General features: G+C 25.5%; 2 protein-coding genes across 2 annotated transcripts; both read left to right on the top strand.

Annotated features, from left to right (window-relative positions):
* Positions 1 to 9,315: 9,315 nt before the first annotated feature.
* Positions 9,316 to 10,299, top strand: LOC145828778 (adiponectin receptor protein 1-like). The gene has a single exon (XM_082936529.1). The coding sequence runs from the start codon at positions 9,316 to 9,318 to the stop codon at positions 10,297 to 10,299; it is 984 nt and encodes a 327-aa protein (XP_082792655.1).
* A 36,928-nt stretch (positions 10,300 to 47,227) lies between these two features.
* On the top strand, positions 47,228 to 62,978 carry LOC145828777 (uncharacterized). Its single transcript, XM_082936528.1, has 17 exons — positions 47,228 to 47,338; positions 47,683 to 47,720; positions 48,085 to 48,141; positions 48,460 to 48,549; positions 48,698 to 48,763; positions 48,825 to 48,933; positions 51,153 to 51,211; positions 51,660 to 51,801; positions 52,835 to 52,985; positions 54,018 to 54,105; positions 54,719 to 54,797; positions 57,583 to 57,771; positions 58,507 to 58,725; positions 58,989 to 59,112; positions 59,698 to 59,933; positions 60,937 to 61,142; positions 62,506 to 62,978. The coding sequence occupies exons 1-17, from the start codon at positions 47,228 to 47,230 to the stop codon at positions 62,654 to 62,656; spliced, it is 2,115 nt and encodes a 704-aa protein (XP_082792654.1). The 3' UTR covers positions 62,657 to 62,978.
* The last annotated feature ends 9,111 nt before the right edge of the window (positions 62,979 to 72,089 follow it).

The following is a 72,089-nucleotide window of genomic DNA, read 5'->3' as shown; positions in this document are numbered from 1 at the left end:
ACTAATGATGGAATAGCATGCTTAATAAAATAAGGTGGAGTTTTCTCTGGCGTTCTAATAATTTTATCTTTAAGATGCTTCGTCGATGTGTTAATGTCTCCAGAACTTATAATAACACTTTTCATTTTACTGCATGTTTTTTTAGGTTGCTTAAAACTTTGATGATTTTGATCTTGTTTAAATACATTTTGAAAGTTTTTATTGAAGAGTGTGGCTCTTTCAAAATCTGAAATTACTGTTTTGTTTTATGGTGATCAAATAGGGGAGGCAATGAAGTATTTAATTTAATTTTAGATTTAACGTAGCTATAAAACTTTTTTAAATTTGGGTTAGTGTAGAAGGATTTTTCATTTTCTAAATTGTATTTTTCAACAGCTAATTCATATTCTTTTGATTTAATTTTATAGTCTTTGGAGAATGATTTATTTTTCTTACTTTTTTGTAAAGAATAAGTTTTTCTTTTAATAATTTCTTAATGTTAGATGGATATTTTTTGCATTTGTTATTTTTAGGATAAGGTGGAATAAAGAGTTTAATTGAAGTTTGAATTAAGTCGATAAATTGGTCATAAAAGTGTTGGAGATTTTTTGATTTATTAAATCATGAAGTCCAATCAATGTTTGATAAGTATTTGTTAATATTTTTAAAATCAGCCTTTTTAAAATTATATGAAACTACTTTAGAATTATGTAATTTTTGACTTTCAGTTTTAATGTTAAATGAGATCAAGTTGTGGTCACACGTGGTTGTTAATGGGAAGCTAGTTAAAAGAGATGATATTTTATCTAAACCCAAATGGTTGCAAATTAATAAATCGAGTATGTTTCCACTTTTATGAGTTGGTTTTTCAATTACTTGAGTTAAAAAATTATCTGTGCAGAAATCAAGAAAAATTCATGGAATTCATTAAAGCTTGTATAAGGAATTCTCCAGTTAATGTTTGGCAGATTGAAATCCCCAAGAACAAAATAAGAATAGCTATCCGGCAAAAACAACTTAATCAGTTTAATTACATTTTTAACAGTTGGGGCACATTTCGCAGCCAGTGGAGGAAGGTAGATACACAAAAATTTAGTTTAGTCTTTTTAAAAATCACATCTATACATAAATATTCAAAACCAAGGGTATTAATCAAGTTTATATCATTTTTAACACTAAAAACTTTAAAGGAATCTTTGTAGAGAACTGCAACACCTCCACCCTTATCCTATCCTATCCTATCGTTTCGGACAATGTTATAATTACGAGGACAAATAACGGCATCGTTGACTTTAGAAGTCAACCATGTTTCAGTTGAAAAAAATAAGTCAATATCTTTCATATATAAATAGTTTTCTAAAATATCAACTTTATTTAAAACAGATCGTATATTAGTATAAAAAATCTTTAAATTACTGTTAATATAACTATTTATAGAAGACTGATTAATCTTATCAGAACTAGCAGATAGATTCAATTTTTTATAAAAGTTTAAAACGTCTGACTTACAGTCTGTCCCATTAATCCCAGAGCCTCTGGGTGTCGAATCGAAAAAGATGATTCGTAGCTTCCACTATCTCATTGTTCTTTATCAAATATTTTATGTTGAGATTATTTTGTTCTGCTAAAACTTGTTTTCTTTTTAATTCTTCTCTTAGCTTCTTAAATTTTTTCATTTGTTCAATGGTTCGATCTTGATTTATGTAGATTTTAACTTCAAATTCATTTGTCACATACTTGAGATTTCTCAGTTTAATAAGTCTTTCTTTAGCTTTTTTGTCATTGAGTTTTACAATTATAGGTCTGATTTTTCCATCTTCAAATTTACCTATACGGTATAAGGATTTTAGTTCGTGTTTCTCGATTTTATTTTCACCTAAAACTTCTTGTAGGACTTTGAAATCTTTCTTGCAGCCATCAAGTTGAGGAACACCTTTATTTTCAGGAATATTAAATACGATTATATTTAATCTTTTTTTCTCAACCTGCTTTTGTTCGTTATCAGCTTCTATTTTACCTTTTACAACATCGATTTTATTGTTTATGTCGGTAAGAACTTCAACTGGCTTGTTTTTGACAATATCAGCATAAGTTGCTTCAAAACTGTTAATTTTAGTATTGATTTTGGAATAAAAGTCTTTTGGTTTCATCGTTTCCATTGCATCAACATATGTAGAAAACTTTGATTCAAACTTCTCAAATTTGGAAGAAAACTCTGTTTTGAATTCCAAAAAACTTCTTTGTAACTCTGTGACTTTTTCTTCTAAAGAAATAACTCTATTACTAAACATCACATATTTGTCATCATAAACAATAATTTTAAGATAAACAACCAAAATATTTTTGTTCTTTTCGAGAAGGTATTGACCATTTGTCCTTTTTTTTTATTGATCAACTTATCTTAAAAGTTATATAAACTTTTTTAATATTTTAAATTATGCAAAGATTAAATGTCTTAAAAAATTTAAATATAAAGCATTTGCTGTTTTGATTGTAAATACTTATCTTTTTTTTAAGTTGATCAATTTCTTACAGGGTTAAAGTTTATACACTTTAATGAGTCCAATCCCTTTCGTTTCCTTTGACCCTCGCTATAAACCATTTATCGATCGCAAGAAAAACTTTTAACTCCGAAGGTACTTGCAGCCGTGAACTTGTAAACAATATGTTTGCTCGAATAAAATCAAGCTCGATAAAGGATACTACAGCATATTAACCTGTGCGAGTAAACTTATGCTGTTTATAAAACTGTGAAATTGTTAAGTAACTATTTACTAAGAAAGAATTTTAATAACTGACCACGGGGACGTTCCGCTCGGCTGTGTTTTCACTTCCGCTTTAGTATTCATTTTCTCCATACTTTTCATTTTGTTCAACTGCGTCTGCACTAGAAAGAGGAATAGAGGAGAAAAGAAGAATGGAGAAAAGCGAATCACTGTGACGTCATGGAAAGACGTCTTGCGACAAATTTTTACGTCATCATCCAATTAGCAGCCTGTTGTCGCTCCTATGCAGGTGGCCGAGAAATAAGCCCCAGGTCGCCGTTGCCCAAGCAACCACCTCCCCAAGAAGCTATGACGTCACAAAAGCCGCAGGTTTCGTTGGATAGCGAGATCGGAAGTTGGCTGATGAAGCGGAACATGAGAGACAAAGATTTAGGCAAATTCTCCTGAAATTCCCGCTCATCGTCGGTCGTTAGTGACGTCATAGAAAAAAAAAGTTATTTTGATTAGAAGCATTTTTAGTATTTATGTGTAAAATTTTGAATCTCTCATTTGTGATTGTTCAGTTGTTTGATGTTGATGTATGTTTAAATATTTTCTAGCGACGAGTGTGCTTACTATTTTTAAGTTTTAATTTTTAGCATTTTAAATTTAAAAACACAATTTCGCTGAAATAAAGTTTAGAAGTCAACGTACTGTTTAATTTAGATTTTTTTAATTTAAATCCTTCATCTAATATACCGGTTGACATATCCAACAAACAGTAAACTTGCAACAAAACTAAACTTTTGATTTCTCTTGTTAGTGTATATAGATGTAAAAAGCTTGCGTAAGCAATCTTTGTTTTAAGTCTTTCATTGTATATATTTTTCTAGCTATGTACATAAAGATATTAAAAAGTGTAATATAAATGTTCATACTATGATGCTTTAGAACAGAAATATAAGTTTAAAACTTTAAATTGTTTAAAACTTTATAAATGTTAACTTATATATTTGGTTATAAATCTTATACAACGTTTTAGAATTAGTGTTAGTTAGTTTAGTCGTTATAGAAATATTAACTTTTTCATATTGACGAAAAAAATTTTAAAAATTTATTCAATATATACATTTTATACCTAAAAATTGTTTTTTTTAATACTTTTGTTTGTTTTCAACTATTAAAAAATATAAAGTAGTAAATATAAAACACTTGTACTCTAACATTTTTATAAGCTTTGTAAATTTATATATAAAAATACCCTAATAAATTTAGCTTTAAAAAGAAGCAGAAGTTACTAGTAAATTCATTGTTTATTTTCTTCTATTCTTTTGTGTTTGAAGATTGCTGTAAACTCATAAAATACTTTAAACAAATTGTATAAAACAAAACATGCTGTACAATATAAAAAATGTAAAAGTTTTTAAGTTCCGTACTGCTGTCAATAAATCAATTTTAAATAAAAAAAACTTTTTGTTAATTTGTTTTAGTTCAAAAATGATAATTCAGAAAAAACTATAAGCATTAACTAATGTAAAATGTTTAAAAAGCGACTTCTAAGCTTAATTACTTATAAATGTTAACATCCAGTATAGTTTTCTTTAAAAACCACCTCATTCAAGCTCGTAAACATAAGCATTCCTTTATCTAATTTGTTGTTATGTTAACAAAGTACAAGATCACCATATTTTTAATATCAATATTTAATAGATTCGATTTTTTTAACAAGTATAGAATGAAAACTTTTTCACAAGTTTTTTGCCGATACCAACTTTTACCAATAACTTTTTTAAAAACTTCGTTAATATACAAAATATATAATTTTTCTACTTATAAAAATTGAAGTCTATAATAAAATGTTTATACATAAACTTAGATTAAAGTCTACGAAAACATTTCTATTACATTAAAGTCAATATCAGCACAATAAAATTTATAATGACAATGTGTAATCATGCAATGCACAATAGCTATTATTACGCTTCAACAGCTAACACTCTGCAAACTATTCAGTTGTCAATACTGTAAATTTATGTACACCTTAAGTAGCTGTATATATATATTTTTAATAATTTAATTAAACAAAAACAAATTCTGTCTGTATTGAGCAGTCTTGCTGCTTTAGAAAGCCTTGATTAACATAATGAGTAAGAAAAGTAATAGTTGTAGATTGATAAAAAGTTTACAACTTGTTTTATTTTGCTGAAGCTATATATTAAAAAAATAATTTGTTACATGTTAAAAAGCTAATAAAATACTATAAACAGTAAAAATATTTTTGTTTTATAAATGCGTATATACATAAAATTTAAAGGCAAAACGTAATAATTTTGCAAATGTGATTAGTAAATATAAAACTAGTTCTGATTAAATTTTTAACATTAACTTAATTTTTTTAATTTCCTAAAATTTTTAAACGGAGTTTTTCAAAATACTGTTTAAATCCTTTAGTAATGATATACATTTTAAAAAACTAAGAAAAATTCATTAGTTTTGAATGTACATGTTAACTTACATTAATGTATTGTTTCTCAAACTCTTAATAAAATGCAACCGAAAAAAAACTGCAATTTATACTAAGTAACCTAGCATATAAACACTAAAACGTGTTTACGTTTTTAAAATTTATCATGAGAAATACTTGTGACATTTAATTTATCACATCTTGATCTTTAATGAATGCCTATAGAGCTTAATAAATTCCATATTTCAAAAACACTAGCACCAATTTTCTACTTATTTTTTTTTCTATAGCAAAAACTTTACTTTTATTCCATACAAATTAGTAGCCTTGAGCGTATTTTTGGTGAAAATCGTATTGCATAACTTCATTAGAATATTGAAACAGTTTTTATTTTGTATTAATTGTAGTGGTTTGTTTTTAAGTCAATAAAATAAAGACTGAACTCGGTTTAGGTATTAAGGCTAAATAATGTTTTCAATTTGCTTCAATTTAATCAGTTTGTGTTTGAATATTTTATACTGTAAACAAGTTTAAACATTTTTTTTACTTGTTTGAAGAAAGTTTTGATGTTAGGTTTACAAAATTTATATATATATTTATGCAGCAATGTTTTGGTATTTTACTCTGCAATATTTTTATATTCGAAGTAGCTTCCTTATTTAAGTTATAAAAAAAAGTAACAGTTTGTGCTAGTTCTTTAAGTTCAATTTATAGAAACTAATTAAATCATAAATGCATTAAATTACGACTCTTATTTATTACAAAGTTGTTATTTTTATAGTAATAGAGAGTGAAACTTTGTATAAAATAATTAAAGCACTATGTTATTTTTAAGTTGTATTAATAAAAACGTAACTCGTAATTTTTTAAAAGTAAAAAAAAAAATAATTACATAACTTAATTTAACAGTATTTAAATTATGAAACAAACAAGTTTCGTTTAGGTTTTTAAACTTTAATAAAACAATAGTTAAAACAAAAGTTTAAGGTAATTTTTATTTTGTGTGAATTATAAAATTAACAATCTATCATAAATTAATCATTAACAATATTTCAAACGACAAAACTCAGATCTTTAGTTTAAAAACTTCTGAGTTTAACAGTAATTAGAAAGTCTAATTTATTTTTCAAAAGTAAGTTTTCAATTTTTGATTGCTAATATATAAATTTAATATCTACATTAATCGTTAAAAGTTACCAAAACCGATATATTAAAATAATGATTTTTCGATTGCTATTTTTATAATTTACTAGCTTAATTTGATTTAACTTAAAAAAAAACTATTAAAAAAAGTTTGGTTTTTAATCATTTCTCACATTTTAATAACAACTTAAAACTAAACAAAAATGGTTAAATATTCAATAAAAAAACAAAACTTTTGTTATTTGTTTACTTAACATGAACTTTAACAAATTGTGAGTTTTACAATAGAAAATATATATACTAAATTTAACTATTTTTTAGTACTATTTAAGTAAATTTCCTTTTTTAATTTTTTTATGACTAATCCACACAATAATTTATTAAGAATTTCTTCAGAAAATTAAAGTTAGTTTTTTATTTAAACCTTGAATAAGTAACAGTTCTAAATTTATATGTTAAGTATTATGGTGTTTGAATTTATATAATTCGTATAAATAAAGCTTTCAAAATATTGTTTTGCAAAAATTTTCTTTACTTTTTTTGTTGATATTATTTTACGAATGAATAATATCCTTCAAATAGCTAGTTTGAAACTTAAAACAAAATATTTGCATGGCTTTGAGGTTAATCAAACTTTTTATAAGCAATAAAAACCTATGAGGCATTAATTGTGTAAACGTTCTGCCGTAAAAATTATATTTTACGTATTTACACTATTTTTTATGAATATAAAACTTTGAAAAAAGTATTTAGCTTATTTTTGTTTCAATCTAACTAGAAGAAAACTTAAATACTACAATTTTAAAGATCTACTAAGTAGTAAACCAGTAAGTAATTTTCTAATGTTTAATATATAAAGTTTTATGTTAATGATAAAACAAAAAAGGCTTTTGTAGCACTACTTATTGATTCTAATGAGTAAGAAAGTTTCAATTGACGTTTTAGCATTAATCATACTTTTAACAGAAAAGTCTATGTTATATACTATATATATATATATATATATATATTGTACAGTCGATTTTAAGTTTTTTCTTAAAAGTTATACTTGTTGTACAGTTCTTTTAAATTTTGTTAAAGTCAGAATATTTTGTCTTCTTATATATAAGATAATTTTTTTTGTCTTATTTTGAAAACTAAAAAATATTCTTTTTTAGTTAATATATTTTGTTTTTGTTTATATTTTAGCTTTTAAATATTTTTTAGATAGACGAAAAAACTATAATATAGTTAAGCCCTAAACTTTTTTATACTTTTTCCAAAAACATGTTTTTTTTTTCTAAACTTTTGAATTTTTAAACAAAATAGTTAAAAGTTTTGGTATTTTTACTTTTTTGATCAGTACACATACAAAAGATGTTGTTTATAAGTACCAAATTTCAAAAGTTTTGAAATTTTTTAAAGTTTTTACAAAATATTAATTTAATAATTTTTAAGTAAGTTACTAACAACATATTAAGTTTTCATCTTAAAACCAGTAACAAGTATTTACTATGTAAAAAATTATAATTTCAGATAAAAACATGTCATAGTGAAGTGTTAGAAATAATAATTATGCCAAAACGAAACATTAGAGAGAGGTTAATGTGCAATTACACAGGTTAGTTACTAAAACTCTGAATTTATTCAATGAAAAATTGCAAAACTTTTTGTTTTTCTTATAAAGACAGTTTATGCTTGAGTTTTTTTTTATCTGACAAAACTTTAAGTGCGTTAGTACCTTATGTAACCTAAATGAAAATAACTTTAACAAATAACTCACTTCAAACAAAACGAAAAAAAGAAGTTAGATTAAGTGCTATTTTATATAAATTACGCCCACGTATAAAGCTGAAATTATGCATAGATAGAATATATGCTTACTGAAATTATTCACAACTTAGTTATTTATTGTTTCTGTGAAGTTTAACTCTCAATTGTTTCTTATTTAAGTGAGATTTTTGTGTTCATTTATTTAGTTAAGTTGGTAGCTTTTTTAAATTAAAAGTTGCATAATATTTTCTGAAATGTTTAAACTTTAAAGCATTTTTTCTTGTCAGTGCTAAAACAAAAAATTACTTATTTGAACTTACAAATAAACTTTTTAAAGCTTGATACTTTTAATAGAGTACAACATTTTACGCAAATATAAAGTTGTTGTAAAAATGTTGTATATGTCTAAAAATATGTTTATGAACTTAAAGCAACAGAATACTAATAAAGCTTCTTTTTTCTAGATTACTTTAAAAAAATGTTCTTATTGAGAAAATACTTTTGAACAACATAATAAAAATATTTTTCTTAATGTTTTAGGACTACAGTGTGTTTCTTTAAATATAGAAAGATATTTTTAGAAGATATTAAGTGTTTAAATAACTTAAAGTGTGTTTATGAGTAAACGCACTAAATAAAAACATGATGCTCAAGTTAGTCACTACTACGTCATCACTTACAACAAAATGATTAATTCTATAAAATATAAATTTTCCTTGAATAGTTCACGTTGAAATTATTTAGTCAACTTTTATGTTTACAAGAAACTAGATATTGGATAATATTCCTTTAAATAAAAAATAATGTTTATTAGTTTGATTAAAACTTTCTTACAATTGTATATTTTAAATAAGCAGTTAAAAGTTTATAGACTAAATATAAAAAATAAATAAATAAAATAATGTATGAATTTGTATTAATAATGTAAGAAAGTATAAATATTTACGTACTTAAAATTAGTTTTATATTTAGTTTAAAATTTAAAATACTTTTTGTTATTTTGTAGTTTAAAACTTAAAAAACCTAATCATTTTCGATATACTTTTATTGCTTGAATGTTGTATTTCATAAGTATTTTAATCAAGAACAGTTATTATTCTTGAATTTTATTTTTTAAATTACTTTTTAAACTGTAGTTTGTTTTATATTTAATTTCATGTACAAAGCTATTTTTATTTTAATTTTTTTTATACTTTTACTTGTCATTTTTAAATCTTGTAACTCTCTTAAAATAAATAACAAAATAAACGTTTAGCCTGATTAACAAAAATAATGGCACATAAAAAATCAGAAAAGATGCAAGAAACCGACTTTCTGCTCAAAAACGACAAAACGATAGAATCGAAAACGAAAGAAGAGAAGAATCTAGACCAATGGGAACCGGTCACGTACGAAGAGCTTCCCCATTGGCTGCAGGACAACGAGTTCATCCGCAAGTGGTACCGGCCACCGCTGCCCTCAACCAAAACCTGCCTAAAGTCCATATTTAGGCTCCACAACGAGACAGGCAACATCTGGACGCATCTGGTGGCCTCGGTGATGATTTTAGTTGGCGCCATAAACTACTGGGTGGAAAACGCGGAAACGGCCACTTTCGACAAGTGCCTGGTGACGCTGGGCTGGGCGTCCGCCGTCGCGTGCTACCTGATGTCAACCCTGTACCACGCTCTGTTCTGCCACTCCGAAAGGGTGTGCGTCTTCAGCGGCGTGATGGACTACTCCGGCATCACCCTGATCATGACCTGCAACTACCTGCCCTGGGTCTATTTCCAGTTCAGGGAAAACCCCTGTTACCAGCACGCGTACATGTCGGTGATCCTGGTGGCGGGGATTTTGTGCCAGTGCGTGTTCTTCACCGGCAGGGTGGGGGGCGCGCAGTTCCGTACCACCAGGTGGTGCCTTTTCTTCTTATTGGCCCTCAGCGGCCTCGCCCCGCTGGTCCACTTGCACATAAGTCCGGGCTTCCACCTGGCCCACCTGAAGTGGTTCTACTGGCAGCTGCTGTTCAACGGCGTGGGGGGAATTTTCTACAACTTTCGGTTGCCGGAGAGGTGGTTTCCCGGCAAGTGCGACCTGTGGTGTCACAGCCACCAAGCGTTCCACGTGTGCGTGGTGGCGGCGTGGTTGTCGTTCTTCGTGGGCGTGCTGAGGGCGCAGGAGGGGAGCGCTGAGGAGGGGGAGGGCGGTTTCGGCATAGGGGGTTTTGGAGAAAACGGCGGGAACGTATCGTTGCATTTGAACGACTGGAACTTTTAATTTTTGCAATTAAAAACAATTAACTTTTTTTATAAGGTGAACTGCTTTTTATTAAGAATACACAGCAAGTTTGAATATAAGCTTGTTTTTTAAGTTTTTTTTAATTAATATTTATTGATCAGTTCAGTTATTATAGTCACTATCGGGTATGTTTTTTTTCTCTTTAAGCTATTTTTTATGTAAGTGTAACACCATTTTAAAATGTATGTAAGCGAATATGTATTTCTATTTAATTATAGTTTTTAATTTTTCACTGCCAAATAACTTTTTTTTAGCTCAACTGTTTTTAATTTTTATCTACTTATTACATGTTTAAATAAAATTTAAATGTTGTTTTTAAAATAAATTATCTTTTTATTTTTGTAATAATTTAACTTAGATGCCATAAGACTCATTTAAGATGTTAACAGTTTTTAAGTTTGTTCTAACATTTGTATAAAATTTAAAAACCTGAATAGGCAACGAAGCAAGTTTGCAATTTTTAAGAGACAGTTTTCGACTATAGAGAAAAAAATATTTATTTAAATGTTTTTGGCAAAATCAAATATTTTTTGTATCTCAAAGCTTTTTTTATATTAAGTTTATTTTGCCAATTGCTTCATCTATGCAACTTTTTCTGTTGTTGGTAAATAGTAAAATAAAATATTAATCGAAGCTTATTAAGATTTGTTTGTATAATGCATTTTAAGTTGTAAAAATGACTAATTTTGACTGGCTAAATTTGACGAATAAGTTTGAAAAATTTTAGCTGCATAAAAATTTGTACTAAGAATTATCTGTGCTTTACATTTTTAAATTGTGTAGTAAAACAAACGTATTGCAGTATTTTTAGTTTATTGATAGGTTTCAATTACTTTAAATTTTTACTTTTTGTAGTTGTTTAAAATATAACATTTATATAAATTTGTTGAAGATGTATAAAGGTTTCTAGCAAAAATAAAAACAAAAGTAAAAGATTTATCAGTTAGATTGGAGTATAAAATCAGTTTGTATTTTTATGCCTTTTTAAATGATGTTACTAATTGCTATTCGAACATATTCGCAGTTAACTAGATATTACTTTAATAAAAAATTTTAAAGCTATATACATAATAAATTAAAGTGTATAAATGTGCACCGTATTGCAAATATAAATTTTTAAGTAAACAGAAGTACAGACAACAAATATAGCCTACTTAAGTATGTTTTATTAAATCTCAAAAAAGTATTCAAAAGTCAGAATTTTTAAATGTTAAACAGAAGAAAGTTGAATAGAGTTTAAGCCAGTATCATACTTTAAAAGTTAGTTTTAAAACTACTTGTTTAAACGGCTGTCTTTAAGACTTTCAATAAAATTCTACGATTTAAAATAAATTGTTTAACTTTTTTTGAAAATAATTTTTAAAAGTCTTAAAAAAGCTGTTTGTTTTATTCTAAACCACTTATAAATAAGAGTATTTTAATCTAGGTATATTAAAAAGCTGTTAGTAAAAAAGGAAAATTTAATTTTAAACTAAACGAAAAATCTAAATGTTATTATTCGTTTAGAATAATAACAAACATTTTTAAATGATTAGAAAATCTAATTTATTAGACTTATGTAAAAAAAAAGTTTATCTTATTAAGTTGTTATACAAGCTAAAAAATTGTAATATATAAAAGACCAAGTTTAAAAAATTTATTTATAAATACTAATAGGTTGTAGTAAGACGAATAGCAGTATTTTTAATACTTTATTAAAATAAAGACATATTAATATTTAGTTAATTTTCAAAAACAGTATGCTAGACTGACATTTAAATACTATTAAAATAAAAAATTACACTCGTATCGGGAGCAAATTTTCTAAACTTTTGAATTTTTATTTCTACTTAACTCTTCAGTCTTTGTTTTGATATGCGTTATTTGTTTACTACCAGGTGGTCTGAATATCTCTAATCTGCTTTGGGCTGCGTATAAATGTATTTTACTAAATACCTACGAAAAGGTCATTATATATTTTAAAGGCAATTTAACTGGTATAAAAAATGATATAAAAATCAATTATCCTATTTATAACACTTAATCACAAAAGGTTTATATGTATATTAAAAGTTTTACTTATAGTCGTTTTATAAGACTTTTTATCGGAGAAGCAAATATTACTACAACAAGACGTTTTGTATAAGTAATATTAAGCAAACTTAAGTCTTATTATTAAAGTTAAATTAGAATGAACTCAGGTTTTTTACATCTTAAATCAAAAACATATCTCCAACTTATTTATGAAACTTTACTTAAGTTGTAAGTTATTCTCTTAAAAATTTATATCCCTGAAATTGTATATAATGATTTGGAAAGTAACATTTTATATTTATTATGTTGCTCCATAGCAACTTATACAAACTAATATTACTTGTTATACAAAACCCAAAATATATGTCTGTATCAGACTTGTTAAAATGCTAACAGTTACTATGGTAATTCAGCAATGAAGCCTATAAACTTTGGTTTGTTTTAAGTTAGTAATTTCACGCTCGAGTAAACAAAGCAGTGCTTTATAACATGTCTGGTCTGTATTATTATAGTTTTATGTATTTTAAGTTTTAAAAGCTGTATTTTTACTAATGGTCTAATTTACAGTAAAAAAATACTAGTGTAAATGTTAGTTAGTTTAATTAATAAATTTTTGAATGTGTTCAACTAAAGTGAAAATTATGTATCAGCTTTTTAGTATTACTCATTAAAATAAGCTTTTTCGCCTGTGTGAATGACTACTCTTTTCATATTTAATCAAGTTGTAAGTACTAAAAGTATAAAGTTAGAAATATATTTAATAGTATTACAATAAATTTTAATAAATCTAACTTCCAGAAACATCCTTTGATAACTTTGAATTTATTTTGAATCAACAATTAATACTTTAAGTAGATGAACGTTGACAGATTTAAATAATTTTTATATAAGTTTAGAAAGTTTTAAAATATTTAACTTTTCCTAAGTCTATGGATTCGGTGTATCACTAATTAGAATTTATAGTCAGAATTAAAAACAACTTTTTACGTTGAAGCTAATGAATGTTTACAAACATTAATTTAAAAATTAAAGGTTACGATTGTTATTAAGTAAAAATACATACATTTAAAGTTTCTAGGGACATTTTTGGCTAAAACTTCCTTATAGATAATCACATAAAATGTAAAACATTATTTTTAATTAAATAATAAAACGTGTAAAAAACTTATGGGTATAGAGGTAAGATGTTCTCACATATTTACATAGCAGTATATAATTGTTTTTTAACTATCTTACGCAATATTTTGAGGCCAGACTTCAAAAACTAACTTAGATATTTTGTTTTAAAACTCAGAAATATTTTTTATTGAGTCCTATTTGAGTACAGCTAATAATTTAGATACATTATATATCTAGTTATCAAATAACGGCTTACAAATAAAATATTCTAATGAAGCTATTATTTTTATTAGGTAACCCAAATTAACAACCTGTTAATTATGTCTGCAGGAATTTGGTAGTCGCGGGCCAAAATTTGACAAAAAACGTCTACGCAAATCTATAATTGTAATAATAAACTCAATTTTTATAAGTAAAAAATTGTATACTTCAGATAAAAATTCGTGAACAAGCTTTCATTATATACTTTTTAACAAATATTAAATATATTGCATATTTGTATAAAAGAGATGATAATATCAAATTTTGTTAACTTTGCAACAAATGAATTAAATGATTGCTTATGCTAACGAATTCAAATGAGGTTTTTAAAGGTGAATACATTGGTTGTAAATACAGTAGCCTGCCAACTAGGTACGCTTTTTGAACATAGCTAAAATGCGTACCCAAATGGCAGTGAGTAGCTAAGAAATTTTTTGTCATTATTACTTACATTAAGCCTAATACAAACATCTTAAAGGACACTAAAGATTAAAATCGACTATCAAAGCAAAATCTTTTTAATTTTATATTTCAATCATAAGTTATGAAAATTTCTAAAGCTATGTTCTTAATATTCGCGAACTTGGCTTATCTATACGCTTTTTACATTTATACGGCAATCATGGGTATATAAATGCCAAATAGCACTGTTCATTATTTTGTTCTAAGTTTAGTTCTAAGTTTTATTTTCATACGGTTTTGAGATTTATATGAGTGTTAAATGCAGTGCTCATTGTTTTAAAATTTTTACTTCTGTTTTTAATCATGGGGGATAAAAATTTAAATCATCCTGTTCGTTACTGTCGTTAAACAGTTTAACGGTAGTATGTTTGTTTTAAATATTGGACTTGATATGTAATTTTAAAATACGTAAATTTTTTCTGGTTTATTTTAATTCAATTTTTTAAATAAAATAAAATATAATTTAAGTTATAGTTTAATAAATTTGTATCAATGAATTTAGGTTTATTTTGAAAATTTCAAAGTAAAAAAAAGACATTTAATTAGCGTTTTTAGGCTAAAAGGTGCGTATAAAACTGGCAGTTAGTACCTAGGAAGTGCGTACCTAGTTGGCGTGTTATTGTATTCAAAAGTAAACAAGCTTTGAAATAGTTTCTAAAAATGTATAACTTTAGTTGCCGCTTTTAAATTCTTATAGTATATCATTTCTGTACTAAAAAAACATTGCTGGTTTTTAAGCAAGTTATTATTTGTTTATTTACATTTTAAAAGTATTTAAGAAAAATTTAAATGATTCAAAATATTAAGGATTACTAAAAAATTAAGGGAAGTTTTCTTTTCTATCTAAAATTGATTTATTGACAGAAATACGGAACTTGAAATCTTTTACAATTTATTTTTGTTGTATAGCATGTTTTGTTTTATACTTACTAAATTTTACTAAAACTTTACTAAATGTTTTTATAAGTTTACAGCAATCTTTAAACACTAATGAATAGACGAAAAACAAACAATGAATTTACTAGAAACTTCTACTTCTTTTTAAAGATAATTTTTATTAGGGTATTTTTATATATAAAATTACAAAGCTTATAAACAAGTTAGAGTACAAAAGTTTTATATTTACTACTTTATATTTTTTAAAAGTTTAAAACAAGTTTATTCAAAAAAATCATTTTCTAGGAACAAAACCTAAAAATCGAAACAGTTTTTCATATTTTCTCGTTAATATGAAATAGTTAATATTTTTATAACTACTAAGCTAACTAGTACCAATTCTAAAACATATCATAAGCTTAATAACCGAACACATAAGTTTAAACCTTTAAAATTTTCTACAGTTTTGAGTTTTGGAATTTTACTTCTTTTTTAAAAAAACATAGTATGAGTCACAACATTTATAGTACACTTCTTAGTATTTTTATGTATATAGCTAGAAAAATATATACAATGAAAGACTTAAAACAAAGATTGCTTACACTAGCTTTTTTCATCTATATACACTAACAAGAGAAATCAAAAGTTTAGTTTTGTTGCAAGTTTACTGTTTGTTGGATTTGTCAACCGGTATATTAGATGAAGGATTTAAATTAAAAAAATCTAAATTAAACAGTACGTTGACTTCTAAACTTTATTTCAGCTAAATTTTGTTTTTAAATTTAAAATGCTAAATATTCAAACCTGAAAATAGTAAGCACACTTGTCGCCATAAATATTTAATCTTAAATCAACATCAAACAATTGAACAATCATAAAACGCGCTTTAAAAGTAAGAAATACCAAAAACGTCCCAAAATATTTAATAAAATTTCATAATATGACGTCACTATCGAGCTACGACGGGCGGTGGGAGGGGAATTTCAGGCGGAAATTTCTCTAAATTGCTGTTTCTTATGTTCCGTTTCATCAGCCAGTTCCCGATCTCGCTCTCCAGCGACACCTGCGGCTTTTGTGACGTCATAGCTTACTGGGGAGGTGGTTGCTTGGCAACGGCGACCTGGGGATCATTTCTTCGGCCACCTGCATAGGAGCGACAACAGGCTGCTGATTGTACGATAACGATGTTGACGTAACAAACTTGTCGCGTTACGTTGCGTCTCTCGATGACGTCACAGTAATTCTCTTTTCTCCTTTATTCTTTCCCCCTCCACTCTTCCTTCTGGTGCAGACGCAGTTGAACAGAATGAAGAGCGTGGAGAAAATGAATTTCAAAGCGGAGGTACATCCGAGCAGAACCAGTGCTACATGTGACGTCATAATCAATTAATTACTTATTTTATAGTTTTGCACCTAATAATAGAAAATCATTAAAGACATATTGATATAAGTATATACTAAGGTTGTATAAACATCTATTTTCAGTAATATTTTATTTGTTTTGTACATATATTTAATATATTTTTAATACATTGTCATATATTACATTTTTAAGAAGCTACCTCAGCTGTCAGTTTTGATCGCGCGTAAAGTTGAAGTTTTACGTTTTTGAAGATTTATTTTTTTTTTCGCACAAAACTACGAGATTCTAACTGTCATTTACCCTACATAATACACAAATTTTTATCTATTTAAGTTGCACAATAAAAGTTAAACTTGTTAATTAAAAATAAATTAAAATGTTTTTAAGACCTTACAATGGTCATATCCTATACAGAAAAAGTAGTTTATAACAACAGATTACAGTTTTTATAAATTTTTAGATTATTTGAAACAGCGAAAGACAGATATTAAACAAAAATAAATATTTCACATTAGTTAAAAAGTTTATTTGTTTCTCTTTTCTAAACTACAACAGTAGAATAGGTAAAAGAAGTTTTGTTTGAGTTTTTTAAACTTAACTTAAAATCATAACAAAACTTACTGTACTATTAACTTTCAAACTTCCAATAAGCATTTTTGTTAAGTTAAATAGAAATTGGTAATTGTAAAAACAGACATCATTTTACGTAAATTGAAGTATATCTAAATTCAATTTTAAAGTTCAGAAAAATCATTAAGATAACTTTTATTTACTCATCATTTATGGGAAAATGAATATTTTTTTTATTAGTTGGACAATTCACTGCAAGTAAAACTAATTGCGCTCAAACTGTTAGTATAACTCTGTTGTATATTAATAATAAAAATATGCTTTCTACTAAACTTTTAAATTAACTATAATGTTTGGTACTAATCGTCTTTTTAGACATTACGTTTATTTGTTAGCTAATTATTTTTACTTAATACTTTTGCTAAAACTAAAACTGAACAAAAACACAGGTATGAAACAACAGAAAATTTATTTTACGTTACCAGTTTGTATCAATAGAAAATTACATATACTATAATACTGTTGTAAACAAACATATCTATGTTTTGAAGTTTAAAAATAAAAAAATACTACAAGTTAACATTTTTAATTTTTGATAAGTATAAATTCGAGACAATAAATCAAATGCATAGTGAAATGTTGTTAAGTTAAACTCTTTAGTCAATGAAAATTAGTTGAAAGTTTCAAAGATATTTTTGTAAGAATGTAAGTGTTTATATTCAATGTATTTGTACTTCGAAACGTCTAAAAATGTATAAGACACATATTTAACTTCGGATTACTGTATTTATACTTTAATACTAATTACACAATATACTGCTAGAATTTTTCCGAAATAAACTGAAAGAGATAAGAGAAAAACAAAAACTTAAACTTATAGCTTAAAAACATCAGTTTTGTTTGTTTTTTAAACAAATACTTAACTATTTTTATATAAATAAAAGTATTTTTGTAGTAAACGTTTTCTTTAAACCTATTATAGTACATTATGTTAAATAAAAAACAATTTTTATATTTTAACTATTTTCTTTACAATTTGTTTCGCTCAAACCGACAATCACTAGAATAGTTGAGTTTACAACAAAGGCTTGAAAACTAAACTGCAGCTTTTTAAAAATATAAGTTAGTTTTATAATATAATCTAAATAACTAAATCGACTTTTAACTAAACTAAAATTTACAGTTAATTTTCGAATATTGTTTCTTATAGTATTTTAAGTAATCTCTTAATTAAACATTAAGATTTGAAATATTAATGTACATTTTTAATAGTCCCTTTGTAAAACTTGAAACTAACTACTTTCTTATCAATTATGTAAAAATTAAATGCTTGCTATCAGTAGAAAAGATCACTGCAAGTAATACTAGCTGCGTTTAAGCTGTAGGTAAACTGTTTTTTTTTTTTTTGATAAGATACATGTATGTATTTTTTTCTGTAAATATGCAGATTAAGCTTTTAACATACCTAAAACTTAAGCCTTAACCGAATTGTTATACTTTACTTTTGGTTTTCAGCTTTCCGTTACTTGTAATAAACAACTTATTTTTTATAAAAGATTTAAATATAAAACTCTAAAAACTAACGCTCCAAACGCAAATATAAAACAACAACGAACTGATTTAAGCAAACCAGCTTCTGTTGAAAAAAAAAAGAACATTAAAATACTGTAGTAAGCAAAACCTATTGATTGGAGCTAAAAATAAAAAATCAGTTTGTATTACGCGATAAATTTATTCTTAATTTTTTCGTCAATATAGTTTTCAGAAAATAAATCATATTATGTCCTACAAATTTTCTCAGTAAATTTGTATATTTAGACCTATTAATTTTAATAAATTAAGTTTGTATTTAAAAAAAAAAAATTAGTAAAAAGCAAAATTCCATTCATAATTGACATGTTTTCAAACAGCGTCTCTTTTGTAGCAAAATCAAATAAAAAACATTTTAACTTATAATATTTTCTGAATAATGTGTTTTACCTAGCTTTTTTTTGAGTTTTTAAAACTGGTAACAGATAAAGGTTTTTATGAAAATCATAAATAAGAGGTCAATTTCTAAAACTTTTATTTTTCAATCGGTATGATTTTTTTAATGGTAGTCAGTAACTTCTAATAAAATATTTTCTAGCATTAACTCTTAGTTCATTTTTAAGTTCTTATTTTACACTCGATCATTACGTCATTTTATATCTTATAGACTTTTAAATTTATAGAATTTAAAATACTTTTATTGTAGTTTTTACTTACTGAGTTACTGATATGATAACCTTTATCAAAAAGTATTAAAAAATAAATATAATAAGATCTGTTTTGTTAATTTTTTTAATAAGCTATGCACCGGAAATAAGTTGTTTAAATGCAGCATTTTATAAAATATATTTTAAGCTTGCTAATTAGCATTGCTTAAGTAATGCCATTTTAGTATATAAATGTTATCAGTTATCAACTTGTTTATTTATAGTTATAGTTTACCAGTTTTTATTTACTTTAACAGTCACGCAACTTATACAGTTAATACACATATTCGTTTTCTACTGCTTATCTTCTGTTGTTACATGTGCATGTATTTTTTCAGAACTCAGTGAAACTGTGTGGTCAGTTTATATAGAAAAAACGTTTAATACTTCAAGTACAATTCGCGTCATATTAACAACACATAATGCTTTTAACTTTAACATTTTGTCGTTTGATTGTCAGTAATATTATTAATTAAACAAGTTAAACATAGCCCTTGTTACTCTTACAAATAATTATTCGAGGATATATCAAATTGTTGTTTACTTTGTTTAATGAAGAGAGTTAAAAGAGTCGGTTTTTTTACAGAAAGAAGAAACAAAATGTGTCAACCTATATTTATATATAAATATATATACATAGATAATAATCGGAAGATAGAAACAACAAAATTTTTGATTATTAAATTAACGAAACACATAGTTGTTGATACAATAACTAAATGTATAAACCTAAATGATCACAAGTAATAAACATTATGCAGACTTATTGCAAGTGTGCATAATTCATAAAATATATTATTTTTTCTTTGATGTTGGTATACAAAGTAATCACACAAATTGCGACTGATAAAACAAACTTACAACAGAAAAATTAAACACCGTTTTTCAAAAATTTTGTATAAAATTTCAAAAGTTTAATTTACAGTTTCAACATTAAATTACCATTTTACGTAAGCAATGAAAAATCCATTACAGAAGTAGTTGTTAAAAAGCCATATCGATCGAAAATAATTAAAATAATAAAAATATGCTTAAATTTCATTTCCTTTATTATGTTTTAAACTAAACCACAAGCACTAAACTTATTTACTTTTACAAAAATGAGTTATCATTGACTTATCGTTAAGTTTTTAATTAGTTTTCTTTGATGCTTAACATTTTCGTTTGACAAATCAAAATAAATGTACGTCAAAGCTAATAGAGTTATTAGGGTTAGATGTAGTTTTCAAATATAACGTTATATTATTGACTTAACAAATAATAGTTGCCGCATATAAAAAGAATCAATTTGATGCTATTGTCTCATTAATAATTTTGGTCAGAAAAAATTTTTAAAACTTACCGATCGTGTACAATAAATTGTAGTTTAAATTTTACTGCGTTTATTTTAACACAATTTCTATGTATACAATTTTCTATTGATGTAATCTATTCTAGGTTGACTTATCAAGTTAAGCTTATTTTGTTAAATTTTTTTGTGTCTTTTCAATTTTAGTTTTTAGATTTTTTTGTATAAGTAATTATTAAGAAGTTGTTTATTACAAGCTAATTAGCTAAAATAAATAACGTAAATAAATAAATAAAGTAAAATTAAAAAGTTAGCTGAAATTAAACAATTACGTTTTTAGCAGATTAGTTTATTGCAAACTTTTGTTTTAATTTAAAGCTTACATATGAAAAAATAAAATACAATATTTTTTATAAAAAAGTTAACATTATTTTAATTGGTTAGCTACTTTAGCTGATAAATTTTTGTATAAGATAAGTGCCAAACATTTTTTGCAGTAAAAGCTTACGAATTCTTAAAGAATAGTAATACTACAAGAAGTATTTTCTTTTAATAATTGTAGATAAGAAGTTTAAAAATTTTAAATATACTGTTTAAATATTTACTCTCAAAGAAAATAACTTTTTTTTCTTTTGAAATACGACTAAAATAATATTATACAGTACTGTTTTCATTAAATTTAATGCAATCATAACGTTTATAAACGTGTATATTTTTAAATAAATTTTTATACTAAACGTTTACTTAAAAAAAAATACTGCAGTAGCTGTTTGTATGCATAAAGTAATTTAGTTTAAAATATTTTGTTTTGAACTAAAAAGTGATCACTGATCAGTGCTTGTTAGAGGGTATTATGTTAAAGAACAAAAAAGTAAATATATTTTTTTAATTCTTTTAATGACTACTTTGAAAACTTTGATCAAACTCTAAAAAATTGAGAATTAATATTGTATTAAATACAGTTCGTAGTGCCTTTTTGTTTCTGTCATATTTTTTGATATTTTTCAAAGACCATCGTTGAAACTATAAAATTAGTTTTAAAATGCAGTAATTAAGATTTTTTAAAAGGTATTTAAAAATACGGGTAGCTGTCAAATTTACACGAGCATACAAAATTGCACGAAGAGACAAAATTGCACAAGGGCACATAATTGAACAAAGATAATTTTGCACGAGGGGACTAAATTACACGAAGACAAAATTGCACAAGGACTTTTGCACGAAGGGTCACTTTTGCACAAAGACACTTTTGCATTGGGACATTTTTGCACGGCTTGAATTTTGTTTTTATTTTTACCATACCCTTCCTTACCCTTGGTCGGTAACTTATTTTAGACTTTTATTAATTATTATTTTTAAAACACATTTTTTTTCCTATCACTGTTACCCCTAACCCTTACCCTCAGTCGGTAGTTTTTTTACCTTTTTAATTAATTTATTTTTACTTCTTCAATTTATTTTTATAATAATGATTATTTTTTTATACTATCATTGTTATCCCTAACCCTTACCCTCGTTCAGTAACTTTTTTTTTATTAGTTTATCTTTTTTTTTATATAGTTATTTTTTACTCTCGTGCAAAAATTACCTTCCGTGCAAGATTGTAACTCGTTCAAAATTGTCTTCCTTAAATTTTGTCTTCGTGCAAATTTAGTCCCCTCTTGCAGTTTAGTAACCTCGTGCAATTTTGACCCGTTCCCTAAAAATGTAGCTGTTAGTCCTATAACTTTAATTCAACTCAATTTATTTGCAGCGTATTTCAAGTTTTTTAAAAAACAGTTATTTATTACACAATTGATATGATTGTGAAATATTTAGAAGTTTGTAAGACCATAGTTTAAAAAATTAAGTTTGCTAGTTTTTCATTACAGTTTTTAAGGTTCTTGTTTTAGAACCAACAACATTAATATTTTAAAAAAACAGCTAATAAACAAATAATATGCATTATGAAAATAAAAAACTATAAACAAACTTTACAGCTTTAAAAAGGAACAAGTGAAAAGTTTAATTAACGATTACTCTGTAATAAGAGCTAAGCAAGTTTGTTTTACTTCTTAAAAAATTTAAAATCTTAAAATTAATTGAAAATCACATTGCGTTTTTGTGCAGTCTACTTACTATTCCGTGTTGTATAATGTCCTTTATTTAACTACAAAAAAGATGACACCTTGCTTTCAACAGTATAGCGTATAACAATATTAAAATTATTATTTAAAACAGTTGTTATTAAGAATAAGTGCTTTTGTAAATTGATATTGGTTTACCGATACGACACTATGTACAGCAGGCACGTATACTTATGTGTATTTCAGCTTAAAAAGACTCTGCTTTCATAGCTTTTAATGTTTAACTCCTGAGAGATAATTCTTACAAATATGTACTCTTTAGCACTTTTAGTGTCTTGAAAACTAAACGAGTTAAATACATCTATATTGTATACATTTAGCGCATTAAAGATTTGACTTGCCAAAAAGCTGCATTGCAAAATTGATTCTGATGGTAGCTGTAGCTTTTTCTTCAAAATCATACAATTTTAATGTACAAAAGTTTGCATAATTTTTTGTTATTAAATGTTTGATTTAGAAAACAATATAATTGTTTTTGATTTAAATTGTAATTTTCTTATACTTATTTTCAATGAAAGTTTTATGGGTTTACACAATGGCAACCACATAAAGAGTCATAGGGGGTGTGGAGTGAAATAAATTGCCTTGTACACAGTTATCACTTATACTTTAACATTCCATTTTTGAAGTAAATACATAACTGCATATTTTCATTTTAAACTCAATAACATTAAAGGTAGTTTAAATTGATGTGTTCCCGCCAGGACGTTATCACGCGTCATTTCAGATGTTTAAAGCTTTGCAGATTCGTAACTTTTTTGAGCTAGCTACGTCCCTGATGTACAGTAATCGGAACAAAATTGTTAAAAAATCACTGATGTTTTTGCTCTGAAATTATGATTTTCTTTTTTTCAACTGGTTTTTGATCATTTGTACTATCTTACAAGCTCCAACAAAGCAAGAATGCTTTGATTTCAATGCACAGCATCTTACTTACATTATTTTCATGGTTGGTTGCTTTTTTGTGGTATCCGTTTTTACAAACTGGAATTCTAATAGTCACTATCAGAGCTCTTATTAATCATATGAATAATAGTTCAATAATTTCGAATGAGCGTCTACATCAGGGTTTCTTAAAGTGGGTCAAGTGGCCATGAGCAGGAAAGGGGTCAAAAACTAATATTTAAGTTTAAAAACAAAGTTTTTAAGAGTTTAGAGCATGGTTTCCTAAAGTGGGCCAGATGTTAAGGGGCCAATGAGCAGTAAAGAAGCCACAGGGGAGCCATGAAGTGATAATTTAAAACTTACACTAGTTATTCTGGAGTTGATTATGAAAAGCTAAAAAAAAGATCTTAGGTTTTTTAAATGGTAGTTTTTTGAGTAATATCATTGGAGGGGCGATAACTTTTTTTATTTTTTTAAAGGGGGTCATTTGAAAGAAAGTTTGAGAAACCCTGGTCTACATAGTATGATGAATAAAATGTGTTTAACTTTTTCGTTTGCGGTAAGTAACTTTGGGCTGGTTCTAGTGCAGCTGCTTGTTATGGTTAAAGTTGTAGGATACATTGTCGATATTTTTTGTTTAACTCTAACTTAAACTGGTTCTATTTAGATTTTTCGTATGGAGACTACAAACATAGGCTATTCCCAATTTTATCAAATCTGAAAATAATGAAGACAGTAATATCAATTTTCCATACGCAAAAGCTAAACTACCTAAATTGAATAAAAAATGAGAAAATGTATAGGTTCAATGGAAATAAACATGTCAAAACAAAGGACGGGATAGAACTACAGGTAATTGGTATTGCACAACAAAATGTATTAAGAAACCTTGCACAAATTCTACAATAGAATGCTGTAGAATTGAAATCTGTAAAATAAAGCTTATTTATTCATAAGAACACACCACATAATTAAAAGGCTTGTAAATAAATTAGAAAATAACATGTGAAACAATGTAGTTAAAAATTGTGTTTATATTTCAAAGTAGTAAAACCTTAGAAACTTATATATTAAACAAGCATAAAACAAAACTTTATATTCTAAACGTTTTACTTAATAAAGTTTAAGATAATGTTTCAAAAGAACACATCTGCATTAGTGTTTTGAATTGTTTTTTTTAAATTTCAGATTCTTTAAACAAAGTTATGAAGTTTATCATTGACACAAATAAAGCACAATTTAAAATTCACAGCAGTGGTTAAAAGCTGTTTAAGTCAGTTTGTTCAACTTATCATTCACTTTGCTTGTCAAATAACATTTAACTTTAATTCTTATTTGTATTTTTTAATTAATACAACTTTTTATTTTTTATAATACTTAATATTTTTTCTGTTTTGACAAAAGTAATCGAAACGTAGTGTGAGTTTTTCTAAAATATTATTTTCCATCAATTAATTTACAAATTGTCTATGTAGATACTTAGTAATTAACTAATTTTTATTTTTATTCTATTTTATAAGATAACATAACAGACTTACTATTACCTTTATTAGGTATATGGACAAAAACGTTAAACTAATTTATTAAATTTTAAAAGATAACACGTATGTAGGCAATGACAATAAAAAACATATATAATTAATTATTTTATACTTAAGTTTGCTTCTAAATAAATAAGTTTTTATTTTTGCTAAAATATCTATTTTTATTTTGTAAATTAACAAGTGATAATAAAATACAAACGTACATAAAATTTTAAGTACTGTGATCAAAAACATTTAGCTTCAAAATTAATCAAAATGAAACAGATCTAAGTTCACTTTCTTTTTACTTACTGTCAAACTACTAAATTTTATAATTTGAGTAACTGATCTGAATTAAGTAAATAAGTTTGCAAATATGCAATTCTTTTTTTTTTGTTTGTATCAAATTACAAACATTGATTTTAATTTATTAAGTAGGTTAGTTAATTTGTTGATAAACACATATTTACAACCATTTAATGTTGCAGACTTCTAAAACGTGTTTGTATGATTTTTTTAATTACTGGGAAAAAGAACAAATACCCGCAATATAAATACAAATTTTCATAAAATGTGTCCAAATTGGTGCTCAATAGTTGTACATCGAACTTTCCTACCGCTACAAGACAATCAACAAGAAGTATTCCGATTTAGACAAACTTACTTTTACTCAACTTACATCTTAGCAACTGCTAACATGTTTTCATTGTTAGGAAAGCTTGTACAAAACATGATGATGGTGTTAGAAAAAAATGTACGTCTTAAATGTTGTATTATAGTTGTTTAAGTATGTTTATAACTTGAAATTTTTTTGAAAAGTAGTAATGTAGTATATCCGTTTAATAAGAAAAAAAACATTAATTAAACTAATTAGTTGGTTCCTTCTATCTAGTTTTACTTAAATTTTCTTTCTTTTTTCTAGTAAATTTTATTGAAAACTTTTTTTTTTCCGCAAAATTTCACTTACAAATTTTTGACTCCTTCTGATCTAGTATTCAAATATTAATTTTTTGAACCCGATAACTTATTTGACTAAAATAATATCCGACTATACTTAAAAAAGAAGTGATATAAAAGGAGTCTAAGTTAAATTATCATTGTTGTCAGAAGTTTAACTTTAATAAATAAAAACCTTATGTATTGAAGTTTTGATACACTTCTTAAGTTTAAAGTACTTTATTAATGCTTCATACTTCAAAGTATACTGATATCTAAATATAAAATATTTTTTAAATTTGAAATTTTTTTTTAATTAATTTAATTTTTTTGCATATTAAATATTGCCTAATAAAATACTATTTTAGTTAGTGTCAGATTAGTTTATCATTAGTTATAAAGAACGTGAAATACATTTTTTATGTAAAATAGTTACAAAAATTAATTGAAAATCGATTTTCGAAAAAACTAATCGAATCGATCAATCTCAATTTTTTGGTAGCCTTTTAAGTATTAATATCAGCTAAGTATTGAAAAAGGTTTTCTTTTTAAGTTTACTACTTCTTCATGCTGTAATTAAATTATAACTTCGATACAAAAACTATTTTTAGTATTTACAAAACATTTAAATTAACTTAAATTCTGTTAAGGATTACTACTTTTTAATTGATGAATCATCATATAATTTCTTTTGAAAACTTTTAATATAAACTAAAAATTAGAATTAGTTTTGTTCTTTTTAAAAATATACAAATAGTTCAATCCGTTTAAAAAACTATAGTTTTAGGTATATGTATGGTTTTTTTTAATTAAATGTACGTAGTCACAAAAAGATGCCAATTACGTTATACATAGTTTTCTTTTACATTTTTCTAAAGTACTTGTTATACTTTAAACGATTAAAACAGTCTATGTATTTTTTAAGCCTTATAAACTAAAGGATAAAATATAAGTTAGTTAAAAACAACACATAACATTAAATTAGTCATATAAATATAAACTGTAATGAATATAAGTATCACAAGTTTTTTAGCACTGCTCAGAAAGCTTACCTACTAACTAACAGGAATTTACGTGACAAGTATAATTTCCTGATACATTGTTTTATTTCCTGTATTTAGTTTTATTAATTTAGCTTCGAAAGCATCTGTGCAGGAAGTCTAAAAATAGGTTTTTACGGTAAAATAACTCTCAGTTAAATTTGAATAATTGTATTTCATTACTCATGTTTCAACGCATATTGACTATACAATTTACATAATAGTTTCGTGGATAAATCTTTTTAGTAACATAACTTGTCTACAAAACTAATTTATTCAAGCACATTTCATTTTATTTCATTGTCTTTATCTTTTAGTTACAGGTTTCTGTAAAAAGATGATTAGTTTTTTTCATGGGTAGAAAACACTATTTTAATAAGTTAAAAACGGTTTGTAACTTACACTTAAAATAAAACCTAAATAGTAAACAAATATATTTATGAATAGGTTCAAATTTAAAAAAGTCCGTTTCTCAGGTTATAAAGTAAAAATTTGTTTTATTGTTTTATTTTGTGCTAATTCTCAGTGGAATATTTTTTATTTCTCTACGGAGCAATTGATTTAACATTTATATATTTTTGTAAACACAAAGTTGTTAGGTCGGTTGTAAAATAAATTGTCTAGTTTTTATTTACTTTTACTATTTATGTCTAAACAACGAGCGAATAAGAATTATGAAAAACCTAAGTATAACACTATAAATCAGTATTTAAGCCATCAATTTGATATCTAAAAATGTTTTTTGTACATAGCAATTTGCAAACAAAAAATGTTTTAGCTTATTAATATATAAATCGCATACTATATCAATCTTAAAAGTAGTTTTATTAAATATAAGACAAAAACTTGTATAAAGTTTTGGTTTTTATATTTATTAAACTAATAAACAGATATCAATACTTCGACTTTGAATAGTTTTATTTATTCAAAAACATAAAAATGTTCATTATCTTTAAATGTAAAACATGATAGATAAAAGTTTAGTTGAAATAGTATTATAAATCAATAGTTTCTATGTAAAAATTTTGATACGCTATCTTGTTCAATGAGTAAAACTTTTATTTTACATTATAGTTAAGACAATTTAAGGTCTAAGTGTGCTTAATATAGTTTAAACTCATTAAATAACTTTAATTATGCACGTTGTTTTATTTTTAAACTATTAAAAATACTTTGATTGATATTTGAATTGCACTGTTTCGAGAAAATAAGCTAAACAGAAAATAAAATTAAACACAAATAAAAAGCGCTGATTGATTCAATTTATAATTTTGCGCAATGCAAGTATTGCTTTTTTTTTTTGGCAAGTAACTTTCGCAATTTTCGATGCAGAAGTTGTTCACACAACTTACGAGCTTTTTAACGACGAGAGAAATAACTTTTTTCTTCTTATACAAAAAACTTACACTGATTTTAATTTGCAGCTTTTCATAGCAGATGTTTATCACTTGTTTTTGTCACTTTTTTTTTTTGAACTGGTTTGTTTTGGTAGTTTAAAAGTTGACTGTGAGTTTTTTTTTTAGTTTTAAAATTAGTCGAGAAGTTTTTTTTGTTTATAAAACATAATAAGTCATTTTAAGGCATTTAAATACATTACTTCAAAGTTTTACGGTCTGATAGCTACTAATTCTCTTAATATTAAATTTTAATTTGTTTGTAGCTTAACCTCGTTTTGTTATCAATTTTTGAATAGTAATAGTCTATTAAATTTTATCCTACATTTATAGGTAACAAATAAATAACAACTAGTTTTATCGAATAGCATGCGTATTAAATGCTCAATAATTGTTTTGTTTACAGTGCTAGTTTTAGTTTATTTGTTTTTCTGAGAAAGGCTACTGGGTAATAAAGTTTTATTAAGTACGTTTAACTGTTTAAGAAGTTTTGTATTTTAATTTGTTCTGTTGTTAACCTTAAAAGTATAACCTTATACTTTTAGTGTATTATTATTCCGATTTTTTTTTAAATTTATAAGTATATATTTTCCAAGTCTGGTTTTGTAACTAAAACAAAACTTTTTATTTACTTTGCTAACTTGAGTTCCTAAACCTATCAAAAAATATACATAAAATTAAAACAAAGTTTAACTTGAGTTTTAACATAAAGATGCTGTTTACAATTACAAATGCTCAAATTTAAAATTCATAAACTAATTTTTTTCGTCGTTTCTATGAAAAAGTTTTACATGTTGGTTTTTTTGTATCTAATCTTATGACATAGGACTTGTATGATAAACTTAAATGTTCTTTATATCTAAAGATAAAGTTCAATTTTATCGAAAAAGATAAATTTTATCAAGTTTTCTGCGTATTTTTTCTTAAATATTTATTAGACTGTACTCAACTTATTTCAAACACAAGCGTATCATAATTAACGTTCAAAAGCAATAAAAACAATTTTTATGTTTAACTTATACATACTGTTTTTTCGGTTTTTCTTAGTACACTACCGCTTAAGTACGCAAATTGAACCCGAGCAAAAAGTGCGTACTTAGCACGGGTAGTGCGTACTTTTTGACGACATAGTATAATATGAAATTTAGTTGTTTGTTTTCTTTCTTACAACTAGCCACCAAATAATTAAGCCAAACAAACAAGTCTATTTATTTTAAATAACAAAATACATAATTCTAATTTGTAAATTTTTTTTATAAATCTTGAAATGATTTATTTTTTCTATAAAAAGTTTCTACATAATTAATACATACATTTAATATAGAAAGTCAATGTCAGTCAATGATTGAAAAAAAAATATTAAGCTACATTTTGTTTTGTTAGAGGAAAAGTACCAAACTACATTTTGTTTACCAAACATTTTCAAAACATCGATGTATGTACATTTAAATTAATTTATGACTTAACTATTTTGTATTTGTAGGTTTTTTTAACTTTGTCATCTATATTTATTTTATAGCATTACAGCTCAAATATCATTATTCTTTTTACTTTTCTGCAACTACTACATAAGTATTTAGTTTATTAACATTTAATAACAGGACTGTCACAATCTCAGGTTACTTTAGACTACTCAGGATTACTCACCCTAGTTTAAAAGTTGTGAAAGTCTCAGGCTAACTCAGCAGGTTGGCCATTCTACCTGGAAACATAAAATAATCTGGAAAAACTTGATGATTGAAAATTTAGGCAAAAAAACTGGAATTTCTTATAAGTTCTAGTATAACATCCTTTACTTTGTCTTTCTGGATAAGTGCGTACTTAAGGCGTGATGCGTACCAAAAAAAGTGCGTACTTAAGCGGTAGTATACTGTACCTCTACTCCGCATTGCTATGTTTCTACTATAAAACTGTGGTAAAAATGGATGTAAACAAACAAGTTGTTAAAATCGCAAAGCTTAATATAGTTTTAAAAAGCTTATAAACTTTTAAATTTATAGTAAATATTATTAGCTATACATTAATACTTTTCGCAGTATAAAGTTATCATCATTTTTTAATTATAATTTTAAGTATTTTTTATTAAAATTTTATAAAAGCGTTTACATAAGTATAACGATTCGTTGTAAAAAAATAATTCTTAAATCTTTTTGTATAAATTTAAATACTACTTTTTTTTATTTAGCTGAGCTTTCAAAAACCTCAAAAAGTGCTTTCAGAAACCAAAACAACTCATACATAAAAATTAATTTTTAGATTGTTTAAAACAGTGCACTTAAAAAATCTTTTTAGTGCAAACAAGCTTTGAAAATTACTTAACTATATAAAATGTCCAATTATGAATAAAAATTGATTTTACTATTTAACATGTTAAAAATTAACCGTTTTTCAAACGGTTAATCATGTTTATATCTTGCTCGGCAATATCTAATGTTAAGATTTCTAAAACTTAGAAGTTTCTAATATTTATTTGGTCAGAAGAAAAACCAGCTGATGTTTTAGTTGATTTTAAAACGATACAGTTTTATTGTTATTTTTAGTTTAATTTAAGTAATAAGTTTCCTAAAAACACATTGAATGAATGCAAACGGTATTTTTATAACTGCATATTATGCTTAAACTATTTTACCGCTTGAAAAAAAGCACTTAAAACTTGTATTGCTATAATATAAAGTTTCTCCGAGTCAGTCTAAAAATAAAGCCTAAAGTTTCACATGCCATGAGTGTTTTTATGTAGAAATGAAATAGTTTTGTGGTAATTTTTATAAGCACAACATTGATAATCAAACTTATGCACTAGCTTGACATTAATTTATAACAACATAAAATTAAAGCAGTTGTGGATAAAAGCTATCAACATTTCTTGATCACAATATGCATTTTATACTTTTTTTTTGAGTTTCTAATAAAATGTTACAGCAAACATAACACTGTGCATACAACTGAATAAAAACATCTTAAAAAACAATTTAATTTGAGTTTTTAACTAATTACAACTAAAAACGTTAAAGAAATGTTTACTTGTATTAAATTTGATTAAATATAGACAAGTTTTCTCACTGTAGTTTTGTTCCAAAATTATGTAAAGATAATGTGTTAAACACTTTACTAATTTTATTTTTAAAATATATAAAAACATTTTGCTTGATATGGTGTTTTTATTTAAGCAGTGTTTGACTTGTATACAAAATAAAATTTACATTTGTATAATATTAAAAAACACATGTTTTAAATTTGCATGTTGAACTTATCTGTGTATACAAACGTCAATTGTAAAATGTAATATTGTAAAGTCTTTTTTTTTAAAAGCTATTAAAAGTCATAAAGAGTAAAAAGTTTAAAAGTTGTATACTTATATTTTTAAACTGTAATGCCCGCAAAATTGTGGTTTCTTTTAAGTCGAAAAATAAGTTTTTCGAAAGGTTACAAAACTAAACAAATAATTTTAAAACAAGGTTAGCCTAGGTTCAGTATTAATTTGTACAAAATAAAGCAATTAATTTCTTTATTTTTTTTATAATTATTTTTAAGGTAATTATAAGTTTACGAATAAGAAATTTTCAAGAAATTTAAAGCGATATTTCTAATAAAGCTTGTGTAAAAACTTAAGTTTGTTTACTTGTTAGCTTTTTTTATACAACTTTAAGTATTGAGTTTTTTTTTTGCTTTAAATTAGTTTTTAAATTGATATTTTAAAATATAGTTATTTAGAAGTTGATTATAGTTTAGAATAAAAACAGCCTACTTTAAATTTTTTTTTATTAAAATCGGATTAGTTTTTTTCAAAACTATAACACATTACTAAAAAAAAATTTATTATAACAAGCAGACACCTTTTAAAACTTAGTCCAAAGTTAAAAATAAATTTAGTTCTATGTATGTAAAAATAATACTTTAGTTATCAAATTTTTAAAAAGAGCAAAGTAATAGAGACATATTTGAATAAAGTTTTATTAACATTTCAATTTGTTTACCAATAAGATATGTTTTCAGCATAAATGATTGTATCAGTTTATATAATCACATGTTATAGTTTGAACTGTTTGTTTACAGCTTTTTTTCACCTCGTGATTATCAATTACACTTAATATGTACTACTTAATAACTTATTGGTCACTTTTTTAAACTGACGAGCTTAAGTTAGGCTATAAATTTTATGCTTTATGAAAAATTTAAAGGTTTATTTTTTATTATTTTTATTAGTTTAGTTATCAGTAAAAAAAGTCGTATGTTTTTGTTACCATTTTTAATTTCGACGAATGTTTTTCAACTTACGTTTTCTACTAGATGTGTACAAACTTTTGATAAAAATTTATTTTTACAACACTTTATCAGAACATGTTTTTAAATAATACTAATTTACTACAAAAGTTTTGTTAAAAATCTTACTGTACTACTAAGTTCTCTGCATTTCCTATAACTTTATTATGTTTTTTTTTTGTTTAACACAATATTTTTTATGTTTTAACTATAGCTTTGAAGTATAAACATTTTAATTTTTTCTAGTAAATGTTACTAAGTTAAAAACTATCTATTTTAAATATAATATGAATAAATAATTTTAACTATTTTTTTATTTAGCTAAAGTGTTGGATCAAGTTGTTTTTGGCGGTATACTAATAGATTTGTTTATTCAGCTAATAAGTTGTTTTTTTTATAAATCAAATTTTTATTTTGGTTGTTTAAAGACAAAAAGTTTATTAACACTGTTTTATTAAGATTTTAAATACTTCTTGAGAAGCCGTTTAGTAACAATTTTTTTTTCAATAATTTGTATGTAAATATTATAAAAAAGTATTACGCGTCATGAAAATAGCTTAGTTCATAGCTTTAAAATATAAAATAATTTACAGTTTAAAAACAAAATAATATAGTTTTATTAACTATGAGGGTAGATTTTAAAGTTTTTTATTGAAGTTTTATACTATGTTTACAAAAAACTGAAGTAAAAAACTTTTTTTTAAAAGTGTTGTTACTTTATTGCTTAAATTCAAAAGTAAAGTAACATAAGTAAGCTTGAAATTAAGCTGAAACACGTTTAAATCTAACTACTTAATAACTAAAAACATAGTTTTTTGTGCTATGAATAAAAACCACCGATTACAGGACAATTCAAATGCGGACAACTCATATTCAGAAATTCAAATTAAAAAAAAAAATATTTAAAAGACTATATCTCAACAATTAATGTAAATTTAAAAAAAATAAATAATATATATGTAGATCTTAACAATATCTACAATTCATTTATTTCTTTTTTGCAAAACCTTAAATATTTTTCAAGAGGTTTTAAAATTACTAAAATAACTATGCTTTTATCTTTATTTAAGCAATATCTCAAAAAATATTTAAAGTTTGGGAAAAAAAAGGCTTGTAGACATTAATATGACCCACCTATGTATTTTTTTATATCAGACAACTATAAATTAATCCGTTATTGTAAATTGTTTTAGTTTTGAAAATTTCTAAACATGCTTTGAAATACACTTTTATAATTCTAAAAAACAAATATTTCATATATTGTTTTAGAAGGGTTTTATTTATGAACTTTTAATTAGATTGATCATAAACAAATTAAAAAACATATAATGAGTTTTTATAAAGAAATTATTATAAACAATTTATCTTGTTAATTTTTCTTTAATAAAAACTTCAAATTTTGCTTTTTATTTACTTTTCTACTAACGAATTTATTCTTTCAAAAATTTATTTTACAAACTAAGTTTCGGTCAAAGACCTCGTCAGTGCTTAAATAAATCTAAAACTTGTTTTCTTAAAACCAAAACATATAATACTTTTCTACTAATTTGAAGATTTTAAATATGTAAAGCATACTGTTATACAACTTAGCTATATTATTTTACAGCTCTTAGAAATATTTCATGTATTTTTGCTTTTGTAAAGCTTTTCAATAGTAAAATAGGTAGAAATTTGTTCTGCACTTAATCAATTGATAAATAAGTTTTTTTAAACTTGTTTAGTTTATTTTGGTATACAACACTATGGTCTTTATTTTTATCACAATTAACCAATAAAGACCTATTAAAACACCTGAATAATTTAATTAATTTCTTAAATTACTTTTGTTAGACATTTAAGTTTACCAACCAAACATTTTTTTATTTTCTGCTTTGTTTATATCAATACGTTAAGAGTAAAAACGCATAGTAAGATAAAGAAAGTAGTTTATTTTACAACTATAAAGGAAAAAGTTCTTTTAAAAAAGATGATACTTTATCATATATTAGTTCTATAACTTAGTAAAATATACAAATATATAAAAAAACATTCAAATTCTTTATACACCTAAAATTTACTTAGCGTTTGTTTTAACAAAACTAGCCTTCGATATTTTTTTTATATGATTATAAATTAGCCACTAAAATTTTAAATTTTGTTATGACTGTATTTTTTAAGTAATTTTAAACTAACAATTATTTTTTAATATAAGCTTCAAAGCTATATTACAATATTTATCAAAGTTGATAAACTTATTTTTAACAATTCAAAATGTATCAATAGTATAGTTTTAACAATAAATCGTTTTATAAACAACGCACCATTACAATGACATGTTTTGTTTCTAAATATTTTTTCAATAAAAAGTTTTGATTGTTTCAAGTTGAAATTTAAGAAAAAAATTGTATTGTGTGGAACATTTTATTTTGTATTTCATTATTAGGAAACCCTTATAATTTTTTTTCAGAAAAATTTTTTAGAACATAGATGAAGGTATCTGCATTTTTACTTCAGCTAGTACTTCTTACATATGTCTCATCTAGGAACGATCTAACTATAGGTAAGACTTGCAATGTATCATTTGTTTTTGTTACACTTTGTTTTGTAATTTAGTTTTACTTTAATGTAGTTTTTCGTATGTATAATTTGCTATAACACTAGACAAAATTAAGGCTTCAAAACATATGAATTTAAAACAAGTTAATTCAAACTACTTATAAGAAATAGTTAAGAGGTGCCTGCTTTTACTAAATACTGTTTTTTTTTACTTTATTTTTGTCATACCTGCAAGTTATTTCATTTATTCAAATCACAGAGAAGTGCAACTACAAACTGCACAACACCAAGCCAGGCTCAAACGACACAATTTCCAGCAACTTTAGGGGAATATTTGCCAAAATCGAGTACAAATTGCCCAAACATCCGTCATTTTTCCTCGATGTTACGGCCGATGATAACCGAACTTACAGTGTTTGGTTTCCTTTAGGTTTAATAACTAAATTTTTATATAACAAAACATTGTAAAAATATAAAGTAATAAATATAGTTTATATTAGTAGGTTTTTTGTAAGTACATGTTTCAAACTTATATTATTAGCACTATTTATTCTAAGAAGTTCATTAAAACAATGTTTCGTTATTTTACACTTTTGAACAAATAAAATTTTTAATTCGATGAAACGAGTTTTATTTAAAACTAAGTTAAAGTTATTTAACTGGATTTTTCTTTTATCAAAATACGTTAGATTATTACTATTAGATTTAAAAGTCTGTGGGTAAATAATTGTTAAGTAACTATTAAGATTTGTTTTTCAAAGAAAAAGTATATAGTTACATAAAAAATAGTGTTTTTAAATGATAATTAAAGTTAATTTTGTATCATAGTTAAGATTAACATCCTGAAATCAGTTTGAAGTATTTACTAATACCTTGAACTACTTTTTTTACTAAGAAAAATTGTATCACTTAGTTTTTTAATATCGACTAAACTTTTTGTAGATTGTCAAAACGGTAAAAATTTTTGCTCGATAAAAAATACGACAACATATTTTTCGAAGTTCATCGTTAACTCATACAACACTGAAAGCAATTTGGCAATATTTGAAATAAACCTGCAAAAATATGAAGGTATAAAATATTTTGACGTGAAACTAACATATAACTGGACTGTCTGTACGATGCCAAGAATATTTGTTGATAGTAAGTATTTAGCTACTTTATAAATTTTATAATGAAAAAAAAGACGCTTGCTAAGCATGATTTATTTTTAACAAGTATTTATTACGGCCACCATCAACAAAGTTGAGATGCTTCTTGCATCTTAATATTTCATGAACTTTTCCACACAACCATCAACAAAAATATCCGAGACAATCTACGACCGGTTTCGTCCTGATTATGACTCATCAGGCAGGCATAGTCGCGAGAATCCGCTGTTGAGATCTTAACGAGCGGGCTTCAAGCATATGCACTTAAGCGACCGTTTGTGGGTAAAGTCCGATAAGTTTACGTTGCCAAATCGGACTTTACTTACATTTGGCTGCGTCAATTTATCCTGCTTGATGAGTCCTAATTAGGACGAAACTGGTCGTAGGTTGTCTCGGATACTGCTGGTTGTAGGGTAAAGTTCATTACTTACTATAATGATTTGTTTTGTAATGTTAAATTTAAAAGCTTACACCAAATTGTTGAATAAATGCTTTTGTAAAACTTAATTATATTTTCATCTACACTAGTTTATTTTAAAAGAATTTTTTTATTTGATTTTAAAAAAGTTTAAGGTAAATCAACTAAATAGGCGCTGTTTTTGGAAAAAATAACTCGGTCTATTTTTCTATCAATTCTTAACTATATAAAAATTATCTTTATTTATTATAGTCTATAACAGTATCAATATAAATACATCTAGGTTAGGGGTGGGCAACGTAAATAATTTACGGGCCGGATCCAAAAAAAAAAAAGTTCTCAGCGGGCCGGAGCATTTCAAGTAAGTGATCAACCGGATTCAGTTGGATCCTTTTTTAGATCCGGATCTTTATTCAAAAATGTTATCCGGATCCGGCTAAATACTGATTTTTGACAAGGTTCGTATCCGAATAGAACTAACTTCAAAAGACTTGGCTCCGGCTGGATGCTAATTGATCTGGTGTTTTAAAATTTTAAAAACATTTTATTAATTACCAAGCTTCTCAAGTATAAAATTTCAAGTTAATTTTTATCAAGTACTCATAATTCTGTATTTATTACAACTCTGGACCGAATTAATACTAGTTAGTTTTATAAAAACAATAATTTACTTACTAAAAGGTACTCGAGCCTATGATTTCAAACTTAAAAACATTAATAAATTTTAACTATTCGAAATTATCTAATTTTGGTAATCCTTGGCTCGAGGCTGCATCAATAATATTATTCAGAAGTTAACTAACATTCCAATATTAAACTAAAATCTTTTTATTTAAAAAAACTTATGAAGATTTATTCAAAATTTTGTTAGATTGTAAACTGTTATTACAAACATACAAAAAATATATTTCCTAGACAAATTATACTTAAAGTTAATGAGATATTGTTTTGAAATATTGTCATCAGTTGGTCATCATTAAATTTAACCGTTTAATTAATCAAAAATTCCTTAATCAAAATATCGATAGCAGAAAAGAGTGCAAACTGTAGTCTCTACTTGGAATATTCTACTAAAATGTAAAGTTAAGCAGTTTTACTAAAAGTAGTGTCAATGTTATTAAAAACTACTTTTCTTAACATTTATAAGAACAACTCACTACACATCTGGGAAAGACATCAATTTTTTACATGTCATTTTTTATGAAAATCATTATGATAGGTAAGATCATCAAAGTTAGTTCAGCAAACAATTTATTTGAATAATTTGAGAAAGAATTAATTCAACTGACTTGAAACAGGACAAGGTAATATAACAAAAGAGTGTTTTATTACTACAAAAGTTAAAAGCCATTTTTAAAAACATTTTCAGGTAAAAGTTTTAAAGTTTATTTTGTGAAAATAATTTAAAAAAGGTTTTGTACAAATTTTGTAATATTAAGATTCGCTTGTAGGATTTCATACAAATTTTAAAAATGCCTAGCGGGCCGGATCATCCACTCGCGGGCCGGATAAATTTTGTCCGCAGGCCGGATTCCGTTTAAATTTAAAAAAGGTTTGGGGGCCGGTCATTTTGACTCCGGGGGTTGGATCCGGCCCGCGGGCCGTACGTTGCCCACCCCTAATCTAGGTGATATCAAGTCATAATTTTTCTAAAAGCGTAAACTGATAAAATTTAATTATTTGCCTTGTAAAGTAATTTCATTTCAGGGAACGTACCGGAATCGAAGAAACCAGAGAGCTGGCTCACCACTGGAATTTTGGCGGTACTAATCATATTCGTCACTGTGATCACTTTCGCCTTGTGTTTCTCTATTTTCTGTTAGCTCTAAATCAAACTTAGGAAATCAGAACTAGTTTAAAAAATGTTTGTCTAAAGTTTTAAAACGTTGTCGATAAAACTAAAAAGCTTTGTTTAGATTTTTGTTTAAGTCGTACACTTACCTTTTTTTTAATTTATATAAATAATTACACAAAACTAATAAGAACTAGTTTTTTCGTGAGCAGGAATTAATCATTAAGTTTTGGTATTGTGCTTTGAGTATTTATATATTTTTATAATCTATTTTGTCTCTAAATACTTTTTTTACTTTTGTTAAAATTATTCTGCTTCAATTTAATTATCTAAGCTTTACAAACTTAACATTCTAATTGTGATTAACAATAACTTTATACAATTTTAAAATCTATAAAATTATTAAACTGAAACTTAGTTTAGATAATTTAGGCTTATTTTCATTTACAATAAAATAATTTCATTAAGATGATAATTTGTTTTAAACAAGTTTCAATCAAAGTATAATTAAAAGATGATAATTTTTTGTTTTTGTGTACGTCCAAAAACTTTTGTACATTTTAAAAAACTCATGCCAAAATTTTGACTTCTGATTTGGTTACTATATACTTTGTTTTATTTATTGTTTTTTTATTTTTTAATAATAGAAAATATATAAATCGTTTGATAACTATAATATGTTACTAATTATTGTTCTTTTAATCTTAATGTTAATTAGATAGCTTGGTGTAAAATTATGTATATCTCAATACTGTATTTATTGATTATTTAAGTTAGTATTTTTATTTCTTAAGTTAGTATCTACAGTACTTAATTAGAATTTAATAATTTTTACAGATAGAAACAAATAAATATGTGTATAATAATTCAATACCAACAAAATTAGCATAAAAACTTTTTAATGAGTAAAAGAGTAATGCTAAAGCTCCAAAATTTCATTACCGTATTTTGATGCTTTTCATTAAGTATTTATTCATAAAAGCTGTTTTGTAAAACTAACCATAGATCTTTTGCGATAAACTTAACAAACCCTGCTTAAGCGGTCATTTTTATTTGGCTACATTTTATATTTATTTGTAAATAATAACTAAGTTTATTTAAAATAAAAAAGGCACCTTTAAATTAAAGTTTTTTTGTAATTGTTTTTACTTATAAACCTTATATATCTGAATTTCAAGTGCTTCAATACAAAGCGAATCATTTATTACTCAAATTTATTAGAAGAACCTCTTAAATATGTACACAGTAAAATTCCAGAATGCAAAAAAAAAGTTAATTAACGACATAGTAATACTTTCACATTAGCTGTAAATTGTGTGTTTCTGCTGAAATGTATAAATAAGTATTTTTTGTCTTAAGAATATTTTTCGGCGTAAAGGGTTTGATTGAAACAAAAGTAAACTTAACCATTTTATTTGTTACCTAAACAAGTTGAAAAAATGTTTTGTATATGTTTTGTCCTGGACATGACATTAAAATGTATCCTGGTGTATGACTCGATAAACAAAAGGTTCTTTTGTACACCAGGTCTTAGGACTAAATATTTGAACGTTTTTTTTTTTCGTTCAATAAACTAACTAATAGTATACCCTTATTACTTATATATACAATTTATAGTACACTCATGCTAACTCACGTTTTTTATATTTGTTATTGTTTTTTTTAGGTCTTACTCAGCTAGTTATTGGTCAATTAGGCTTGTGAGTGATAACCCTGATTACAGTAAAACTATATTTTTGATTAAAATGTAATTTGACTTTAAACCAAGGCTGATGCAGGCTGGCTTTTGCGGTGTAAAATAAAAATAATTGTGATAAGAAAAATTATAAATTACTAAGCATGGTAAAATATTTTCTATAGTACATTTATATTAGGAGGTTTAATCAGTAAATATTCTATTTACTAAAAAATAAAAATTAAACTGAATCATAACTTTTAAAAATGCTCAATTAAAGTAGTTGCAACCAAGAGAGCTAAAAGTAACAGCTTTGAATGTGAAACTGGTTTAGAATAAAAAAAACTTTTTTTAAATCAGTACAGTTTAAGTTTTTCAAAATGTTGTCTTCATTAATTTAGTTTTTTATGTTAAGGCAAGTTTAGTAAAAACTACTACGCATTTTAAGTTATTAAACTCTTGTTTCACTAGTATAAATAAGTTACAAGAATTGTTCGCTGTTTTATTAACTATTCTTTGAGATCTCAGAAAAAAAATTAAGTTAAAAATTAATTCTTTCAAATTACGTATTTTTTTATTAGTATTATTTTGTTAAGCAATTTTAAACAAAACAGCTTTTTATATCTTTGCAGTTTTATTAATAATTTGGTCATAGACTCAAGCTGACTCAAGATTGTACGGTCTAACTCAAGATAGTTTTTTTGTTATTCAGACTAATGAGTGACTGCCCTGATTACAGTATAATTATTTTTAATTTAAATTTAATTTGACTTTAAACCAAGACTGACTCAGGTTGGTTTTTTGCAATAAAAAAAGTGACAAAAAACATTATAAACTACTAACTATAATTATATGATTTTTATTGTCCATTTTTTAATTCTTGTTAGAAACTTTAGTCAGAAAAATTTAAGAAACAAAAATGTTATTTAACAAAAATACTTTTTAACAAAGTCAGTCAAAATTAAGAGAGCTATGAATATTAGCTTTGGATGTAGAACCAATGTAGAATAAAAAGTTATTTTTTCTAAGGTACAACTTGTACCGTACAAGTTTAGTTTAAGTTTCTAAATAAGTTGTTCTCATCAACTCATTTACTTTTTTGTTGTTTTTTAGTATTTTAGGACGAATATAGTGAACAGTAAACGCTGCTTTCAATGTGTAGTTTATTATCAATTCTTTTTTTTAACACTGGTTTGCGAATTTATTATCTTTTTTTTTCGTCCGCCTTTGCAAAATAAATAAATACAATAGTAGATGTAATAAAAAAGTTAAACTTTTTTATTCAACTAGTAAATTTTTTAACCATTGCAGTGTTTAAGAAATGAAAATTTTGAGATTATTTGTTAGGTTTAAGGTGAACTTTACTTCAGTTAAACTAAGGCATATATGTTTTTTTTTTTTGTAAAACTCCGGCTGTTCAGAAATTTCTTCCAAAATCTCATAAAATAAGCTTTAAATTTTGATGAGTTTAAAAAAAAAAGCCAATTACTTAAATGTTTTTGTGGATTTCTACTTATCTTAAAAACTCAGAAAAGGCTTAGCTATAAGTGAAAATATTGCAGGCCAACAAAAGCTGTTTAAACATTTATCTTTCTTTATTAAAGCTCAAGCTTGCTACAAGTTTTTGTGCAAAATTTTTGCTAATTAGATTTTTAAAACCCTCTGTTAGGTTTAACAGTTTTTTCTTAAACTTTCTTAGAAACAAAGTCCTTGTATTCTAGTATCTAATTTTACTAATAGTAGTTTTCTTTCTTCATGCATTTGCTAAATCAATTATAAACTAAGGCTGGCTTTTTGTTAAATATATGTTTTTTTAATTAGTAAACTCAGCGTTTTGTATTTATTATTACTTACGCAACTAGATTTAGGCATTAAAAATATATTTTTGAAACTTAAGTACAACTAAAACACATGTAATAAAAACATTTGTAACAATGAAATTTTAGAGTAAAACTTTTGAACTTAAAGTTGATTTAGAATAAAGAAACTTTTAAACATTCAAGATTAGTCAAAGTTTCTAAAGAGTTTTTTTTTGGTAAATTAAGAGGTACTGTTGTTTTTTAAATAGATCAGCTATTTAATCCTAAATTAAAACCGAACTAGTATTTTAAACACTACAAAATATTTTTAATATTTAAGCGTTACTTTTGATTTATAAAATACTTTGTTTTATAACTTAAGTTTTGTATGGTATTAACTGAAATTTTATCAATTAGCTGTGATACTTCTATTGAGTTGTTCATTGATTCTCAACACCTACAATAAACTTTACAGAAAGTTAAATTAAGAAAAAAGTTACCGACAAAAACGACAATAAGATCCAACGTTGCTCAGACGAAAGGCTAGCTGAAATTGTTAAAAAAAATAAATCTTAAATCTTTTAACGAAGATTACCTGAATTTGATGTTAAAAAATACGCAGATTTTTGACATGAAAAGATAATAAGATATTGAAACAAGGCACGTGGCATCACTTGAAAGGCAACTTTTCTGACACGCAGTTTAGTGACGGTGATGACAACATAGCATTGACACGCCAAACACCACCAGGTGTGCGATACGAGTGAAGAGGTGTGCGATACGTTTGTTGAAGAAGTTCATAGACATGTTGTGGAAAACGTTTTGCCTAAGCTGAAAGCCGCTTCAAATGAGCGCTTACTTGGTGTACTTGCTTCCAGCTGGGATTCTTACAAAAAAAAATCATACTTTTTAGAGGTTTTCCAGCATCTAACGCTTTGGATTGAATATGTTCCAATAGATGAAATACCAAGGGACGGAATTGAAAAGGTTGGTTTAAATCAGTTCAAAAGAGAGTTAATCTTGGAAAAGGAAATCAAAGAAAGAAAGGTTATGAAGAAACGCACTGATGAAAACAAAGTAAGCGCAGAAGTTAATTGAGACGAAATAAAGACGAACCATGGTACGCCTGTCGAAGTAGGGTGCTACAAAGAAGTTTTCGCAGACTTTTTTGTTAAAGAAACTAGTTATCATAGATTTTAGGTTATATCAAATTTTGTATTAAACCTTGTTGTGTTTTTTTTAATAAGTTGGTCAGACTTTAAAACAAATTAAATCTTTTTTTTATAATACTAATTAGTTTAAGAACTGGTTTAATACTAATTTTTAAAAAGTTAATCAAAATGTAAAACAAAATATTAGCCAAGTGAACAAAGTTAAAATCTTTAATGCGTTTTTAATCTATACTTTTATCTTTATTTTAAAAAGCTAGAAACTTTTTTTAGCTAAGGGTTTAAAATATAAATTTTTCTTCTTTTATTTTTTTAATATAAACGAAATTTTCGCAAGTGAAATATAAATAAATGTTAAATACCAAGTCACTTATTTAAATTATAGTATTGATTTTAATAATTCATTTAACGTAATTAGAGTAATTTTTTTCTTGTTTAACAATAACCAGCATTAAAAAATTGAAATAACTTTGAATTTGATTAAGTTAAAGGTAGTATGATATTAAATCATTTACAAGATTATAGTATATATAACATTCACAAAAAAGTACTACCAAACAGAGTTGCTAAAATTCGAATTAAAAAAAAGTTCTAGATACTACTTTTTTTTGTTTTTTAGTTGAAATGTCATGATGAAAATTCATTGCAATAAACTTGAGGTAAAAGTTATAACTATGCAAAGAAAACTTACCGTTACTTACTACTAAAATTTTATTTACTTCTAATTCTTTGTTTTAACACTTACAATTTTAGCAATATAATTTAGGTCTGTATAAGGTGAGAGTTTTACATCTAAGTTATCAAGAGCAAAATTTATTTAGCTATAGTTGTTCAACAAAGCGTATTTTTTATTTACTACATTTTATTCAAAAATTTGAAGCTAAGTTATATTAAATAGTTTAAGAGAATACGTAAAAACATACGAAAGGAATTTTTTTGCACGCTTGCTTAGATTTAAAAAAAAGTTGGTAAGAAAGGTTAGGGACTGAATTTTAAATGTGTTTACAATAAAAGTTAACTTTTTTCTCAGGATAGCACAAAAAAAAATTATCAAAACTAAGATAAATACAAGTTTTGTTTTAATATGTTAAAATAATATTTTCTGATACACTTTCAAAAAAAAATTACAAAGTAGTAAAGGGAATCCCCTAAGAACTATTTGTATAGTACAATCTCACTAGCACCACTACATTAAAATGTAATTTTTCTTTTATTGATTACAATTTCAACATCTCAACTATGTACAATTTACTTAATTAAGTCCAATTACAGCATAAAGAAATACAAGTACTGCAGTTTTGAATAAAAATGACCAAAAGTTTAGTTTTCATAAACATGATTATTAAAAAACCTGTTTATAAGTCATTTGTGCAATTTTTTTTAGCAAGTTTAATATCATGAATACTATATAAATCTTCTCATAGTGGAAATTGTAAAAAAAATGGAACATAACTTCAGCAAAGTTACTTGGTTGTTGTTCATGAAAATTTGTATACATCCTCTGCAGTAGCAGTAGGAAGATGGCAGTAGCAGAAGAAATGAAAATCAACTCGATTCTACAATAACTGTGACATTGCCATAGAAAATAAGAATTTTGCAATAGAATATAATAATTTTGCTTTGGAAAACAATTCCAGCAAAGTTAAAAACAGTCCAATTATTCAAAACTACACTTGAATTACACCCTAAATAGACTAATAAAAAGCCTATCAGGGTTCAGTCATGGGACCACTATTGTTTTATACATATATTACAATTACATTCTTCTACTCACCATTGCTTTTTCTCATTAATATATTTTACGACTTAATTGATACTTTTTTAAAGCTTTAAAAGAATATAACCAAATATGTAAGTGATATACAAGCATGTCTTTATCATTTTTCTGTGAAACATTGGTTCCTAAACTTTGCCACTGCTGCTTGCTTACCAAATTCGGCAAGGTGTTTTTAAGATTCTAAGTTGTTGTTGAGGAGTCCCACCAATTCATCATTAGTTATTAAGTTGAGCCCAGTAGCAACAGGTGGATTTAACAAACAAAACTTACAATTTCCATAGCCTTACCCTGTTTACAGATCAAAAACTTGGGCAACATGGAGAAACGTATTATTAAGAGTTTTTGAATATGTACATCTAAGCAGTTTGATTCAACATGTTAATATGTGGATAATGTACCACATTGTCATTCACAGTGTTCATTAATCTAAGATCTTCATACAGCCTTAGGAAATAATTTGAAAAGGTCTTGTTTGCTCACCCTCAGCAATGTGTAAAAATTGTACTGTTACCTTGTGGGTAAAGAAATAAATTCTCTTTCAAAATAATGTATCTTAAAGATGCTTTTTATAGAATTAAAAAGACTCCATTAACTTTTAAAGTACAACAAGTTTCAAAAAAGTTCAAATAAAATCCTATGGAATAAAAAAATTTCAGGGACATATTTCTTGGAATTAAAGAAAACCACTTAATATTTATCTCCTTAATTTTTAAAGCAATTTACTTCAAATTTTTAGGAAATGTCCTTTCAATATTATGAACAAATTGTAACAAGAGGATTGTTGAAAAAATAATAATTTAACAACTGAAATTCAAAAAAAATCAAGTTTTTTGTTTATTTTTTATATGAATAAAAGTTTCTAAAAAAATCTGTTTCCCACAAGTTAATCAAAGTTTATTATAAATTATTTTAATAAAGTTTTAAAACAATTGCTAAAAAATTGAAGGAGGAAATAGATTTTTAGTAAATAATCTAATTTTGCCCTTTTAGTTTGCACCTCCCATAAAGAACCTATTGAACCAGCTAACTTTGATTGCTTATATCTCAAAAGTTACTTCGAATTTTGACAAGCAGTAAAGAGTAGCTGGTAGCTTTATTAATTATATAAATAATAACACTAAATTAAATAAATTGTTTTATCACTCCTATGCCCTTAACATTGAAGTTAATAAATATGCATTCAAGTGAGTACTTAATTTGGTAAGTTTAAAGTTACCATATAAAAATTAAAAAAAAAAACAACTTTTTTCTATTATAAATATAGTTAGCTATTTTTTTTGCATAAAGTTTTTACTCTCAATTGATTTAAACTTTTAAATTAAGCATTGGAAAAAAGTATTTCTCAAAATTTAGTGAACATCTTAGGCATACACAAAAGCATACACGTACAATCTTCCTATTAATTAAAAAGAAGAAAATGAACTTGAGGTATAAGTAGTTAGAGCCAGAGACAAACATTTTTCTAAGGATTTGAAAAAAAAACCAAGATGACTCAAGGCAGTTTTTTGTCGCTCAGGACAGTTTTTTTGACTCAAAAAGTGGCAACCCTGGTTGTACCAAAGAGGTTTTTTTTTACACTTAGTTTTTATTGAAATAATATCTAATTAAATTTTTGTAGTTTCATTTTGCTGGCCAAGTTTTAATCTTTGCTAGCGGCAGTTTAAGCACCTATGATATAGCCTTGACTTATTACTAAATGTAAAATTTTGGTGACATTCAAAAAAAACATGTCAATTATTTTTATATACTTGAGTAAGTTTTGAATAAAAGTCACATGGCAGCCATTTCTTTGGGCTTACTTTTTTTAGTCTAAAGTTTTTTCAGGTTATTTGTTTTAAGTTTTGTAGCAAAACTCGGACTGAAGTTGTTTTTTCCCAAATCTCCAACAAACTTTTTTGATTTTTTTTTTGGAAAAATAAGTATATATTTTTACTATATTTTTAAGTTAAGTTTGATTGAAACTGTAATTTGTTTTTAGCTAATAATGTATCATTTTAATAAAAAAAATTCCTGAAAATGGAGAAGCCAAAGTAGTTGAAGTAATGCAAAATAATTTTATCAGATTATGATGTACTCAAAAATGACAAACTACTATTATAAAAAAAATTAAGTATTTTGTCATTTAAAGTTTTCTTTTTTAATTTCTTAGAACAAACCTTTACTTGAAATCATGTTTACTTAGATGGAATATATACAAATAAATATAAAATAACAAATTTAGCTTAAAAATAAATTTTAATGAGAAGAGCTTGGAACATATATTACAATCCTTTGGAGGATGATAGCTATGGTGACTATGTTCAAAAAAAGAAACAAAAACTTGATGTAAACAAAACTACAAACAAAACAGTTAGATTAAGTTATTCCCAATGCCCCATACGATTTAAAAAATGTTTATGTACATACTTTTATTTAAGAAACTAAAAGCTGTTTTTAGTTAAGTTGTACTACAAAACAACTTGTTATACTATTCAAATCTTGTATGAATTTTCATAGTATTATGCATGAAAAAAGCACTTGTTGTTTGTTTTATTTAAGTATTTTAATTATTATTTTGAAATTATAATATGCAGCTCACTACTGTTGTAATTTTTTTATTTTATTAATGCAGTTATGTTAAATATATATAACTTCATAGTAATTTTTAACTTGATTTGTTTCCCTTTGCTTATATTTTTAAATTATACTTTCAGCCCAAAATTTCTAGTGATGAGTCTTTATGCAAAGGCATGTAAGTTCACTTTAACTGTATTTTAAAGCTTACATTAATATTTTTTTAAATTTGATACAAAACTACAAGAATAAAAATAATTTTGGTTGAAAATTTAAACTTTCAATCACAATCTTTGTAGTGTAGCCATACAATCTGCAACTAAAAACAATAACATATTTGTCTGGTTTGTAAAGTTAGTTTTTAAACTATTTCTGTTAAACATTTTTGGTATGTTTTAGTAATTATATTTAAATAAACTTTTTAGAACTTTTATTTTGTTTTATTTATTTACTCTATTAGCATTGGCTTGTTTAACATCAGTGAAGTTAAAGTTGAAATGTTTATTATACAAATATTTGAAATTTTTAATTATCATTTACAGACACTTCAACCCATTAGCTGATAACAACCTAGTAACTGCTAAGCGTGAAGTTAAAAAGTAAGCCATTTTTTATAACTTGTTCTTTTTTGGTGAAAATGCTTCTCTCTTTCCTGCAAGTTTTATGTAAAATTTAAAAAAATATAAACAAATTTATACTTTAAAGTTAATAGTTTAAAGTTGTAGTTTTATACTTTAAACTTTAAAGTTTAATTTGCCTGGTTGACTTATAGGAAATGAAACTAATTTAAAGTTTATAACAAACACTACAAAGTATTTTTATAGATTTTTTCAGTACGTGAAGCTAATATAAACTTCTTTTTTGTTGGTTTGTAGTTATTTAATTTAATGGATTAATCTTTTAAATTTTTTATTTAGAGCTGTAAGAAAAAACCAAATAAAACCAGCTTCACCAAGTAATCCAGATGTTGAACAATGTGTCAGCATTACTCACAAGAAACACAATCTGTTAGTTTTTGTCTATTTTTATGTCTTCAATTTTATCTTTGAGTAGTTCAACAAATATACCTTCATTGTTAAGTATTAACATTTATTAAAATTAAAGTAACAATAGTTGTAATATCAATGTTTTTTTGTTGAAACTTAGTATTAACAGACACTTCAATCCATTAGAAGGCAAAAATTACAAACAATTAATAGCAGCTAAACATGAAGTTGTGGGGTAAGTCAATTTTTTTATTCCGTCATTAAAATAATTTAAGTTAAAATCTAATCTTAAACAGATGTAAGGTATCACTTGATGAGCTGCAATGTCAAAACAAGAGTCCAATAAAACCATCCAAGTTTAAAAGACGATCCGCCCCTTCAATGCATAGTTCAACTAAGAAAAAGGTAAGAGAGTAACATGAATAACATCAGACTATAAAGGAGTAGATCAATTTTCAAAAAAATCATTTCTACATCAAAAACTACGCTACCAGTTGCTTTTTACCCTTATATAGTAGTCAAATTTAAGGAATTATGGAAGGGGACAACTAAAAGGCTAAAAATACTATTTCACTAAAAGTTTTCTTATTTAGTTATTAACCAATCCTTTTTTATCAATAAATTGCAACTTAATAATATTTTTTTGATAATATTAATAACTTAATTTAAAATAAGTTTGCCTTAGAATTTAAGATATATTAATAATGATAAATAAAGATGTATTTTAAATATGTTTTTAATAGTATTTAATTATAATTATTAATAATTTTTAGTTACTTTAATTTTAAGCCTTTTGAAAGCAAGCATAAGGTATAAGATTTCTTGAACTTCAACATTGATCTACTTAATGTTGCTACTACATTAGCTCTGTACAAGGCAAATAGAGTAGAATGCTAATTACATTAACATGGGTGGCAAATATCTGTAATTTACCAACTTAGGTATAAAAACTGAAAAAATCTGGAATTTTAAACAATTTTTACATCCAAAATAATGCTACTTACATTAAATACAAAAAATATTTGATATAAAGTTTTTTTGTATCATTTAAAAAACTTTTATTATTATAAAACACTTAAGGGCATAGGCGGAGAGGGGGTCTAACATTATTTTTTAATAAAAATAACATTGGATCTTATATGAAAGCTTGAAGTACAAACTACAAGCAAGTTTTATATAATTAAAGAATCTTGTTTAAATTTTGAGATAATGTAATTTTTATAAATATTTTCTGATACAAACGTAAGGACCGCAAGTTTTTCTGGGTCAATTTTCTCGGAAGTTTTAAAAATCACTAAAAATCTATCCTCTCCTTCATTTTTTGAGCTAAAGACCTCAAACTTTCAGAAAACGTTCCTTTTATAGTTTACAAGACTTTGAATGTTGGAAATTTTAAAAATATTGAAAAAAAATTTTTGATTAAAAAAATAAAAAAATGTTTTTTTTTTAAGATTTTATTTTTTTTAATTATAAAAATTCCTGCATTCAATCTTTTTAAACTTTAATAATACACTTTCTGTGAAAATTAGAAGAAGATTGCTTAAAAAATTAAGGAGGAGATATATTTTTAGTGAAATGGTCATTTTTTGTGTTTTTAGTTTGCGCCTTCCATTAGGAACCTATTGAGGTCACCGACTTTGATTGCTCATAACTTAAAATTTACTTTGAATTTTTTCAAGCGGCTAAAATTATCTGATAGCTCAGATAAAACTCTATAAAATAAGATCAACTTGTAAAAATCAAGGTGGGCCCCCCTATGCCCATAAAAAGTAGCACTTTAGTATCAGTTTAATATTGTTCTACTATTTTATACAGTTTTTTTTACCTTAAGTTTAATTTGATACCCCAGGTTGACAAAAAAACTTGTATTTTTATTAACTACTAAACTTCAAAAAAACATGGAAAAAGTTTTCAAAAAACAATGGAAACCCTGTGTTAACTTATGTTAAAACTTATGAAAAGTAAAGACAATGTTATCAACTGATAAATCAATATCAAAAATGAGTGAAAGAAGAAACAGTATATTAAGTCAGTGGATCATTAAGATTTTGCAACTCGTGCAAAATTAATAACTAAAAAAATTTCTGCTGCGCACACTATATCATAATTAAATCTATTTTTTATGCAAAAAATATTTTAAATATGGTTGGTTTGTATTTGTGGCTACTGACAAAACTAAGCACAACGGTTTTTTAAAGATCAAAAAGTGATTTTTAAGATAAAATTAGATATAAGTTGTTTATTAAAAAAAAAATTTTTAACTACACAATAAAATTTGTGTGCACATTTTGAGAAACACTGCTTAAATCACAAAAAAACTGACTTAACAAATTTAATTATCTTTTATACAGCAGATAGCAGCTACTTTGAAATGACAATTGTTTAAAATTGAATTTATAATTAACATAAAATTCTTAACTCCAGCCAGGATACTTTTTTTAAATATGTATAAATGTAATATCTTTTAGAACATTCACTAATGAAAAAATTGTAGAAAAACTTTTAGTACCGGTCAATATGTCTATTAAATAAAATAATTTTCAAAGTTAAATTTTAAATTTGTTATGTTTAATTTATTTATTAGTTTTTCTATTAAAAAATTGGTTTACCAATAAACTTTCTAGGACAGCTTCAATGATTCGGGTATTAATTTTTCTGGAAAACCTGAAAAAAAACGAATTAGGTGAGTTTCTAAGCATATTTTTTTACTCTTTTTGTATAAATTGCAAGTTTAGTAGTATAAGTAAAATAAAATAAGTATTAAGTATAAAAAATTATATTGCCGTAGTAAAACGGTCAAATTACAGAAGTAAAAAGTTCAATTTCCTCAAAAAACATATGAAATAGGATAAAAATATTTATAGCTACTAATAGTAAATAGTTGATAAAAAAAATATTGAAAATTATAGGTTTAATCAACATAATATATAAACGCTTTGAGTAATATTTTTGTTGTAAACAGTTGTGTTCAGTTTATTAAATTATGTAACAGTTATAAAATTATAACATTTAGGTTTTTTAAATCATCTTTCTGGTATGTCAAACTTATTTTTTAATGTTAAAAGTTGTTGTAGTAAACTAACAAGTTTTAATCTTATTTGACTATAAATATAATTAATTAAAATTGTCAGAGACGCTAACTGGTTTGTAGATTCCACTGGAAGTTGTGAAAAACTACGAAAAAGAAAGAGAAATAAAACAGAAAAAGATGACAAAATAAAAAATGCCAGAGGTTCATTTCCAGTCCTTAATGGAGCATTCTATATTAGTAAAGTTTGTATATAGTTTATTTGTAACTATTTTAAAGTGTTTGATTTTCTAAGATTTATTTGTAACTAGTTCATAAAGGGTGGCCACAAAAACTATAATCCTGGAAAAACCTGGAGTTTGACAATTTAGGCTAATAAAACCTGGAAAAGTCTAGAATTTGATAAATTTAAAAAAAACCTTAGAATTTTTAACAAAAATCACTAAAAAACCTAAAATTTTAAGCATATTTTACATGTTAAGTAGTTAGATTTCAATACGACACAAAAATTTATCATGTAGATTAAACATTTTTGTCGTCATCAAATTTTTTTAATTAAAAATAAAGTTTTAAAGTAACTTAACAGTAGTTTTTCAATGTTGTCGTATTATTTAACACAGTTTTATACTTTGAACTTAATTTTAAAATTAAAAACAGACCCAAAAACAAGTACTTTTAAAAACCTAGAAGTAATGTTGAAAACCTGGAGAAAAATTTGCCAAAAACTAGTTGCCACCCTTTTCAGAGCTTTTATGTAAAATATATTGTTCTGTTTCTAATTTAACATGTTTTATTTAAAACATTGCATTTTTATTTCCATGATAGTTTTCTAGCATTAGAAAATAGAAAGAGTTATATATAAAATGTATTGACATGTTTTGGTCATGAGTTTTTGAGTTTTAAGAAAAACTTACATTTTTGGTTGTCTATTCAAGTTAGTTTTAATATAATTTTGCAGTTTTTTAACAGCTATTATAAATGTTTTACTAATGGCCGACCTTAAGGTTTTATGTATTACTCTTTTTTTCAAATTTAGAATTTTTGAAAAAATTAACAGATATTAAGCTTGTGGCAAGTTAAGTTTTAGTAATTCAAAATAGTTGTTCCTTTAAAACTTTTCTCAAAATACAACTAAGAGAATTGATAGTTACTTGAATTAATTGCAATTGAGTTATTTTCTTTGTTTTCTCAAACAAAATATTCTTTTAACAAATATTAAAGCACAAAATTACTTGTTATTATTTGCGGAATTTCTCTCAACATAAATTTATTTTATAGAAAACAAAAAAATTGAATAAACGTTGCAATTGGAATCTACCAAGTACCAAAGAAGAAATACTGAGTTTCGACTACTTACTACCTCCCCCCGATCATATTTACCCGGATATGAGTAAAATGAATCATATTTACCCTGCTGAAGTCGACATAGGTTGGTACTGAAGTTTGTAATTGAAGAGAAGTTATGGTAATTTTTTGAAGTCATAATCATATTTTTTAAAACTGTAACTTTTTGAAAATTCGTAATTTTTTCTAACTTGAGGTTTAGATATACTGTGCACGTATCAAAGAGTATTTAAATAAAATTTCTCGAAATGATAAAACAAACTTAATGTAAAGGACATAGTGGGGTCTAAGATTTTTTTTTTGAAAAAATTATCATTGCATTTTACTTGAATACTTAAACTATATACTATAAAACAGTTTTTATTTATCATAACATTTTATTAACTCTAAAGAAATAATTACTTAATTTAAAAAAGATTCGATAGGAACGAATGAAATAGAAATTATTCATTGTCAATTTTCTCAGTATTTTAAAAAAATCACCAACAACCTATATTTTTCTTCGTTCTTAAGCAATTAAATTCAATAGGAAATGTTCTTTGCATCATGAGAAACATTTTTATTGATACTATTTAAAAAGAAATAAATAATAATCATTTTATGACAAAAATAAACATATTTTTCAGTTTGATTGTATGAAAAAAAATTATCTAAAACAAAAGAAGTAGGATTGTTTTTAAATAGGTAAGATTAGACTGAGTAGGTTTGAGAAAAGTTGCAAGGAAAAAGAGCAAAATACAACTTCAATAAAATTGTATCTCTACCTTTGATACAATTTTATTGAAATAGTATTTCGCCCATTTTATTTATTTTTCCATATTTATTTTACTGTTTAAATTCCATACTTGTATCTCAAAAATTAGTTTGATTTTTCAAACGATAAAAAGCTATTGCTAGTCAAGTTATAGATGTTTGAAATATTATCAACTTGCAAAATAAGCTCCTTACATCTTGTTACTCAGTTAAAGTGCTAATTTTTTTTGAAAATATATTAGTCTTTTGGTGTATGAATGTTTTTATAACACATCAGAACTCTAAAAAAGTTTTTCATTTCAAATGTCTTTGATATTGATACATTTTGAACGTCAAACAAGGTAAAGTTTTATTTTATATACAGAAGAAGCAATGGAATACTTGATAGAAGAAACTAACTTTGTAAACGTTGAAGAAAATGATGAAGTTTCAGATAGTTACCAATGTAACAGGTATATTTTAACTTTCTATAAACTTTGTACAATTATCAAGCAAACATTAGTTGAAATTTTTTTAATGAAGTGTAAACTTTTTTGATTAAATATCAAATTTTACTAAAATTAATTTAAAAGAATTGTTCCATGTTTACAAAAATTTATAAACTATTTTTTTCTAAGTTAGTAAAATGATCACATAAATAACATACGTTAGATAAATTAACAACAAAAGTAGTTTTTATCATCTAAATCACAAATTGTTTATAATATCTATAACTTAATTTAATTTTTATAAATAAACAGATTCACCAACAATTATGTAGAACAAAAAACAATAAGTTTTTTTCTTTATGCATAGAGATTAAAAAAAAATCGCATTATAAATCTATTACTTGACTAGTTTATGTATAGTATAATAAATTTAAAAAACTATAAATAAAGTTCTACATGTTTTACTGCACAATTTGTATTAAATAATACTAATTAAACATAAATAAACGTTGGAAAAATTCATAAATTTGACTCAGTTTTATAGGTGTAAAACATTTCGTTAATAATTTGATAATAAACATACTAAATCTAATATCTTTAGAAATTAGCATTTTGTTAATAAAGAACTATACTGTAGGTTGTACCTGCTTGGAAAAAATGTCGACCTTAACAACCTAGATACTATTCTACAGAAAAGAATTATTGTCAGAGAAAATGTAAGAGTTAATTTGTAAATACACTTGCATTTTAAGTATTTATTAACTTTTGTTTTATATAAGTTATTGAAAAGTGTTTAATTTCATGATAAAATTTTGCACAGTTTTTAATTAGATAAACTTTTTATTCAAATGACGTTATTTTAAATAGAGTTCTATTAAAAAGGCTATTAAATCATTAATGTATTTAAATGAACAATAATATGTGTTTCCTAACATCCTTCGGTTCTGTAAGTCCTTAACTTTTTGACCTAAATATAAACGGTAAACCTTTTTTTTTGAGTTAAAGTGTAACTAATTTTAAACTGAAGTTTCAAAAGCTAACTATTTTCTAAAAATATTTAGTTAATATTTCAATTTTTATTTTATTTCAATTAGAATAAATAGTTTTCAATGTGTTGTATAAAGTGTATGAAAAAGTTTATAAATATTGCAAAGTTTAGTTAAATTTATTGTTTTACAAAAGCTATTAAGTTGCACTTGCCATGGATAATTATTGCCAGTAGTCAGCATAGAAATTGGAATGTTAAAAAAAAACTTTAAAATTGTATAATATATAACAAAATAAGTGCTATCAACATATAAAGCTATTGTATTGGTAATTTTAAACTTGTATGAAATGTTATATATATAATGACATACTAAAACATTGAAATTTGTTTTTATTTTTAAAATAGCTGGGTAAACTTAACAAACTTATGTAATTTTTTTATACGTGTTTTGAGTATAATAACAGTGTTTATTATCATACTGTCCAGTTTTTGGAAGTAAGATTCTTAAAACAGGGTTGCCAAAAAACCTGGAATCCTAAAAATTACTAAAAAACCTGGAATTTTAAACAACTTTTACATGTTAAGTAATAAAACTTGGATTTGACACAAAGTTTATCGAATAGATAACAAAAATTGTTTTATTAAAAAACACATTTAAAGAAGCTTTACGATATCTTTTCAATGTCGTTATACTACAAAACACAGTTTTTTACCTTAAACTAAATTTAAACTAGAAATAGACCTTAAAACGTGTTATATTTAAAATTGAAAATCTGGAGAAAGTTTGCCGAAAACATTTGACAACCTTGTTAAAATAAAAACTAAAGCTATTAATGTAATTCCATCTGCTTTTGCTTAAAAAATGTCTGTTAGTTGACCAGAAAATTCGTATTAATGATTTAATATCAAACTATTTTTACTGATGCATGTACTAAACAACAAAATACTGTCCATTGTAGTTTAAGAAAGAATTCTGTTTTTCCAAAGCCAATTTAATGTCAGCATAGTCTTGTAAATGTTTTTTTTGTAGATTTTGACAAAAAAATTAACTTCTTGAATAGTGTATTGAATAAAATTTTTTATGTTTAAAGAATATGATTAACATATTTTAAACAAAAATATTTACACTTTAAAAGCTGTAATAAGTACATCTTACACTTTCCTAAAATGTTGACAGTTGTGTTTATTTAAATATTTCCATTGTACTCTAAACTGTAATATGTAATGTATTTTTGAAGTTGTTTTGTCTATTAAACCTCTTAATGATAATTAAATTTTAGTTGTAGCATATTGTATATTGTAAATAGTGAAGTTAAACAATAATAAAAATAATTTTTATATTAAAATTACTAACCCACTTATCTAAAGTGCGTACAAATTTAGCGATCTACTGTGCCTAACTTTTGAAACTTCTGATACATACTATTTATATTTTTATATCAACAGCATGTAAAAAAAGAACATTACGTTTTAACTAAATATGTTTAGACTGCTGTATGTATTTCTACTTAAAGTTTATTAAATGTAGTCTGAGTTAGTCTTGCATTTAAAAAAACTCTTGATTAGTTTTAGAAGTTTATTAAGGGCATAGGGGGGTCCGACATATTTTACTTAAAATAACATTGGGTCTTATATGAAAGCTTGAAGTACAAACTAAAAGCCAGTTTTTATAAAATTAAAAAATATTGTTTAATTTTGAGATATTTTTTTTTAAGTTTCTGATACAAACATATGGACCGCAAATTTTGTAGGGTCAATTTTCTCGAAAATTTAAAAAATCACTAAAAATCTATTTTCTCCTTTATTTTTTGAGCTAGAGACTTCAAACTTTCAGGAAACGTTCTTTTTATAGTTTTAAAAACTTAGAATATTGAAATTTAAAAAATATAAAAAAATTAAATTTTAGTTAAAAAAAAAAGTGGTTTTTTTTTAATAATTTTTTTTTTTTTTAATTATAAAAATTCCTGAATTCAATATTTTTAAAATTTAATAATACACTTTTTGTGTAAATTTGAAGAAGATTGCTTAAAAAATAAGGAGGAGATAGATTTTTAGTGAAATGGTATTTTTTTGCGTTTTTAGTTAGCGCTATCCATTAGGAACTTATTGAGGTCACCGACTGTGATCGCTCATATCTCAAAAAATACTCTGAGTTTTTTCAAGCGCTTAAAAATGTCTGATAACTAAGATAAAACTCTATAAAATAAGATTAACTTGTAAAAATCAAGGTGGACCCCCTAAAACCTTAATAAACGGTACTAGTATTTACGTAGCTAACAAAAATTATATACATAATAATTTTTGTATTTATTTGTAGATTTTATTTTTCTTGTACTTAATCTTTGGTATATACTATGGCCAAGAGAGATACTTATTTGTGAATATCATAAAAACCCTAATACTGAGTTACTTCAATAACAATCAAATAATATGCTTTACTTACAGGTTCTATAAAAATTTCTACTTTAAAACCAAATGTAGTAACATAATAATACTGATATTTCTTCTCACAGCAACCAAGTATACGTAATTTCGTGATTAAAGTATACAACGAAGTGTTTAAAATGTTTCACCTGAACGTTGTCGGCTTGGTGGAGCGGAGTTTCGAAAGTTGCAAGTTGAAAATAAGACACAAGTTTAAAATTAAAGCTGATGAATTCATGCTGAAATCTGATGGTAACTTGCGCATATTCAACGATGAAGTTTGTTAAGTATTTGTTTTTAATAGTTTTTTCAAGTTTTGTACTAATTGTTTCCCACAAAATCTATTGTTTCATTGTTGTTGTGATTACTTAGCAAAAATACAAAATATTTTCAACAGTATGTTAAACAACAAAAAGGTTATTTTTTCATAAGTCTTGTTTAAAATTAATTTGGTTAAATTTATTGTGAAATGCCTGAGCATTTAGAAAATATCTGTTAAAAAATAACCTTTAATACGGCTTACAATCATATAAAAATGATAAAAAATGAACTACAATAGTTCAAGGTGTTTATTTAAATTGTGTTTTGCAAAATCGAATTTAAAGTACCATAGCCTTAGCCATAAAGTTAACTATAGCCAAATCAACTTGTGTATTTCCCATTTAATTTCGAACAGTTAAGGTTTAACTTGTTTGTAAATGGTACATTCTCAGGACACAATTATCTCCAAAAATGTTTAGTTTTGAAAAAAAAAGAATACCTAATAAAATTGTAAAGAATGAAATGATATAAAACAAGCACCTAGTAACTTTATTAACAGAAACAAGTTTATAATATATAAACTATAAATATATGTACTACTCTTGAAATATGAATCTAGAAGTGTCTTTTTAAACAAACGACTATTTCAAGAACTATTTGAAATAACATATTCGACTTATGAAACATAATTTTTGAAATCCTTATTTTTACAAGTTAGACGAAGATCAAATTATTTCAAAATTTCACAAAAGGTGCGAAATTCGACTGAAACGACCGCGCTGACCTTCGACCGCAGCAGATGGGAGAAGAAAATCTCGGCAAAACTTCAGGGTCACGTGACAAAAAGCGACCAATCGCACGAGTGGGTTGAAGCTGTCATTGAAGACAACAGAGATCTGTGCGCTAATATTTTCCTGAGAGCCTGCCAGGAGCAAGCGCTGAAAATGATCGATGAAAACGCACAAAATATAGTAATTTGATACTTGTTTTTGATTTAATTATTGTAATTTAATTTTTCTGCTGTAGGTTCATATGATGTTTTTTTTTTGAATATTATTGTTATTGCTTTTTTGAGTTTTTGTAGTATAGTTATTCCTCTATTAAACAGTTTTTTAATCACATTAATCAGTTTTTTTTTTATTCTCTTTTAGGCAACTCATCTGCCAATTATTATTCTTTTAATTTAGATTATTAGTTCAATAGTATTTTTCTGCAATTTTTAATATATTTCCAGGCATTGGATGCAGCACTGAAAAGTCTTAAATTAAATGCAGAAAAAGAAGAAAATGATGAAAATTATCAAATGGCACTCGTCTTATACAAGCAGATTGTTGATCATTTGAAAAAAGCCATTAAAAGTTAGCTTTATCTGAGTCTTTCAAATTTGCTATACTTTTGATCATCAGTAAAAAAGAAATATTTTACGCATATTTGAAGATATAGTTTTAATTAACTTTTAATTAATATAAACCAACTTGAAATTTTTTTTTGTGTGAGTTTTTGCTAACAAAAATGTAATGTTTTGTAACCCAACGAATGTTTAATATGCTTTATTTATTACTTTGTATCTATTTACATGCTATAAAAACTTTATCCTTCACAAAAAATAAGGTGTATAAGTTTCTATTACTACTACTTGAAACCTCTAGGAACATATTTAAATTTATCAGTTTACTTTCAAATAAAAAATACTTATTAATACTTACAAGATTTTATAACACATTCGTTGTGCTTTCCAATTCAAACTCAACCATTTGGTTTTCTTGGTTGAAATTGTTTTCAGTTTTGTTTGTATATTCTTAGAGTTGTCTAAAATAATATTTATTTAGTTATGTGTAATACCACAAAAGCCGTAAGCAACTTGTATCCAATGCCTTATAAAGTTATATTATAATTTTATTCATTATTAAAATTGTTTATAGAATTAAAGTTATAATTTCAAGGCTGTACAAACAGCATTAGAAAGAACAAATACAACCTGAAAGTGTTGGTATACGAGAAAAAATTTGACGAAATGAAAGAATTGGCGAGAAAAAAGAAGTTGAACACAAAAGTGACGTTTTGCGAAATTGAAGACAATTCTACTGGACACGATTATTCCAACATAATGTCTTCGGCCATGAATGATCAAGTCACTTCTTGTAAAATTGTGGATAATTACATCAGAACTGAAACACAAGTTAGATTTTTAATTGAAGTTTTCTGAAATGCATTTATTTTTATTTTTTCATGGTAACTTTATTGTATTATTATTTTAGTTAGTTAGCTGCTTATCTATCAGTTGTAACTTTTACCAAGGTCTTTAAAAAGTATGTAAGGTTATAAGTCTTTTGTTGAAAACCTCTTAAAAGGAGAAGCTGTTTATATTATAAGTAAAGTGCTTTGTATCTCCGTTAGTCTTCATTTGTATTTCTTAGAAATAGGTTTATTTCTCTATTCTAATAAATATCTTTACTGTCTTCTAAACTCTCTGAAACTCGTGTGTTGCAAAAAATGGTGAGCAAAAAATATAAATAAAAACTTTTCTTGCTATATTTAATTTTCTTTTATGTGTGTCACACTTATGTAGTGTGCAGCGCATTGGTTTGCTTAGTTAGTCCTTTAAAAATTACAAAGACTTTTTTATAACGAACGTATACTTTTCGTAGTTATTTGAACACTATTTGAATAAAAAAAATTCAACTGAAGTGAAGTAAGTAGGGTTGCCAAAAAACTTGGGATTTTAGAAAAACCTTTAATATGACAAATTAGGTAAAAAAACATAGAATTTGAGAAATTTTAAATAAAAAAATGTAAATAATTTTTTCATGTAAAGTATTGAAATTTCGATTAGGTACGAAAAGTATATCATATAGAAGAAAATAAAATATCATTGAATATTTTATGATTAAAAATCACATTTAAAGTAGCTTTACAGTGTCTTTACAATGTTTTTATACTAATTAGGACAGTATTTTACCTTGAATATTATTTTATATTAAAATTTACCTAAAAACTTAATCTTTAAAAACCTGTAAGAAATTGAGAAAACCTGAATTTTTTTTTTAATTTTTGGCAATCCTGAGTAAAGTTTTTTTTTTTTTAGTTTTAGTTTATATAAAAGTACATAGTCTCAAAACAATTAACTTGAGTTAAAAATTGTTGTTTTTCTTAATATTTTATTTAAAAGAAAAATTTTGCAGATAAACAATTTTGAGAGGTTCATTGAAGCGGTATGCGAGGGATGTGAAAACTTGAACAGAATTCAGCTGATAACCGGCAGGGAAACGGGATACGACAGATTCTTGCAAGACGAAATGTTGGAACGAGTTGCGAATGACGCAATGAAACGCAACAATTTGCAAGTTGAAATCAAATACAAGAATCATTTGCATGATCGACGTATCACGTTCGTTTAAACTTTAAACTTATTAGAGTAAATTAAAATCTTTAAATGGTTTCAAAAGTCAGGGCTGTCAAAAAACCTGGAAATACCGAGAATTTGACAATTTAGGTAAAAAGAAACAAGGAATTTTTAACAGTTTTTACACGTAAAATGCTGAAATTTAGATTAGATACAAAAAATCGTTCAATAACACTAAATTTCTTTTTGTCTTCCTAAAGTTCTATTTTTATTATAAAACGTAATTAAAGTAGCATTCTAGTACCTTTTAAATATTTTTATACCTTTTAAGACACTTTTTTACCTTAAACTTAATTTAATGAAACGGGCAAAAAAACTATTGAAAAAAAATTCAAAAAACCTTTGCAACCCTGAACAGTGAACTAGTAACAAGTCAAAAAAGTTAATGTTTAATTATTTGGTAAAGGGGAAATATCTAATAAAGGGAGGAGAATATCTTCAAACTTTTAGCAAGTGGGCGATTGTGAAAATGAGTTTGAGAATCTTTGCTTGAAACATTTTATTTTGATCTCGTGTATCTAAAAAAAAACTTATTAGAAAAAAAAATCATTTTAATACTTTCTGTATTGTTACTACATAAATATTTTTGAATTTTTTTTGTAAACTTATAAATAAAAACAAATTATACAGTAATCTTCCTATATTGTACCAACATATGTTTCTGTGTGTTAACGAATCAACACACTTCAACTGGGTTCTGTAAAAAAATAATTACTGTAATGAAAAAATAGAAGCATAGAATAAAGTAGGTGTATACATGTTTACATTTGAATTAAAATAAAATAATTTCTACAGATTTTTATAGGTTAATAGTTAATAATAGATAAAATACTTAATATTAAATTCGATTGTTGTAAAACTATTAACTATTAACCTGTAAAAATCTGTAGAGATTGTTTTATTTTAACTTTAATGAAAACATGTATACACACCTACTTTATTATATGTTTCTATTCTTTCATTACAATAATTATTTTTTTTACAGAACCCAGTTGAAGTGCGTTGATTCGTTAACACACAGAAACATATGTTGGTACAATAAACGAAGATTACTGTCTGAATTGTTTTTATTTATATTCCAGTGAACTTGTTTCACTAAGATCTTTCTTTAGCAAATGATTAAATTTATATTTTGAACAGTTTTGTAAACTTATTAATTTTGTACTTAAACATGATTTCGTTATTTGGAAAATATAAAAATAAAACTGTAAACTTTAGAATTCATTAAATCAAAATTTTTAGAATGATTGCATTGTAAATTTTCTGGTAAGAAAAAAAAAAGAGTTTGTAATCAGTGAGTTAGATAAATAATTTAAAACACTTACATACTGACATCATGTGTAAACAGAATGAGCACTGGTTGGATAGTGAAGATAGGCAGAGGTTTGGACATCTACAAGGGGAAAATAAAATGTAAGGGGACAAGAGAAATGTACAACTCACTAAAATGCAAGTCCACCGAAGTTGAAATATTTCATGAAACCAATGCTCGCAAGTAGCGGTCAAATAGAAAATAACAACTTTACTTTTGTACTTGTTAATACAAGTGTCTTGCAGCTAATGTGTAAACATCAAAATTGTTTACTAATTAAGTTTGATAATATTTAGAACCTTTTTAAGGCTGCCAATCTTATACATTTCATTATTTATCAATTTTGAATACTAGGTGAATTTTGCTATTATTTTTGAATGCAAAGCCATAAACTCCATAGTTCCATTATTGGCTATTACATGGAATTGCATTCCAATATTTTTTACAGACCTCTTTTTCATATGCGTGCCTTACTTTTGATACACATAAAACTTTTACTTAAAAATGGAGATTTATCGTAATTTTTTGTTAGCATATAATTTTGTATTTTTCTGATAAAATAAACAAACAATCAACTAGTTTTAGAAATTTAGAAACAATGTAAGTTTAACTTAACTGTGAACATTTTTTTTTCATTAAATGTTTACATAGAAAAATATTCTTAGGAAGTTTATACATTAAGTATTTTCTGTATTTATAACTATTTAAATTTCGAATACAAGTCAAAAATATTATTTCAACTGTTTTAATTTGTGTTAATTTCTATTTTAATTTTGGCTTCATGGTTTGTGTTTTCAACTTACGGTTCAGAATCAATAATTGTTTTCAGCAATTAATGTATTGGTGAATAACTTGTATAAGTGCTATTTAATAGTTTGTTTTTTATTTTAGTGACTTTTTGTCGCTGGTATAAAAATGAACTTTGAAAACTAATAGATATTCTACTAATTTTTACACGAAAAAACGAAAGTGCAAACTCTTTAGACGTTTGACATCTAGGTAAAAAATAAAATCATATTATTAAATGAGTTGTCAAATAGAATCCCATAAATTATTTTGCTGACTCTCTAAAATATTGACGAAATACTTATACTTTCAAAGACACGTTTTCTCTGTAAACTATCAGCACAGTTTCTAAAGAACAGTTCCAAAAAGTTTTAGTTTTTAAATAAGTTAATGAAATCAGTAAAGTCAGTTTTTTGTCTGAATGTTGGTTAACTTTTGTTAACCTATAAAACCTTTGAGCTTATTTAAATGAGGCTTTTGATTTCAAACAATTTTTTGATCTTAATTGTAAGAGAAAGCTTACTTAGTGATTGAAACTTGTTTATATAAAATGTTAGCTATAATTTTTCTAATGGATACAATTTGATTACGGCATGATCCGACAAGCTTTTATAAATCGTGGGCCAACTTCTTTAGAAAAAAGTCTTCTGGGATTCAAAAAAATATTAATGCAATCAAAAAATAATAATTTTTAACAAAAAAAAAGTCATAGATAAAGCAATAATAAAGGACTAGTAATTACTTATTCAAGCGTCTTATTGTAAGTTTATACGAGTTTTCTTTTTGATGTTAAAAAGTATACTGTCAGACGCAAACTTTGAGGGTCGTTTTTTGCCAACACCTGACTTGGTAATAATAGCTAACCGAAATCATCTTATGCAGATGTGATCAACGTATGGATTTGGCTTGCTAAGCACAAAAACCTGTCCGGACAGTATTATTAGTTGTAAAACAGCTGAAAAAAATCCTATAAAAATATTTTTTGAATATGCTCTTAGTTTGGTTTTCGAATCCACAGAAACACTAGATAAATATAAAAATATTACTATTTATATATAAGTATTTTGTGTAATTTTAGAGCATAAATGTTATAATAAGGTTTCCACTCGAGAGGAGTTTTATTAACAACTTCGGCCTACAAAAGACTTGAATTAAACTCTCTGTCTAAAAAGGTTACTCACCCCTAAAGTAAAACGCATCTACAACCAGCTAGTTACATAAAATAAACAGAAGCATATCTAATTTTCAAAAACATCTGTCAATATTTTTTTTTAGTTGTAAAAGACAGTTTCTTTTTCTATAGTTTTTTTTTGTTGTTAACAATTCACAAAAACTTTGTTTTTGTAAAAAAATTATTGATTATTTTTTCTTTAATTTATGATATGTGCACACTTTGTAATAACTTCATAAGTGTGACTTTTTGTCGCTGGTATAAAAATGAACTTTGAAAACTAATAGATATTCTACTAATTTTTACACGAAAAAACGAAAGTGCAAACTCTTTAGACGTTTGACATCTAGGTAAAAAATAAAATCATATTATTAAATGAGTTGTCAAATAGAATCCCATAAATTATTTTGCTGACTCTCTAAAATATTGACGAAATACTTATACTTTCAAAGACACGTTTTCTCTGTAAACTATCAGTACAGTTTCTAAAGAACAGTTCCAAAAAGTTTTAGTTTTTAAATAAGTTAATGAAATCAGTAAAGTCAGTTTTTTGTCTGAATGTTGGTTAACTTTTGTTAACCTATAAAACCTTTGAGCTTATTTAAATGAGGCTTTTGATTTCAAACAATTTTTTGATCTTAATTGTAAGAGAAAGCTTACTTAGTGATTGAAACTTGTTTATATAAAATGTTAGCTATAATTTTTCTAATGGATATTTCTAAGTTATTGATTATTTTTTCTTTAATTTATGATATGCGCACACTTTGTAATAACTTCATAAGTGTTATTTTGGATCTGTAATATGCGCACAGAGTATTTAAACTGCTTTTGGAATATTATGAAGTCTGCTCTCAAGTTTAAACATTTTTTATTTTACTTTTGTATTACTACTAAATCTGTTTTCATGTTATAAGTTTTTTTTAATATGACGAATACTGTAATGAAATGGGGCATTATAGTTTTATTATCTAGTTCACATTTTCCGAAAGTGATTCGTTACAGAAATTTAGGCGGCCACAAGCAGCAAAGAGGCAAAAGGGGTCGTAAATAGCGAAGAAACTACAGGGAGGCTATGAGACCATAATTCGAAACTGACATTAGATGTTCTGGAGTTGAATATAAAAAAGGTCTTAGACGTATTTAATGGTAAAAATATTGTCAAAGGGGGCCATAGCCTGTTTTATTTCTTTAAAGGGTGTCTTATGAAAAAAAGTTTGGGAAACCCTGATCTAGTTAGTTGCTATCATAAAGTGAAAGTTTTAAAACAGTTACAAAAAATTATTACTGTGTTTAAAATTACAAGAATTCTAGCTAGTTTTGTAATTTATAGTTAATAGTTTCAAAGACTTACGAAGTTAAACATGTGCTATTGGAAAAAAAAACACTTTTATTTTTGCACATTAGCTTTTGATGAATTTTATTTGCTTAAAAATGCAACTTTTAAATAACTTAATATTTGAGTATAGTCAATTTAAAATATCTAATTATTCTTTGGGCTAGCTGTAACATAGTAATTAGATTTAAGTCTTTGTAATCTAAATAAATTTTGTAGTTTAAGCTTATCGTAAATTATTATATATAAATAGACATTCACTTAGTTTTAATTCATGTTCGAGTTGATCATAACTTACACGAGGCTTTATCGTAGATAGGTTCTCTAATAAATAATTATGCTGTTAGTAAATTTTTATTTTAAATTGATTAATAGTTTCTGTAAAATATGGAATAACTTTGAAAATATTTTAAAATTAGTACAGAAATGTATCAACTATATAAATTTATCATAGCATCTAATGGTATTATATTAAAATAAGCATTATTTTATTTAGCTGCAGTTATAAAAAGTATAAAAGTTTTACATTGTTAAACCGTTTATTTCAAAAAATGATACTACAAATAACAATTAGAATAAGTAAGAGTTTTTACTACAAACATAATTTAAACATTTTTTTTACTTCCACAAAAAAAACGTAAAATAGAAAATTGCTTTTTTAAAAAGCTTCACAAAACTAGAGAAAATATTTTTGTCTAAACCTTAAGTTTTGGTGAAATAAACAAGAACTTCTGGTTTCTTTTACTTAACCTTTTACTTAACATTATATTTCTAGATGTATATCAACGCGAAAAAAAAATTAAAGATTAAGAGTCTTTCAAACCATTTTAAAGTACACTTTTTTTAAATGTGTGTTTTCTGAAAACAATGAACTTATTAAAGCTAATTATGTCATAGCATTTTAAATAATTTAACATGATTGATAGTTTTTCAAAAATCGAGCAAAAACGTAGTTATTTTTCGTTGTCAATAAAAAAATAACAAAAAGTGAGTAGTATTTGTTATTACTTACAATACACAATTTTTTTACAAACCAAAACTAACCAAGCATAAATTCAAATTAACAACACAGCAAAAAAAAGGTTTACGCATAGAGAACGTTAAAACAATCGATAAAAACTTAAATTTAAAAAGTTTACTTATTCAATAAGCTCATTGGCGCAAATATTCGCAAATACAGTAGTGCTGTTGGTAATAACCGTTTTCGTTTTTAAATTTACCATGTTCTACATCAATAGGGTTATAACGTATCACGATATGGCGTTTTGCCTCTTTGGCTTTTGGGTATGTTGGGTACAACCACCAATCATTAGGGGCGATTGTGAATATTTCTTTGTTTGATTTGCGCCGCCAAACGGAAGTGTACGTACTGTCGGCTGGGTCACGCTCAATTCCAGTGTAATAGTGACCTGGACCAATGTTCAGACTATCGAATATATCTCTGTAAAAGTTTGATTGAGTCAAAAAATACAATGTTAAAAATCAGTTAAAAACCTTAATTTGGTCTAACTTTATAAACATTCGATTTAATGCGGAAGGATAGTACAAAAATTAGTTTTTACAGAAAATAAAAGTTTAAACTGAATTAAACTAAATTTTTTTTTTAATTTCATGGTTAGAATAGTCTAAAATTGAGGTATAATAATAACATTGTTTATTAAATGACATAAAAAACGCGTTTAATTGGTCCTAGGACTTAGTGTACAAAAAACTTTTCGGTTATCGAGTCGTAAACTTTTTGGATAGTGTTTAATGTCTGTCCAGGACAACCTTTTTAATTTTTTATTAAATAAAACAACGAACTTTCTTCCGCCCAAAGTGGAAAGTCTTGGGTCGAACTGAATTAAATTTGCGTTGAAATCAGATTCACAAACTGTTTGTGCGTCTAGCCAATAATATTTTTGATTTACTGCCTTCAGCTCATATTCTGTTAAAAAATAAAGGTTTAATTAGGTTTAAAAATTTCAAGTTCTAATTTACCATTTCTAAACAAGTATGTAAAGCATCAATTTTTAACAAATTTAATGAAAACGTTGACTTTGAAAAATGAAAATACTCAAGCTAAAACCAATTTAGAGGTATAACTATTTTTAAAGCTTTATTTGTAAACTGTATAATAATCAGGCACAAAGTCTTAAACTGTTAATCAAGCTGCATCTTGATTTTCTAAGGACTTTTTCCGGGTACACCAGTAAAATAAATGATGATTTTGTTTATTTTTGTACCCGGTAGCACTCTATGGACTTCTGTTCAAACTATTCAAATAATTTAAGCAATACCATATCTGCTGTCATCATATTGTGACAATTAGAATTGTACTACTATTGATTTTTACTATATTTACAGTAAGTTAAACTTTTATCCTATTTGACATCACAATTTTGTACTTTTTAAAATTTAATGATGTCTTTGTGTTAATATTAAACAAAACACGTGTTTTAAACCCACTTGAACTGCACTGAATATTTTTAGAGGAAAGACTACCGCTCAAAGTGCCGTCCGATTGACAATCGATTTGGTTGTCAGCCCCAGCGTCCATTGTGAACCCGTTGTCGCATGAGTAACTGATCGATTGCCCCTCTAAAACCATTTCGAGTCCTTCAACTGGCCAGTTTATGCTGCCGTATTTGAGAACTGCCGGACTATAACACCCTGGTATTTTAGTTTTTATTCACTTTATTTATTAATCATCTAACGCTACTTTAATTACTTTTTTACGCATAGGAAAAAAAAGATGTTATTGTTGAATTTTCTACAGTTAACTTATAGCTCACATATATGTTTTTATTTTATACTCGGTAAATAAATATCTAGACTAAATAAGTTTTTGTTCGCCAAAACAAGTATTTCCTATATTGATTAAGTTTTTACTTACGAAGAAGTGTTAATTCTACAATCTAATTTAAATCTATTTATACTCAAAACATGTCTATTTTAAATTTCAACTTTGAACTCGAAATTGAAAAATAAGGACTAGCGAGTATAAATTAAACTAATAAAACTAGTAGTAAAATTTAGTTTTTTTTTTTAATTGAGTCAAAGTGTTTCTATTTAAATAAAGTAAGCTGCTTTCTTTTACTTTAAGAATAACATTCAAGAACTTCTAGAAATCTAATGTTTTAAATGTTTTTTATGCGTTTTAAACTGTTATTACCGTAATAAGTGGTTTCCTTACCGAAATAAAACTATTCAAACTACTTTTTTTGCAGACTGGTGCAGTTACACCAAAAGTGCCACCACTACACGTGAAAGTCAAAGATGTTGAGATGATCAAGGTGTTGGTGAATGAGTGAGGAAAAAACATGCCCGATTTGCAAGTAATTGTTGCTTTTGTTCTTGGAAGTTGCTTGCCACTAGGGACTGGATCAGGATATAGTACAGAGTCGGTATTGTATTCCACGTCATAAGTTTCTTTGACTGGTACGGAGTCACAGTCTGAAATAATAAAGCTTATTAACTGAACACAGAATAACTTAGTTACAGATCGTTTTTGTTTAAGGCAACATTTTAGTTTCAGCGAAACATTAATTGCTTCAACTTAAAAAGCTAATGTTAAGGCGTAAAATCGAATTTTTTAATATTTATAATAAGCTGAAGGTTATGATAAAATGTGTAATACATATTTATTATTCGTTGTTAGCCCCCTGTTAAAAGCTGTTATTAGTGTTTATAGCATTTAGTTTTATTTAAGTTCTAAAATAAATGTTATTACACAACTAATAACAAGTTTGCTACTTCATAGTTTTATTTAGAAATAAGCGACTTACTTGGTTCGCAGTCAATAGTGTTTGGGCAACGGCATTCATAATCGTTTATTTTATCCTTACAAACTTCACAAATAAAGTATTGCTGTTGGTAATAACCGTTTTCGTTTTTAAATTTACCATGTTCCCCTTCACTGGGATTATAACGAATCATAATATGGCGTTTTGCCTCTTTGGCTTTTGGGTATGTTGGGTACAACCACCAATCATTAGGGGCGATTGTGAATATTTCTTTGTTTGATTTGCGCCGCCAAACGGAAGTGTACGTACTGTCGGCTGGGTCACGCTCAATTCCAGTGTAATAGTGACCTGGACCAATGTTCAGACTGTCGAATATATCTCTGTAAAAGTTTGATTGAGTCAAAAAATACAATGTTAAAAATCAGTTAAAAACCTTTATTTGGTCTAATTTTATAAACATTCGATTTAATGCGGAAGGTTAGTACAAAAATTAGTCTTTACAGAAAAGAAAAGTTTAAACTGAATTAAACTAAAATTAAACTTTCAAAAAAGCTTTATTTCAAAAATTAATACAAAATTTCAAAAATAAAACTAGTTATGTAGATCTAATCAATAACAATACAATAGTATTAAATAGTTTTAAAAAAGTGTTAATAAAAAGAGATAATTAACAATAACAAAGAACTATTAAGTTTGAATTGTCTGAAATTACACTGTCAGAACTTGAGTAGTCGTGCACACTTGAACATCAGTTGACAATATTTTAACTGGTTTTATTTTGTTAGAATTCGATTTAGTGTTAAATCTTAGTATATTTTATTTAACAAATTGATAAAAACAAAATTCAAAAAAGACTAAAATTTTGTTTGTGATTTATAATAACAAAGAAAGAGTCTTTAGCTATTTTGTTTCATTAAAAAAACAAACTTTCTTCCCTCAAGAGTCGAAAGTCTTGGGTCGAACTGAATTAAATTGGCACCGAAATCAAATTCACAAACTATTTGTGCGTCTTCCCAATAATTTTTTTGATGTATCACTTTGAGCTCATATCCTGTTGATGAGTAAAAACTTATTTAGATTCATTTTATAGTATCTTGATATATAAGTAAACTTATAACTGTATTATTTGTTAAGAAATTAAATTTAACTAAAAAGTTAGGCTTTTACGAAAATAAAATCACAAAGTGTAAGTTCCAAAGTGTTTTGAGCTCTATCATATTTGTATTTGTCATACAATAATAATAACTGATATTGTATCAGTTTAAAATGTTAGTTTAGCTAAAGCATTGTATATGTAGCCATAATTAATACTACTCTTTTAATGATGTTTATTTGCTAATTTAAAACAAAAAACATGTTAAAAAACCCACTTGAACTGCACTGAATATTTTTAGAGGAAAGAGTACCGCTCAAAGTGCCGTCCGACATACAATCAATTTGGTTGTCAGCCCCAGCGTCCATTGTAAACCCGTCGTCGCATGAGTAACTGATCGATTGCCCCTCTAAAACCATTTCCAGTCCTGCAATCGGCCAGTTTATGCTGCCGTATTTGAGAATAGGTATACCATAGCACCCTGTATTTGTTCTAATGTTAAATTTTAAATATTTAATACTCAAATTATTACTGTTTTCTGCATGAAAAAAAACAAATGTAACTATTAAGATGTGTACAGTAAAAAAATTATATCTTACATAAACTTTACTAAATTTTATACTTAACTAAATGATTAGTTGTTTGTACGAAGTAAATAACTTCTAAGTATTGATATACAAGTCAAAAGAACTATATCTAAGTTGTATTTTGTTTTTTTACTGAAAGTTCTTTTGGGCAATTGAAAAATTAGTTTCAACAAATACTTTCTATAAGCAACAAAATTTGAAGTTCTTTTTACAAATTTAGATGAAATTATTAGGACAAAGCTAAAGTTAAAGTGATTGTTTTTGTACACGTTTTAATTTTTTTTAATTTATTGATTTTAATAACGGTTATTGTACACTTTGCTTAACTTTAGAACCTGGTAGTAGGTAACAACCATAATAATTTTCTTTCTTGCAAAATTAGAACTATTCAAACTACTTTTTTTGCAGACTGGTGCAGTTACACCAAAAGTGCCACCACTACACGTGAAAGTCAAAGATGTTGAGATGATCAAGGTGTTGGTGAACGAGTGAGGAAAAAACAGGCCGGATTTGCAAGTAACTGTTGCTTTTGTTCTTGGAAGTTGCTTGCCATTAGGGACTGGATCAGGATATAGTACAGAGTCGGTATTGTATTCCACGTCATAAGTGTCACTAATGGGCATGGAGTCACAATCTGAAAATATATATATATATGGCTTATAATAAAAGTAAAATAGTATGTTTTGTAAGTTTGTAGATAAAAAAGTTAATAATTACTTACATTATAAAATAATTGTTGAAAACAAGATAGTAAATTGAGATTTTATCAGCTAACCTTAACTATTATATAATTATAAATTAATTTTAAAATAGCATAGTATAGTAAGTTTGATCAATCCAAAAAAAACTTGAATCATCTTCTAAAATATTAAATATTTAATCTGAATATGTTGCACAAAAGCCTTGAAACAGCAAAATTGTCAGT

The sequence above is a fragment of the Thalia democratica genome, chromosome 2, assembly GCF_965202585.1.
Source record: "Thalia democratica chromosome 2, ktThaDemo2.hap1.1, whole genome shotgun sequence".
NCBI lineage: Eukaryota > Metazoa > Chordata > Thaliacea > Salpida > Salpidae > Thalia > Thalia democratica.
This window is presented reverse-complemented; position numbering and strand designations above follow the sequence as displayed.

Excerpts from the sequence above, each read along its gene's own strand:
- LOC145828778 (XM_082936529.1), top strand. The coding sequence starts at position 9,316 with ATGGCACATAAAAAATCAGAAAAGATGCAAGAAACCGACTTTCTGCTC.
- LOC145828777 (XM_082936528.1), top strand. The coding sequence starts at position 47,228 with ATGAGAAGAGCTTGGAACATATATTACAATCCTTTGGAGGATGATAGC. Across the intron at positions 48,550-48,697 it reads ACTCACAAGAAACACAATCT|ACACTTCAATCCATTAGAAG; the intron begins GTTAGTTTTTGT and ends TAGTATTAACAG. Across the intron at positions 59,934-60,936 it reads ACATCAGAACTGAAACACAA|ATAAACAATTTTGAGAGGTT; the intron begins GTTAGATTTTTA and ends AAAATTTTGCAG.